Below are 72089 nucleotides of genomic sequence, written 5' to 3' on the forward strand. Positions count from 1 at the left end.
TGGTGATCCACCTTTAGTGAGCAAGTTTAGTGTATTTGTGGTAAGATTTTCTTCTCCTTTTACGAGCACAGTAACATGCATGGCTTCTGTAGTAGTGGATGGGCGTATGTATGTTGCAGCAATACTCATGCCAATGCTCTGTCAAACTGATCATAACACTCACTTTGAGCCCTTATATCTCAAGTTGTGGCTCAATGTTTGACTTAATTTTGGGCTCAGAATGAAGAGGGCATGGAGTAGACTAACATATGTGTTGAGAATTTCTCGAATCAATGCCTAGGAGTGTGAGAAAATCAATCACAAACATGATGACACAATGGTTTCCTTCCATGCGCGCGTGTAGCTCGGATTTGGCCTACGATTTTAGCAAAAGCATGACTCACTGAAGGTGCCACTTTGAAGGCTTCTACTTTAGCCCCTACATACTCAATTTTCCCAATCTATGGCTTGTTGGAAAGAAGACATGGCAAGGAATAATTTGGTACAATGCTTGATCCCAATGGAGCCTCTTAGAGTCTCCAAATTGAGCTCAAATTTGGCACGCCAGGTGTTTGTGAAAACGCACGCGCGTGACTTGGTTTTGTGCCCAGTCGGATGCCTGCCATTGGTCTTGTGGAACAGTGAGTTTGGAGGCTTGTAATTACCTCAACACTTGTCCAAATAACTTGGTTCCTGGTTCATTGCATAGAGGACATGGAGGAGAGTTGATGGGTGTCAAGTTTGTAATCAATGGACCCTCTTATCGCTCTGGAATTAGCTCCAAAATTGACACTCCACATGTTTGTAAAAATGCTTGCGTGTGTCAAGAAACTTGCCCAGCAATGTGACTTGCTTCAAATGAAAAGTCTCAACTTCACATCTTAATAACTCTTCAACCAAGCTTCAAATGAAAAAGTGTCCAACTACAAAGTTGTTCTCCTCCATGAGAGGAACAACTTTGATGTTGGACTCTTCTTCAAAAACTGCAATTTGTCACGTGTAATCTAGTGCTGAAGTGGACTGCCCAACAAGATTTAAAGCATCCAAAAATTTTCTAAGTGTTGGAAACTTGTCTTTTTGCTATTTTGGCAACCTTTTGTCGAACTCCCGATTTTATCCATTCTTCGACTTTTCTTGATTAATTTTCCACCAAAAGTCAATATTTGAATAATTTTTCTGATTTTGACCCAAAAGTCAACTGTTTTGATTTTTCCGACTATTGATGAAATTCCCGATTAAATCCCTTCCAGTCAAATCCAGTCAAACAAACACATCCACATAGTCAGTATGAGAGCTTCTCATTCATAGAATCCACTCCTGATTAAATGTTGACTAGAAAGTCAACTGGTTGACTTTGGTCAAAGAAACCTTGATTAAGAGGATCAGATGGATCACAAGCTTGTACACTCCCGTCAATGCATCGAGTTGAAAATGGGAAAAATCTAATCCAAGAAGTCTTCAATGAACATAGAGCCACATGATTACACCTCAGATCCACACATTTGGTAGGAAACCCTCTGCCAATAAAGCTTTTTCTTGCTAGTCTTTTGAATAGTACCAATGACATGAATGCATGGGTGTGAGTTATGACCTAAGTGATGTATGTACATAAATGCAAAGCCTAAGCCAGTTAGAAGTTAAAGGGTAGGACAAATTTGGGGTATGACAATGATGCAAGCCAAAATGGACGCTCTAGCCTTAAAAGTCGAAAATATGACTCAAAACCCTTCCACAGTGGCTGCAGCCCAATCGGAATGCGAACTCTGTGGAACCCAAGGACATCAAACTTGTGATTGCAACCTATTGAATGAGTCTAGCTCAGACCAAGTTAATTACACCCAAGGAAACCCTTTTTCTAATACCTACAATCCTGGATGGAGGAACCACCCGAATTTTTCCTATAAAAACAACAACCCTATCCAGAATCCTAGATCCTCGAGACCGCAAGGTTTTCAAACTCAAAGACAAAATCAACCTATGCAAGTTGTACCACCAAAACCCAGTCTCAAGGAAACCATGGATAATTTTATCTAGTCCCAGACTCAACAAAATAAAGAGTTCCTAAACCAGAACATTCATGTAAATGTGTTGATAACACAACTAGGGACTAAGTTCGACCAGATGATGACCCATAATAAGATGCTTGAAACTCATATCTCGCAAATAGCTCAAACACAAGCCGCACAAACTACGCCTAGAGGACAATTCCCTAGACAACCTCAACCCAATCCTAGAGGGCAAGCAAATTCCATTACCTTACAAAACGGAACTGCTTATGATGGACCTAAAAACCCAACTCTGAGCACACCCGAAAAACCCATAGAATCTATGATGGAGCGCTTTATGGAAGCACAAACTGTCCAAGAGGAAGAGTTTAGAAAACAAAATCTCCATATTATTGAAACCCTTAGGCAACTGAACACTGTGGTGGAGTCCCTAGCGACTCACAACATGGCCTTGGAGACTAAAATCTCCCTGCTTGAACAAAAACCTCTAGGACCTTTCCATGAGAAGCATGTGGATGTTGTAATAGCCAATAGTACAAGACAAATTGAAAAACCTAAGGAGAGTGATAATGAGGTTCATGAAATTTCTGGTGAGAAAAGAGTAGAGATTGAGAAAAATCCACCGACACCACACGAAAGGGAAGTTGTCAAAGAGGTTAAGAAGGAAACACCTTATATTGGTCTTCCTCCCTACAACCCACCTATTTCTTACCCTAAAATATCGGTGGAAGCTAAGGTGGACTCCCAATCCAAAATGCGTGTGGAGGTATTCGAAAATATCCACACTAATGCACCCTTGTTTGAAGTCTTGCATAAGGAGAGGAAGCTAGTTGACCATGAAACTAGGGAAATCATCAATGTTAAGAGGGGAATATTAACATTTGAGATGGTGGATGAAAGAACTGAACCCAAAACTGAGAAGCTAATAGATCCAAAACCACCTCCACAAGCTCAGAAGTCTAAACCATCCTACAGAAGGAAGAAAAGAAAAGGTGAGGGATGTGAAAGATGGCGTGATAAGTGGCCATGGAAACCGAAGATTGAGCTGTCAAGCTAACGACATTAAACAAGCGCTGCATGGGAGGCAACCCATGGTTTCTTTTTCAATTTAATTTTTTATAATTATCATAAGTTAATTTTATTTGGACTGATCTTTTCAGGTCCAGATATTCTAACTTTATTTTACAGGATGGCTCAGTTTGATAACATGCATGTGGTTCTTAGAGATGATGCACAAAGGTCGTGCTACGCTGCTTTATCTGTTCGACCTATGCTGCCTGTCAGATATCTATGCAACCAACTTAATTAGGAAGAGTATTCTGACGACATCTATGTGACCTATAGGAACATTACTCTGGAGTTCATTAGCTCCCTAGATTATAACCCATGGGTGGGTGAAGGAGATGAGCGATGGCGCATTAACTTCAGATTGTTTGGTACTGAGTACACCCTGAACATCAAAGAGTTTGGTGATTTACTTGGTTTCCAAACTGGACCGACCGCCATCACTGAGCTACCATTGACTTACTTTATGAGTAGAGATATTGAAAGATTCTGGCAGGACATTACTGATGGTGCCAGCCTTGACCCTTCTACCCAGCTGTCAAGAAAGATCCACAATCCAGCTTTCCGGTACTTTGAGATGATCCTATGTCACACATTCTTTGGGAGGAGCTATGGTGACCACCTAGTCACTGCTGAGGAGGTCTTATTCCTATACTATGCCAGTCAGTCCAGACCCATCGCCAGTGGAGGTTTTCTGATAGAGAGCTTAGACCAGATTGCCAGATCTACTGCAGGTTTCATACATTCCGGAGGGAATGTGACACAGATAGCTTCTGCTCTGGGCTTGGACAGGATGATATTTCAGCTGACTCCATACCGTGGGTATACCTTCCTGGATATAGATTTCTCTATGGATCGTGGACTCATAAGGAGGGCCTCCTTCCATCCATATCGGTATAGGTTACTTATCGACGATCAGACGGTTTACACCTTTACCTTGTCAGACCCTCAGATGACTTGTGTCTCCAACCCTGCTAACTGGAACTATTTTGTGGAGGGTTGGGGTGAGACATCATATTCTACTCCTGAGTACACTCCTGGCCCTGAGGACCCCATTCCTGAGTACACTTATGGCCCCGAGGATCCCGTTCCGGAGTACACACCCGGACCCGAGGTTGTGCACACTATTGTTCTTACTAATAACCTCAATTTACAGGAACCTGACATTCGCACTCTATTGATCGCTATGCGCACCGAGATAGCCACTCTCCGCAATGAGGTGGCCGACCTTCATTTACAGTTGGAGCTGAACGATGCCTCCTTTGCTGGTGAGTTAGATGATCTAGCTCACAAGGTGGCAGAGATTCGACGCCAGTTGACTGAGCTGCGTGGTCCAGACCCTCCTGCAGAGCATCCTCCCGGTTGGTGATAGATCTGTGTTGTTCACGAGAACTCTTATCTTAGTGTATATATATATATATATATATATGTGTGTGTGTGTGTGTGTGTGTGTGTGTGTGATTTCCCTTATGTTGATTTCCCTTTCAGTCTCATTTGATACACTTGCTGCATTCTCTGTTTTATGCACTATAGTACTATTTACATTGTGATGACCTGACGTTCGTACTTATATATATATATATATATATATATATATATATATATATATATATGTTTGTTTTTTTCCCTTATTTGTAATTATATTGTTCTACTAATGTTTTTGTTTTTCTGGTCATCATAACGAAAAAAGAAAAAAAATTATATATATATATATATATTATCTTTTTCTAAATATATATATATATATATATATATATATATATATATATATATATATGTGTGTGTGTTCGCCTACATATGTATATATATTTTTAGAAAAAGATAATATATATATATATATATATATATATATATATATATATATATGCATATATATTCTATTTTTGAAAAAAAAAAGGTACTAGGTACACCCCCAAGATATAAGTGAAGACAAGGAGGAGAGGCCCAAAAGCTAAAAGAGGCCAAAATTCGGCCCAGCCATTCTTGAACTGGCCGCGGCCGCGGTGACGCAACGGTCATCCAACGACTTGTTGCTCGAAAACCACCCCATTCTTCCCCTTTTTCCATTTTCAATCCCATTTTCTTCCATTACTAACCCCCCATAACTCCCATTATCATCCATAACTACTCCACTATATTAATTCCCACCATAAATATTCATCAACCACCACTTTCTTCCACTACCCATAAATAGCCCCTCAATTCTATTTTCTTTCTCACATCTTCACTACATCTACATTCCATAACCTCCCTCCTCTCTTTACATTCATCCAAAGAAGATCTTATGGAGTTTGAAGGCTACAGTTTGCGAGAAGGCAAGCTAGGGGCAAAACAACGTCAACTGCTTGAGAAGCTGCTAACCACATCAATCCACTCCACCAGGTACGGCTCCTAGTTTCCATGTCACTGAGGACATGTGGCGTGAGCATATGGCCCGAGAGGCCCAGAGGGATACCCTCCTTGCTACTATGCAACAACAGGTGGCAGATAACATGGCATTCATGCAAGCTTCTCAGGAGAAAAATGTCCACTCCTTGCATACCATTATGGAAAGTCAGCTGGCTTTCCAAAATCAGCAGCACCTTCAACAGACTGTATTTGCTAGTCACTTCCAATTGATGGAAGCAACACAAGGAACCATCATTGGTAGGACTCGAGAGCTACAAGCAGCAAATGTCGCTTTGACCGAGAAAGTGGAGCAGCTTACCCTAGATAGAGAGAGCCGCCGTCGTAGCCGTAGCCGTCGTTCCGGTCGTACCACCCAGGATGGTGAAGATACTAGTGGACCCCACTAGATTTCTCAGGTACCTCCTACCTACCTTATTTTGGAACATTGGGGACAATGTCCGATATAAGTGTGGGAGGAGCATTTCCCGCTTTCATTTCCTTTTTAGTCATTTCCCTTCAGCTGTTTTAGTTCTAGTTTTTAGTGTTAGTTGCTTAATAAAATACATGTGATAAACGAGTCATTCCGCGTAGTGTATCCTTATATTTTCCCCTGTTTTTAGCCTTACAAAAAAATTTTCGCAAAGAAAATACGGTTGTCTTAAAGATTTGGGCTACAAGACAGGTTCTAGATAGTGTGTGTTTTGTCTTGAGTACTCTCTTTTTGAAAAACCGATATCGTTTTAGCACCATAAGCCTTGTGAATATTAAGATTAGATCCCTTTTCCCATGATGCTGTGATTTTGAATAAAACTGTACAAATAGGTCCTTAAGTAGTTTATCCTAGCAGTCGACTCCGGCCTAAGCATGCTCTAAGTGTAGGATCGATGAATATAAGTGAATGATCTCTTTTGCCTTAAAAATATATAAAGAAAATGTATGATTGCAACTCCGAGCTAGGTAATCCTCACAAGATCATTTAGCTCAAGTCAGTTGTAAGCATTCACAAAAACAAAAAAAAAAGAAATCAATAAAAGGCACAACCATTGTGGTTGGTCCAGAGGTATCTGGTGTTGGACTTGGTAGGGCGGACTACGGTCCGATCCCCCGCAATTACAACTAGGTGAAATAAAAAGGGGTTACACCAACTCTTGTACCAGCGCCCCATTACTTGAGATCAGAGTCACTAACCGGTCACTATAACATGGGTACGTAAGGATAACGGACTTAATATGATTGCACCAGAATGAAAAAGGACCTTATTACCAAAAAGGAGTCTTAGCATAGTGGGATATTAAGGATCGATTCACATACTTATGAGGTTTATGTCCACGTTTTCGCGAAAAGTGTCATTACGATACCCTTGGTTTAGATAGTTAGTACCTGACATCACACCCTTACTTGAACTTAGATGCCCTCTTTGCCCAAAGCTTGTGGACACCGTCTTTTCTTTCATTTACTTCTGAGAGTTGTTGCGTGAGGACAAGCATAGGTTTAAGTGTGGGAGAATTTGATCACTCTAAATCGCACTATGTTTTTGGCTCGAATATCACATGTTTTCCATAGTTTTTATTATTGTTTTCTTGTATTATGCCCTTGTTTTCTTTGTTTTCAGGTTCCATGCCCTTTTAGAGGCGTGTGCGAAGAAACGAAGCAAAACAGACGAAAAAACGGAAGAAATGAAGTAATTTGCACGCGATACGTTGTCCGACTGTTTTGGCCATAACTCCTAAACCGTAAGTCGGAATAACCCCCGTTCGAAGCGTTGGAAAGCTAACAAAAAGATCTACAACAAAGGAAAATATGAAGGCCGCGGGCACGGTGCTTCTCAAATGATCCTCAAACTGTCACGATCCCACGATCTTCTCAAATTCCAAAGGCCACGGGCGCGGCACCCCCCACCTCGGGCGCGGTGTTCACGTTTTGTTTCTTGCTCAAAAGAAGTTGAAGGGCAATACTGTAAAGATACACTTCTCCAACTTCCCACTACTTCTCCAACTTCCCACTACTTCCACTATTTCTCACATGAAGTAACTTCCACCATTTAACTCTATAAATACCATCCTTTCATGACATTTTAGGGCATCCAAGCTTAGTTCAATCTAAGCCATATACTTCACCATCTGAAAGTCATAATCCTCCACCTCGGAGGGTTATGACAATTGTTCTTGTATCAAGTTTGGATCATTTACATTCCCGCATCTTGTACCAGATTTGAAGTCTCCTCCTGGAGCAGGTTCTATTTAATTTAAATGCTCTTACCATAGTCTACATGTTTTATAGACTTTAAATGCTTTTACCATAGTCTACATGTTTTATAGACTCTAAATGCTCTTACCATAGGCTACACGTTTTATAGACTCGCACAATTTGCTTACTTGCTCTTATCATAGCCTACACGTTTTATAGGCTCGCATTTATTACTATGTCTAGCTAATTTATAAAGGTTGGGATGTAAGGATCGTAGTGACGGTTGTGTTCCAAATGTCATGCTAGTGAAAACACTTTGGGGATGTTTTGCTTCTAACTTAAGTCAACTATGTTTAATTGTTTATTGGGTAAGATCGAAAGCCGTCCATACTTATGATATGACTTAATTAGTATTTAACCAAACAAAAAGGGTGAAAGCAGTTTGATTGGTTAAATAGGAATCTTTAACACTTTTTAGAAAACGATTTTGAAACTATTTTTTGAACGCGTTTGTAGGTTCAAAATCTGACCCTTGGCCAAAAGCCAAGAGTCTATTTAAGTTAATCTTTCCTAGTCAAAATTACTTTTCTACTAAGTCAAAATAACTAATTTCATAAAAATAGGTTTGCATCTTTAACGCGGAAGGCACCCTTTATATGTGACAATAAAGGAATTTAATTTAAAGAGTAAACTCGGTTCTTAGTATGCGAAAGCTACAAGTTCCTGTTAAATTGTTCTTTGCTATAAGTAGAAAATATTGCCCCATAAGTAATTCCATTTATGCATGACTGGACCATTGTCTGATTTACGTGAATTACATTCGAACCTGTTGCTTTATCTGCTATTTACTTTCTTGCACTGCACTCACAACAATATTCTTGTTCACCTTAGATAAGCACCTTAGCAATAGAGTTGATAGATTGACGATTGGTCTTTGTGGTTCGATAATCTTATATATTACTTCGATAGGTTGTGCACTTGTAGTTCTATATTTAGGCTATACGTTACAGACCCATCAGACATCGTCTTCCGACGTCTGGTTATGGCGGCGTTGTTCGTCCTTGGCGGCACGCATCTCCGCCAGGGTGTAAGCATTACCGCTACTGTTATTTCCTTTCAACATAGGCGATAGAGCTCTCCTATTAACTGTATATGAAGGTGGCTAAATATAAGAGTGAAGGGTTACAATCGAAAGGAAGATGGTGATAGAGAGGTTGTGACCCAGGTTAGTTTTACCGGAGCCCCTAGAAGGCGCCACTGTACTGACAAAAAAAGTTTAGCTACACATGTTCCTCCTGCAAGGGCAGGGAGACTCCAAGGTCTTAGTAAGTTTATAACATGATATGGTTGTTAGGGCTTGCTCAAGACGGTGAGAAGCAATGTACGGTGGTGTTTTGAGGTAGTATAGGAGTTCTGCTCATGTGAGGTGAGAGACTCTGTTGATGATCTGTGGTGCTTGAGAGCAAGCGTATGGTTAGGATCTGTCGTATGTTATGACCTTAGTCAGAATTGTGCTCAGTAATCTTATCCGCTTCTACAATCCTTCTGTCTTCACCAACACATAAACCACAGTACAATAAGCAAATCTGTAGCACTAATAACCTTTCCTCCTCATGTCGGACAATATCTCCAACCCTTGCTCCAACCTCACGCACCGAAAACAACACTTCATGATCGTGGTGTAAGTAATTGCATTTGGTTTATAACCGTAGTCACAAAAATCATTTAACACCTTTATCGCATCCGCCAACCTCCTTGCCAATCAACAGAGGAAGTTAGACTGAATGGCATCACCTTTAAGACCAACCTAATTAAAACATGAATTCAAATTAATCTTAAGCATACTCAAGCAACCATGAAAACTAACATAGACATTTAATCAAACACATAGAATGCATTTTCCCCTTACTCGTTTTAGCCTCATTAAAATATATACCTTTATAATTTCAGACCCAACATTCATACATTCAGAAAAGAAAAAATACTTACACACAAGAGACAAGTGGGATGCTCGTGAGACAGCTCAAACAATTTTTTGCTCTCAGTTCTGTGACAAAACATTGGAGAGAAAGAAAATTTGTAGGTGATATGAAAAACAAATGAGAGGTAACCGGAAAAAACAATAGTTGTTGCTTTTGCATCTAGACCTTGAAGCTTTAAAAGGAAGAACAAATCAAAATGAAAAAATGGGTATATTTTGAATAAAACCATCAATGTCATAAGCACAACATCTTGATATGTAGAAAAGTTAGTTGAAAATGCACATTTACGAACACCATATAATAGAAATATTTTTATGCTTCCTTTTTCTTTGATTTCCTATCAGAGAAAAAAAAAGAGAAATTGTTGTGACCTAAAATCAGATTTAAAGCTTTAGAAGGAAGAAGAAATCAAAATGAAAATGGGTAATTCTATAAGAATCAAACTAAATGATGTACTTATAGGATGTGGAGAAGAATTAAAGTTGTAGTTGAAGCTTTAAAATTGAGTATGATAAGGGGAGAGGAGAGAGAGAGAGAGAGAGAGAGAGAGAGAGAGAGAGAGAGAGAGAGAGAGAGAGAGAGAGAGAGAGAGAGAGAGAGAGAGAGAGAGAGAGAGAGAGAGAGAGAGAGATTGTATTCTGATGAAGAGAGAGCAATAAAGGGCAAAATGAAATACATTTAATTTCAAAACTATTGCGGGAATTTATTGCCCGGTTAAAAGATTTATTAACCGGTTAAAAGATGATAGTGTAATGTTATACAAGAACTAGTAAGATACCCGTGCTTTCGCACGAGTAAATTTATTTGATATATAAAATTTAATTAGATATGTATAAATTTAAAATGAATAGTTTAATTATAAACGAAAAATGATCATATAAATTCAATTATATTAAATAATAATATAAAAAAAGAATCAGTAAGATGAAGATAAAAAAAAAATTTACATTTAAATATAAAAATTGTCTATCAATTAATAGTAATTGTTGATTAAAATAAAATGGATACTGTGTTGATAGTGACCCGTGAAATAAAAAATTTATTTGATTTAATATAAAATATATTTAAATACAAATATAAAATGAACAATAATCATATAAATTTAATTATATTAAATAATCATTAAAAAAAGAATTGTGAGATGGAGAAAGAAAAAAAATAAAAATAAGGATATTATCTCTCAAATAAAGACAATGATTGATTAAAATAAAATAAATATTGTGTTGATAGTGACCTATGCGATAACAAATTATTTAATTTCATTAAAATTAAAACCTAAATTACTTTTTAGGGATGATAAATAAATAGAGAAAAAAGTTAAAATGAAAGTAAGAAAAAGTGGAAAAAATGAGAGAAATTTAAAAAATTAATTAAGATAGAGAAAGTAAATATTGTGTTGATAGTGACCCGTGAAATAAATAAATATTTAATTTTATTAAAATTAAAAGATAGATTATTAATATTTTTGTGATAATAAGTAAATGGAGAAAAATTAAAATGAAGGTAAGAAAGTGTAGGAAAATGAAATGTGAAAAAATTTGAAATTTTAAGTAAGAGAGAGAAGATGTGTGTTGGGAGAGAAAGTTGAATCATAAATATTGCAATTGACATTTGGCAAAAGCCTTGATTTTCATTGGACAATAGAAAAGTGGTAAGGTGATTTTGTTAGTTACTATTTTGTCCAATTTGTAGTGTAATCTACTATATAGCTATTACTAAGAAATTGAACAATAATCTACTATATAGCTATTATTAAGAAATTAATCAAACTATATAGTGGAAAGGGTAATTTTGACAGCTTGGTCAATTTCTTAGTAATATCTATATAGTAGATGAAAGAAATTGCCACTTGGCTAAAGGACTTCATGTTATTTGTCGGTACAAATTGAATTAGTCAATTATAAATAAGGATATGTTTTAGTGTAAATAAATTTTATTATAAAGGATATATTAGGAAGTTCGTTAGTAGTTTCCTAAGCATGTTATTAGTCGGTACAAGTTGAATTAGTCAATTACAAATAAGGACATGTTTTAGTGTAAATAAATTTTATTATAAAGGATATATTAGGAACTTCGTTAATAGTTTTCATGCTTAGATAGATACTTGATTTATAGTAGCTAGTCGACATCATATAAGAAGAATTAGGGCCCGTTTGTTTTGGCTTTTTTTAAAAATGATTTTTATAGTGTTACTAAATTTTGTGGAAAAAATTTTTGTAAAGAAACTTTTTATAAAAGCTTCAAATGAAAATTTTGTTTGAATAGTTATTCTTAAAATGTTATTTTAGGTATTTCATCTAGTTATAGGAAAAAAAATTGGATATCAAAATTTCAAAAAATCACTTAATTTTGAAGCTATTTCAAATAGATTTTCATAAAAATCATTTTTGAAATACAACTTTTTGAAAAAATTATGATTTTGACTAAATTTTGGTCTTCAATTATGTACGTTTATGTTATAAGATGTCAAAATTAGTGTTTCATTTTAGAAAAAACAAATATAAAAAAATTTGTAATATTTTAAAAAACGGTTTTAGAAAATCTATTTTCAAAAATACAAAGAAAAAATTCATTTTTTTAAAGCTGAAACAAACTGGCCCTAAGTGGCATCATCAACATACTACTTTAAGTATCGTTTGAAAATAAAAACAGTAAATTAAATGAAAAACAAACATTATAAACTAGTGCTATCAAATAATTATATCTTAATCTACTATAAGTTAACGATATATTTTGAGAATTTCTTTGCCAACCTCCCTACCTTCTAGTCCACCTCAGGTGAAAACCCCATACTACCCCTGACTTCCGAAATGAACTTCCGAAATGCAAGAAAAAGGTGTTTTCGGAGATGCATCTCCGAAAACGCCTTTTTTTTTAAAAAAATTATCTTATTTCGGAAGTTCATTTCCGAAAACAGCATTTCGGAAGTTCACTTCCGAAATACTGCGCATTCTGCAGATTTATCAAAACACTCCCCCTCCCCTAATTCATTTACCCTAACTCAAATCAAAAACAACCAAAGGCGGAAATTTGTGCAAACACACTTCCAAGGCTGCATCAAGGCTCCAATCACATTGCTATACAACATTCAAAAGCCCACAAATCACTCAATTTGTAAGTTTTAAATTTGTTAGATTCATTATTCAAATGCATGTTATTTAGGGTTTCAATTGCATAAATGATATATGGACTGGTTGTTAGTAGTATTTAGGTTGTTTAGAAACTTTTTGAATTGGTTTTATGTTTGATTTTGGGGTCTGCCATGGAAGTTTCAGACAACTCTATCGCAGGGGTGTTTCGGAAGTTCATTTCCGAAAACACCTCCATCCCAGTTTTCGGAAATGAACTTCCGAATTGTATCAGAAGTTCAAATTTTTTAGTTTTTTATTTTGTCTCGCATATTAATCGATTTCAATTGTTTACAGGAACATGTCAGGAATGGGTGGCGCTAAGGGAAAAAAGGAGGTGAAGGAGAAGAAGAAGGTTTCGACCGACTCTACTTCGTGCTCTCGCGGAGTGAAGGAGGTGAAGGAGAAGAAGAAGGTTTCGACCGACTCTACTTCTCGTTCCCAGGGGGCCCGGGGCCTGGATGCTCAAGCTCAACTATCTGGCGTGAGAGTCGTGGTTGATGCTGATGGTTCTGAGACTGAGTGGGATGAGGATTGGTATCAGTATCTTCATTCGGAGGAGTTCGCTCGTCGGGCAGAATAATGTGTTTTTGTTTTGTTTGATGTGTATTTTGTAACGCTCGTCGGGCAGGATAACGTGTTTTTGTTTTGTTTGACGTGTTTTGTTTTGTTTTGTTTTGATTTCAGATTGTATCTTTCGCACAGTGTTTTTGGATTTTATTTATCATATTAGTATTTTCTATTTATATGTCGCTTATTTTATTTGCCGTTTGCGTTTAATTAAAATGCGAGACTGTTTAAGAAAAAACATAAAAAAAAAGCTTTTTGAGAGCGAGAAAGTTTTTGTATGGTATCCTAAGCATAACATGACACCATTGTTCAAGAGTAAACTATCTGATATTTACAGAAAAGTTGGTGCTAGAAATATCTCTGAGTCACTATCCAAAGAAGAATCATCTGTTGTGAATGATGATGTTGAACTCGAGCATGTTGATCCAAATAATATTCTCAACTTAAGGGGGTTGGTTAAGCTTATTCTTGGTTTTCTTGCATGTTGTAGCCTGAAAATGGAACAAAGTAAGAGACATGAAGCTGTTCAAAGTCTTGTCAACTTGAGTTTCCGCGAGACAAAGGAGCCAATCAATGTAAGCTATAGTTTATCATTATCATCAGGGGACGTCATTACAAAAAAATCAAACAAAGGGGTGCGCTGGGAAATTCAAAGTTCTATGTTTATAATCCAGAAGATGGATAGTGTTCGCGGCGATGAAATGAAACATGCTTCAAATTTCTCTGAAGCAATATCTGAAGGCGTTTTACGCGAGAATCATGATCATGTCGCTTATTTAATATATGTCGTTTATTTGTTTTTTTTTTCAACAGGAGCGAGAGCCATTGAAAATGCGAGACTGTTTTAGATAAAACATAAAAAAAAAAACACAGCTGCATAATTCGGAAGTTCATCTCCGAAGACACCCCCCATGAGGTGTTTTCGGAGATGCACTTCCGAATTGTGGAAATTTTTAAAAAAAACATGCGCTTCGAAAGTTCATTTTCGAAGCAGGGGTATTTTGGGATTTTTGCTGGGGGTGACTCCCATAGGGAGGTGGCTAAAGAAATTTTCTATATTTTTTATCACAAAAAGCTATCAGCTTAGCTATGCCAAAGCAGAACAAATTAGAAACTTGTATAATAATGTCTTTCCAATTTCTTCTTATTATTAGTATATTAAAAATTTAAAACCTACGTACTAGCTTATTCGTACATATGAAAAATAAATGCATGCACGTAATATCTTTCACTTTTAGAAATATTTATCAATTTTTAAGTTTTTTCACATACCAAGATAACCTGATTATTGTTACTTTTTAAGTAATGATTATTCTTTTTTCAATAATACCCTAAACTTTTTAATATTTTATTTAATTTTTTTCTCTCTATCATAATGATTAGGGGTAATTTTGACAAAACAACAAAAATACTTTCTTGAATTTTGAAATGTGACACTTAAAAAGAATTACAAAAGTGACAATTATAAAGGAACAGATGGAGTAATTATTAGTACACATTTATTTGTGTTTGTAAAAATACAAAGAAAAAACAAAAGATATGAATGACTAAACAACGGCGCCGTCTAAGGTGAGAGACGTCCATAGGTCTCTCACCGTGAGAGACCATTTTTTTTTTTTTTTTTTGTTTTCAAATCAATCATAGCCATTGAATATGCCATTGGATATGAAGTGTACCATTATTATTATAGATCTCTCCACACTCAATAAAACACTCATGTTAAATTGCTCTCATTTCTCTCTCCATCTCTCACATCTTCTCTTTTCTTCTTTATCTCTCACATATATTTATTACTATTAAATAAATAAATATTAAATAATTTGACCTATATTTATTTATTGTACTATTAACAATAATTAGTTTCACACTATTTCTCTTACAAATATGATTTTTTTTTTACATTTTTATTAATAATATTTTAAATCAATTTATTATATTTATAAGTTTTTAAACATATTAATTCATTCATAATCATTGTAAAACTTTGTTTTCAATTAAAAGCAAAATTTTATTAAGATTACAATAAATAATAGTTAATTTTTATTTAAGATAGTAGTATTTAATTCGGTAAAAAAACAGATAGTATTTAATTTTTAGATTAATAATATTTTAATTTTAATTTAATTATAAGAAAAAGTGTGTTATTTTTCAAATACGGAAAAACTGTGATATTTTTCAATCAACAAAATATATTTACAATACAATAGATGTTATGTTATTGATTAAAAAATAATAATTAAAAAGAATTACAAAGACATTGCGGTCTTATATAGATGCATCCTATCAAATATAAAGATAAATATACTATTTAAATTTAGAACCTATTTTTATCAACTTCCAAGGTATTTTAATATTTATGTAAATTAACAATAATGTTAAATTATTCAATTAATTTTTGTTATACTATTTTTGAATTGATGATAATATTAAGTATTAAATTATATGAACAATAATTATAAAATTTGTTTTAATTGTTAATAATGTATTAAATTATATGTTTAATCTTTTAAATATACGCGTAAAGAAATATTTTGATCCAAATTCTATTAAAATAATTAATAAAAAAATCGGTGTCATTGATTTAAAAAGACGAAAAAATAAATATGTCAGTTTATAAGTTGTTGATTAATACAAAAAAATTCTAACAATAATTGTATTAAATTTTTTATTAAAATATATTAATTGGTATTAAATTTTAAATTTGTACTATATGATCATTATAACAATAATAATTACTTTTTTTGGTACAATTAGTAAAAAATAAAAGTAGCTATACTTAAAATAATTTAGGAATTTAAACACGAGAAAAAATATATTATTATTTTTAATTATTTTTATTAATAATATTTTTATTTTGAAATTATTTTTAATTTAAAATACAATAAGTTTTAAGAGAATATATGTAAAAGTGAGCTATATATTATTAATAATAATTTTTAAGAGAATATATGTAAAAGTGAGCTATATATTATTGATGTAATAATTTAGTAATATATGTTATTAATGTGAATAAGAGAAATATATGTCTCTTATAAATTTATTTAAAATACTTCCGAATTAATGAGTAGCTGGAAATAAGTTTTTGATTGATCAAAATATTTTTATAAATAATATCGAAACAAAAATAATATTTACATATAGCAAATATATTGGTCCAAATAATATTTACAAATATTTATTAATGAAAAAATGTCAAAAAAAAAAGTAAGAAGGGGAGAGGGGCGCTTGCTGTCCACATTTTTAGGATGGATTTTTTTGTTTTTTTAACCAACATAAAAATGATGATTTTTTCAATGATAAAGATTATCACTATATTAATTATTATTATTACCAGCTTTATGATTAATAAAAAAAATTGATTAATATTTAATATAGGTTTTAGATATTTATTTAATTTTTATTTATTTATTAAACAATTGACTAAGTCAACTAGCCCTAGTACTATTCATCTTCTCCATCACCAACGGCGGCCGACCATCCCCACCCCTAACCTTCTGCATCACAAAAAACCCCTAATCCAACTACTGATTCAAGCCCAGAACAAAGAAATTATGAAATTCAAAAAGGAAAGATTTTATTTTCATCATCAAAACTTTATTACAGAGAAATCTTAACAAAATCGGAAAAGGAAATCAAACATAAATTGAATCAAGATCAAATTACATACAAATTACAACTCAGAATTTGTAACAAATTGAATCTCTAATTTCCTAACTCAGAATTCTAACGCATAAACCAAATCGAAAATCAATCATAAATTTTGAAACGTAAAATCAATAATTTTCCTAATCGGAATCTCTAATCTACACCTATAAGTGAAAATCTAAGATCCATTGCAAAGGGGGAGAAAAACCGGAGCCGAAAAACTCAGAGTGAGGATTCGGAGATTCAGAGTTGATCTATCTTCTTCTGGTGACTTGAAAACAACATCTGCTTTAGCCTGCAATAACAGAGTAAACAACTCCATTTAAACATATATGAAGATTCTTCCAAAATTGTATTCAATTTCTAAACACACAAAAAATTAAATTAAATAGAAAAATCAAAGAATATGTATGAGATATATAAACCTCAGGACCATAGATATCGTAGAAATCGGTGCATTTGTTAGAATCGTCTTCGTCAATGGAAGAGAGGGATTCGTTTTGATTCTTCGAGGATTCCATTTTTGCGGAAGCTGTTATCTGGAAGTGGCGGTGATTGGACGCCGGAAGTGAGTCGCGGAGAAGAGGAGCTGCGGCGGGGTTTAGTTTGTTAGAGAGGTTTCGGCGGAGGTAGCCGTCAGTTTGAGAGAAATTTTATTAAACTTATTATTCCAGCAGTATTCATTCAGCTAATGTTCGGTACAATTTATTTGAAAAGAATAAAAAGGATGAAGAACGACGTAAACTAAATTCTAGCCGTTTTTCAGCGAAAAAGTTACATTCTGGTTCAGTTACACCAGCCCCTTCCTATAAACAATATCCTTGATCATAAAATAAACAGGACCAGCACAAATAAGTGGGAATCAAAATGCACATTGCTATCATCAAACTGATACTTGTACCCCATCGGGAAATACTGAATTGGTTGATACGTCGTATTGTTATCATTTCCATGTTTGGGAGGTGACTCCAAATTTAGACTTTCTTCTATAGCTCTGGCAAGTTGTTCATCTTCTTCTAATTGTGACTTGTGATCTATAACAACATAAGCTGAAATATTCATAAACACATGAACAACACTAATTGTGACTTGTCGCTATCTATCTAATCCCACTCACCATTTACATTTTTCGCTTTCTGACTTTCTTCTGCGAGCGACAATGCAATAGCGCGATCTATATCTTCATTCCCATTCTCAGTCCAAACATCCTACATTCAAACATTTCCTAAAATTCAATAACTCAAATCACGGTATGTTCTCAAAAGTGAAGCACTTGACTCATTACCTCAAACCAACCACACTATAACCTGATCCATTATTAGTCACAATGAATCTGAAACAATAACAAAAGATTGCATAAGCAATTACAACGAAAAGCCTTAATTTGTAATAATTTTCCATGGTCTATACTTAATCCAATTTACTTGAAAACTCTGATCCCTTTCACACAGACCTAAACTCATGGTTCAATTACAATTGGAGTAATGCGCTTTCTGGCTGGCTTATTGAGACAGGCGTAAGTTGACAATTGATTCCCTCACTTTTCTATTGGCCCTAGTTTTATGCCATCTAAACTTTTATTGTAGTAGTTTATCTACTTCACTCTGTTTACTATCAGTCTATGTTTACTACTGAATTTGTCACCAATCTGTCGTATTCAAATAGATCTCACCCTTACTTCCATGAATCTCAACACATCTGCATTTGTTGTCAATAGAACCTACAAAATAGGAAATCCATAAATCAACAGCAAAAGTAATATACAAGAACCTATTATATTTATCAAATAATCATATTTTTAGTGGTTGTACATCAGTCGAAGTAGAAAGGACACCATGTTTGAAGTTGAAGCAGAAGCCAAAGGACACCCATTTCAAAATACACATAAAAACCAAAGGACACCATGTTTGAAGTTGAAGCAGAAGCCAAATACACAATAAACCAATTATCACCTAAAACAAAGAAACACCATGCAGCATTTTGGCAAACAGTAGTAATGGGAAAGCAGAGAAAGCATTTATAATCTCTAGAAGTAGAAAGCACGATAGTCGATAACAAATTCAATATATCATAACTTCAGATAATCATAACAAAAAAAAACCTTTGTAAATTGAATATTTCATAATTCCCTAAATTCAGTTACACCAATGCAATGAAAGTTTCTAACCAGAGAAGGTCTTTGTGGGTTCTCCTTTATTTCTTCAACGACAAGGTGCTGCTCAAGAGTCTTCTCTTTACCTTCCGCCAATGCTCTAGACAAATTCTCAATCTCTTTAAGGACAACAAGCCATCTCCTAAGCAACTGCACTCTCTCAGGTCCCCTATGCGAAATAGCAGCTTCTTCCAATCTTTTAACTGTCTGTGCAACACTTCTATAATTCCTAGCTGCCTGCAAGATGCCCCTATGGTAAATTTTCTATTCTCATTGTTCTCATTTCAAAACACTCCATAAATATTGTAACTACATAAACCAGAATTCAATTGAATCCTCAACCAGTTGCAACGTGAGAAAACGTGCCACAAATTATTGTTAATTTTTTTATCAGTAAGTTTCAACTTCACTAATACAATCAGTATAATCAGAAATAGCATGTAAACGGACAACAAGTTGCGTCGGCGTCGGATACACTCTAAGCGGAAATTTTAGTTAAGATCATTGAGATAACGATTAGGTCTAAAATTTCAAGCAAATACGAATATGAAATTAGAAAAGTGGAATCAGGAATGAAGATTTTACAATGCGATCCTGAAGGATTTTGGCGCCTTCAGCAACGGCTTGACCGGCGTGTTGGACGACGGTGTCGGCGTGTTGTTCATCATCTCTTTTTTGGAAAAAGCCAAATTAAAGAAAAGCACAAGAAGTGCTAGCATTACAATAGTTTACAAACAAGAGAAGTTAAGCACATATTGCAATGTGGATACCAACCAAGCCAATTTCAATCCGGCCTATTTTTAAACCTGCGACAGAATCCTGCATTTACCATCATAAATTAGAAACTGGTGAGGCAAATTAACGAAGCAAAGGCTAAACATCAATAAATAAAACCTGATATATTGGTTTGTCGAGGGGATATAAGGTCTCAGCAGCAGAATCCCATGTTTTCCACAACTTTCCTATCTCTTTCATTATTGATAACCGGTTATCAAATGAAGCTGGAAAGGCCGCAAATACATCAACAGCCCGAGATGAAATACAAGCTACACACATGAAGTAACTCTGAAACATGTGATAAAAAAGTTAACAAAAAATAAAACAGACCTCTGTGTATATATAATTACATTGCTCTTTTGACAAGCTAAGATCAGAGCAAAAATCTAACCCAGTAACTCTTTTACACCATTTTAAGAGATCCCTGCCATGTAGAACCAAATGGACATTAATCAAAAGAAAAGTAACAATAGCACAGGCAGCTTATAATTATTCTTAATACCTTAACGAGAACCTGCCGAGACAATAAACAGATTGCCGACCATATATTATCAAAATTGTAAATCAATACCTATAAGTTCGCTTGCATGAAGCTCCAAATCAGGATACCTCACTTTGACTATATGTTGCAGATCTTCATTTTCTGGTGGTTGAATTATTATTCTTTTCCAAAGGACACTAAGTGAACCTTGACCTTAAAGGACAGCCAGAGTCAGGATCTAGTTCATAATTCCAACACATAAAACAATAGAATTTTAAATCAACAACAATAGCAACCTATAATTCCCACTCCATGAACTCTACAACATTGATCAATAGATATCATTAGAACAAATTAGAACAGAGAAATTAAGAAACCCTTTTCCACACAACCCAAAAATAAATAAATATATATATATTTTTACGATGCGGAAAGAGATTAAAATCGAAACAGGAAAGCTAAAAAAAACTAAGAATTGAATTGAAGCCCCAAAAAAGTAGATTAAATAGAATATCAAAACCTTGATCTCTCTGAAGGGGGTGAAAAGACTCTTCTCAAGTTTGGAATCCAAATCGAAAATTTTAGAACGTTTCTTCTCTGAAGGAGCAACACGATCGAAATCATATAAGTGTGTTTCTTACATAAGGAGATTGAAAATGATTATAAAAAAAAGAGAGTTTTGATGGTGGAAACAAGGAGATAGGCGGGATAAGTTGTCGCTTATGAAAAGTACAAAATTTGTAGGCGGGATAAATTGTCGTCGGCTTGTGAAAAGTGCAAAATTTGTAGGCGGGATAATTTGCCGCTTGTGAAAATGGAAAAATTGGTAGCTTTACATTTGTGAGAAGAATGACAGTGTATTAATAGTGCAATAATAAAATATTTTAAATATTAGTATAATTTAAATATTTGTATTGATAAAAGTTATTAGTGTAATAAATTATTACATAATTATTTATTTATATTTAACTCTCGTTTCTTAATAAGACTTAAATATTACTTTTAATTAATAATTTTATTTTATATTTATCTAATTTATATATTTTGAATATTATGAATAAGTTATTTATTAGTTTACAAAAAATAAATTATTATTCTTCTATATCATATTGTTATTGTTTTTAATTGGCGATAATGATAAATTAAATAATTAGAATAAATATGTTTTAAAAATCAATCATTAAAATTAGTAATATATATATATATATATATATATATATATATATATATATATATATATATATATATATATATAAATATGATAAATATGATAAATTAAAGACAATGCACTAATTATATTATTTAAATTTGTCTGAAAAGCCAATTTTATATATATATATATATATATATATATATATATATATATATATATATATATATATATATATATATATATATATATATATATATATATATATATATATATATATATAAACGATGAATGGTCAAATTCTACTCATAAATTATTCTATTTACTGTCAATTTAAACTTTTGATATCATTCTATTTAATCATTATAAATGACCCCTTAATGACTCCATGATTATTCCTAAAAATAGTCTCTTTCAATTTTGGTAAAAAATAATTTTTAATTTATCCAATCATAATATATAATCATAAAATAAAATATATTTTTCTGACTATTTTAAAAACTAAAGTTATTCTTATTTTAAAAAATGTGATTCTAAATATAAGAAATTATGATGCCGAATATTTCAAAAAAAAAATCAAGATTCTAAATTAAATAATCAATTTATTCTCAATTTTAATAATTTTCATTTTTTTTATTTAACTGAAATTCTGCTCTTATTAGCATTTTATTTTTTTCAAAAAAAAATTATATATTATTTTTTTTTTTTGTAATATTTGTTTTGTAATATTTGTTACAAAAACGTTATTTTTAATATTTCAAAAATATAGCTATAATATTTTAATAATTTAGGCAAAATACCATTTTTGATCCCTTATGTTAACCTCGAGATTCATTTTGGTCCCTTAACTTCAAAAAATGTCATATTGGTCACTTAACTCTTCAAAAGGTGTCATTTTAGTCATTTTTATCACATTAGCGACATAAAAACTCAAAAATCCGTCGCTAAATTCATCGCTAATATGATAAAAAGGACTAAAATGACACCTTTTGGAGCGTTAAGGGACCCATATGACACTTTTTGAAGTTAAGGGACCAAAATGAGTATTTTGCCAATAATTTACACTCAATTTTAAATAAATTCTATATTTTTCAGCAAAATAAAATTATGTTATATTCACTCAATTTTATGACTTAATAAAGAGAGTTGACCATATAGTCGATCATCGTCAATTAACTCCCTAATATGGTTCACATATAGTTGATCATCTTCGATGCATCCCTAACATTGTTCACACATAGTTGATCGTAATCATTTAACTACAAGACATGGTTCACACATAATCGACCATCATTAGTTGACTATCTCACAGGGTTCACACATAGTTGGACATCATCAGTTTACTGTCAGACATGGTTCACACATAGGTGTCTATCATCAGGGCATCCCTGACATGGTTCACACATAGTCGAACATCATCAATTGATTGTCTGAAATGGTTCACACATAGTTTACCATCATCAGTTGAATCCCTAACATGGTTCACACATAGTTTACCATCATCAGTTGAATTCCTGACATGATTAACACATAGTTTACCATCATCAGTTGAATCCCTGACATGGTTAACACATAGTTTACCATCATTCGTTGAATCCCTGACATGGTTCACACATCGTTTACCATCATCAGTTGAATCACTGATATGTTTCACACATAGTTTACCATAATCGGTTGAATCCCTGACATGCTTCACACATAAGTTACCATCATCAGTTGAATCCCTGACATGGTTCACACATAGTTCGACATCATCAGTTGAATCCCTAATATGGTTCATACATAGTTTACCATCATCAGTTGAATCCCTAAAATGGTTCACACATAGTTTACCATCATCAGTAGAACCCCTAACATGGTTCACACATAGTTTACCATCGTCAATTGAATCCCTGACATGTTCCCCACATAGTTTACCATCGTCAGTAGAATCCCTGACATGGTTCACACGTAGTTTACCATCATTAGTTGAATCCCTGACATGGTTCACACATAGTTCGACATCATCAGTTGAATTCATGACATGGTTAACACATAGTTTACCATCACCAGTTGAATCCCTGACATGGTTAACACATAGTTTACCATCATCAGTTGAATCCCTGGCATGGTTACACGTAGTTTACCATCATCAGTTGAATCACTGACTTGGTTCACATATTGTTTACCATCATCAGTTGAATTCCTAACATGGTTCACACATAGTCGACCATCATTAGTTGACTATCTCACAGGGTTCACACATAGTTGGACATCATCAGTTGACTGTCAGACATGGTTCACACATAGTTGACTATCATTAGGGCATTCTAACATGGTTCACACATAGTCGAACATCATCAGCTATTTGTCTAAAATGGTTCACACACAGTTTACCATCATCAGTTAATTCCCTGACATGATTCACACATAGTTTACCATCGTCAGTTGAATCCCTGACATGGTTAACACATAGTTTACCATCATTCGTTGAATCCCTGACATGGTTCACACATCGTTTACCATCATCAGTTGAATCACTGATATGTTTCACACATAGTTTACCATAATCGGTTGAATCCCTGACATGCTTCACACATAAGTTACCATCATCAGTTGAATCCCTGACATGGTTCACACATAGTTCGACATCATCAGTTGAATCCCTAATATGGTTCATACATAGTTTACCATCATCAGTTGAATCCCTAAAATGGTTCACACATAGTTTACCATCATCAGTAGAACCCCTAACATGGTTCACACATAGTTTACCATCGTCAATTGAATCCCTGACATGGCTCACACGTAGTTTACCATCATCAGTTGAATCCCTAACATGGTTCACACGTAGTTTACCATCATTAGTTGAATCCCTGACATGGTTCACACATAGTTCGACATCATCAGTTGAATCCCTGACATGTTCCACACATGGTTCGACATCATCAGTTGAATCCCTGACATGTTCCACACATGGTTCGACATCATCAGTTGAATCCCTGACATGTTCCACACATGGTTCGACATCATCAGTTGAATCCCTGACATGGATCACACATAGTAAGACATCATCAGTTGAATCCCTGACATGTTCCATACATGGTTCGACATAATCAGTTGAATCCCTGACATGTTCCACACATAGTTCGACATCATCAGTTGAATCCCTGACATGTTCCACACATGGTTCGACATCATCAGTTGAATTCCTGGCATGTTCCACACATGGTTCGACATCATCAGTTGAATCCCTTACATGGTTCACACATAGTTTACCATCATCAGTCGAATCCCTGACATGTTTCACACATAGTTCGACGTCATCAGTTGAATCCCTGACATGGTTCACACATAGTTAGACATCATCAGTTGAATCCCTGACATGGATCACACATAGTTCGACATCACAAGTAGAATCCCTGACATGGCAGACACATGGTTCGACATCATCAGTTGAATCACTGACATGTTTCACACATAGTTAGACATCATCAGTTGAATCCCTTACATGGTTCACACATAGTTAAACATCATCAGTTGAATCCCTGACATGGTAGACGCATAGTTCAACATCATCAGTTGAATCTCTGACATGGTTCACACATAGTTCGACATCATCAGTTGAATCCCTGACATGGATCACACATAGTTCGACATCATAAGTAGAATCCCTGACATGGCAGACACATAGTTCGACATCATTAGTTGAATCCCTGACATGTTTCACACATAGTTAGACATCATCAGTTGAATCCCTGACATGGATCACACATAGTTCGACATCATAAGTAGAATCCCTGACATGGCAGACACATGGTTCGACATCATCAGTTGAATCACTGACATGTTTCACACATAGTTTACCATCGTCAGTTGAATCCCTGACATGTTCCACACATAGTTTGACATCATCAGTTGAATCCCTGACATGTTCCACACATAGTTCGACATCATCTGTTGAATCCCTGACATGGATCACACATAGTAAGACATCATCAGTTGAATCCATGACATGTTCCACACATAGTAAGACATCATCAGTTTAATCCCTGACATGTTCCACACATAGTTTACCATCGTCAGTTTAATCCTTGACATGGATCACACATAGTTAGACATCATCAATTGAATCCCTGACATGGATCACACATAGTTCGACATCATCAGTTGAATCTCTGACATGGTTCACACATAGTTCGACATCATCAGTTGAATCCCTGACATGGTTCACACATAATTCGACATCATCAGTTGAATCCCTGACATGGTTCACACATAGTTTACCATCGTCAGTTGAATCCCTGTCCTGGTTCACAAATAGTTCGACATCATAAGTTGAATTTCTGACATGGTTCACACATTGTTTACCATCATCAGTTAAATCCCTGACATGGTTCACACATAGTTTACCATCGTCAGTTGAATCCCTGACATGGTTCACACATAATTATACATCATTAGTTGAATCCCTGACATGGTTCACACATAGTTTACCATCATCAGTTGAATCCCTGACATGGTAGACACATAGTTCGACATCATCAGTTGAATCCCTCACATGTTCCACACATAGTTCGACATCATCAGTTGAATCCCTAACATGGTTCACACATAGTTCGACATCATCAGTTAAATCCCTGACATGTTCCACACATAGTTTACCATCATCAGTTGAATCCCAGACATGTTCCACACATAGTTCGACATCATCAGTTGAATCCCTGACATGTTCCATACATAGTTCGACATCATCAGTTGAATCCCTGACATGTTCCACACATAGTTTACCATCGTCAGTTGAATCCCTGACATGTTCCACACATAGTTTGACATCATCAGTTGAATCCCTGACATGGTCCACACATAGTTTGACATCATCAGTTGAATCCCTGACATGTTTCACACATAGTTTACCATCGTCAGTTGAATCCTTGACATGGTTCACACATAGTCTGACATCATCACTTGAATCCCTGAAATGGTTCACACATAGTTTACCATCGTCAAGTGAATCCCTGAAATGTTTCACACATAGTTCGACATCATCTGTTATATCCCTGACATGTTTCACACATGGTTTACCATCGTCAGTTGAATCCCTGACATGTTCCCCACATAGTTTACCATCGTCAGTAGAATCCCTGACATGGTTCACACATAGTTCGACATCCTGAGATGAATCCCTGACATTGTTCACACATAGTTCAACATCATCAGTTGAATCCCTGACATGGTTCACACATAAATTACCATCGTCAGTTGAATCCCTGACATGGTTCACACATAGTTCGACATCATAGTTGAATCCCTGACATGGTTCACATATAGTTTACCATCATCAGTTGAATCCTTGACATGGTTCACACATAGGTTGACATCATCAGTTGAATCTCTGACATGTTTCACACATAGTTTACCATCGTCAGTTGAATCCTTGACATGGTTCACACATAGTTTATCATCATAAGTTGAATCCCTGACATGTTTCACACACCGTTTACCATCGTCAGTTGAATCCCTGACATTTTTCACATATAGTTCGACATCATCAGTTGAATCCCTGACATGTTTCACACATAGTTGATCATCATCAGTTGAATCCCTGACATGGATCACACATAGTTCGACATCATCAGTTGAATCCCTAACATGGTTCACACATAGTTCGACATCATGGGTTGAATCTCTGACATGGTTCACACATAGTTCGACCTCGTGCGTTGAATCCCTGAGATGTTTCACACATAGTTCGACATCATCAGTTGAATCCCTGACATGGTTCACACATAGTTTGACAACATCAATTGAATCTCTGGCATGGTTCACACATAGTTTTCCTTCATCACTTGAATCTTTGACATGGTTCACATATAGTTTTACATCATCAGTTGAATCCCTGACATGGTTCGCACATAGTTTGACATCATCGGTTGACTCTCTGACATGGTTCACACATAGTTTGACATCATCAGTTGAATCCCTGACATGTTTCACACATAGTTTGGCATCATCAGTTAAATTCCTGACATGGTTCTCACATAGCTTGACATCATCAGTTGACTCCATAACATGGTTCGCACATAGTTTACCATCATCAGTTGAATCCCTGACATGGTTCACATATAGTTTACCATCATCAGTTGAATCTTTGACATGGTTCGTAAATAGTTTATCATCATCAGTTGAATACCTGACATGGTTCACACATAGTTTGACATCATCAATTGATTCCCTAACATGGTTCACACATAGTTTAACTTTATCAGTTGACTCCCTGACATGCTTCACACATAGTTTACCATCATCAGTTGAATCCCTGACATGGTTCACACATAGTTTGACATCATCAGTTGAATCCCTGAGAATCTTCCACATAGTTTGACATCATCAGTTGAATCCCTGACATGGTTCACACATAGATTGACATCATCAGTTGAATCCCTGACACGGTTCGCACATAATTTACCATTATCAGTTGAATCCTTGACATGGTTCACAAGTAGTTTGACATCACCAGTTGAATCCCTGAGAATCTTCCACATAGTTCGACATCATCAGTTGAATCCCTAACTTGGTTCACACATAGTTTACCATCATCAGTTGAATCCCTGACATGGTTCACACATAGTTTACCATCATGAGTTGAATCCCTGACATGGTTAACACATAGTTTACTATCATCATTTGAATCCCTGACATGGTAGACACACAATTTACCATCATCAGTTAAAACCCTGACATGGTTCACACATAGTTTACCATCATCAGTTGAATCCCTGACATGGTTCACACATAGTTCGACATCATCAGTTGAATCCCTGACATGTTTCACACATAGTTGGACATCATCAGTTGAATCCCTTACATGGTTCACACATAGTTTACCATCATCAGTTGAATCCCTGACATGGTTCACACATAGTTCGACATCATAGTTGAATCCCTCACATGGTTCACATATAGTTTACCAACATTATTTTAATCTCTAACATGGTTCACACATTGTTCACCTTCATCAGTTGAATCCCTGACAACGTTCAAATAAAGTTCACCATCACCAGTTAAATCCCTGACATGGTTCACACATAGTTTACCATCATCAGTTGAATCCCTAACATGGTTCACACATAGTTTATCATCATCAGTTGAATCCTTGACATGGTTCACACATAGTTCGACATCATCAGTTGAATCCCTGACATGTTTCACACATAGTTCGACATCATTAGTTGAATCCCTGACATGTTTCACACATAGTTCTACATCATTAGTTGAATCCATGACATGTTTCACACATTGTTCGACCTCATTAGTTGAATCCCTGACATGGTAGACACATAGTTTACCATCATCAGTTGAATCTCTGACATGGTTAACACATAGTTTACCGTCATCAGTTGAATCCCTGACATGGTAGACACATAGTTTACCATCATCAGTTGAATCCCTGACATGGTTAACACATAGTTTACTATCATCATTTGAATCCCTGACATGGTAGACACATAGTTTACCATCATCAGTTGAATCCCTGACATGGTTCACACATAGTTTACCATCATCAGTTGAATCCCTGACATGGTTCACACATAGTTCGACATCATCAATTGAATCCTTTACATGTTTCACACATAGTTCGACTTCATTAGTTTAATCCCTTACATGGTTCACACATAGTTCTACATCATCAGTTGAATCTCTGACATGGTTCACACATAGTGTACCATCATAAGTTGAATCCCTGACATGGATAACATATAGTTTACCAACATTATTTGAATCCCTAACATGGGTCACACATTGTTCACCTTCATCAGTTGAATCCCTGACAACGTTCAAATAAAGTTCACCATCACCAGTTAAATCCCTGACATGGTTCACAAATAGTTTACCATCATCAGTTGAATCCCTAACATGGTTCACACATAATTTACCATCATCAGTTGAATTCCTGACATGGTTCACACATAGTTTACCATCATCAGTTGATTCCCTGACATGGTTCACACATAGTTTACCATCATCAGTTGAATCCCTGACATGGTTCACACATAGTCGGACATCATTAGTTGAATCCCTGACATGGTTAACACATAGTTTACCATCATCTGTTGAATCCCTGAAATGGTTCGCACATAGTCAGACATCTTCTGTTCATCTTTAACATGATTAACACATAATTCACCATCATCAGTATATTCCCTTTCTTGGTTAACACATAGTCGGACATCATTAGTTCATCTTTAACATGGTTAACACATAGTTCACTATCATTAGTTGAATCCCTGTCTTGGTTAACACATTGTTGGACATCATTAGTTGATTCCCTGACATGGTTAACACATAGTACACCATCATCATTTGAATCCTTGACATGGTTAACACATAGTCGGACATCATCAGTTCATCTGTAACATGGTTAACATATAGTTCACCATCACCAGTTGACTTTCTGACATGGTTAACACATAGTCGAACATCATCAATTCATTTGTAACACAGTTATTATTATTATTATTATTATTATTATTATTTTGGTTATTAATATTATTATTATTATTATTATTATGGTAATTATAATTTATAACTATGTGTTTTTATTATTATTACTATTATTACAATTAATTTGGTTATTATTATTTTTTATTATTATTATGGTTACATAACTATGTGTTATTATTATTATTATTATTATTATTATTATTATTATTATTATTATTATTATTATTATTATTATTATTACTACTACTACTAATATTATTATAGTTTAATTATTATTATTATAGTTGTCAAAATAATTTATTTAAAATAAAATAATTTATTTAAACGTCAGATTTATTTATAGGTGTTAAAATAATTTATTTAAACGTCAAAATATTTTTTTTTAAATAAAATAATTTAAAATTTAAATTAACGTGAGATTTCTAAATTTATGCATAGTTTATTTTTAAAATTTTAAAAAAATAAATTAACGCGAGATTTTATAAGGTAAATATAATTTATTTTTTAAATTAAAAAAATTAAATTTTACAAAATAAATTTTGCATCAGATTTATTAAGTTAAACTTTATTTACTTTTTTAATTTAAATAAACATTAAGTTTTTAAATAAAAAACAATATTAATTATTATTTTAATGTAAATTTTAAGTATACAGTTTTTCTATTATTAATTTTAATTTTAGTAACGTTACATGTTAATGAGGGGTACAGGTTGCAAAAATGATGTTATTTCAACTCTTTTGGTATTGATATTTGCTGCATTTCTCAATTTGCTCTTCGCCCCTTTTTTTCATGTTTTCAATTTCTTCACCATTTAATTAATGTTGCAATCATTTGCTTCAGAAAACTTTAGCTTTTACTATTTGGTCAGACATTGAAAATAGCAATTCAATTGTGTTGGGTGCATCATATTTTTATATGTGTTATTATTATTATTGTTATTATTATTATTATTATTATTATTATGGTTATTATTTTTATTATTATTATTATTATTATAACTATGTGTTGTTATTATTATTATTATCAATATTATTATAGTTTTATTATTATTATTATTATTATTATTATTATAGGTCGAAATAATTTATTTAAACGTCAAAATAATTTTTAAAAAATAAAAATACTTATAATTTAAATTAACGTGAGATTTATAAATTTATACATAATTTATTTTTTTAATTAGAAAAACAAATTTAAAATTAACGTGAGATTTTATAAGTTAAACATAATTTATTTTTTAAATTAAAAAAACCAAAATTTAAATTTTACAAAATAAATTTAATGATAGATTTATTTATTTAAACTTTATTTATTTTTTAAATTTTAAGAAAACATCAAGTTTTTAAATAAAAAATAGTATTAATTATAATTTTAATGCAAATTTTAATTTTCTACAAAATTTAACGTTTATCATTTTTAATGCTTGCAACTTAAAATGATGCAGAATTAAAAATGTCCATTTATCATGCTTCCAAGGTTTCCATAATTTTTTCAATGACATGAAGACAAATAAATGATGGTAGTATAATAGTAATATTTTTCATTTAAATTAATCATCATTTAATGTTATTGCTGCAATTGGAATTGACTTTTACTGTAGCATGCAGACATTGGAAACCGTGTAGCACTTTATGAAATATTATTGTATGTTGGGTGCACCATACTATCATATGTTCACATCTGATCCAATGGCATTATATTCATTTAAACCCAAAAAAAAAAAAAAATTGAAGTCTCTCACGGTGAGAGACCTAAACAGGCCTCTCACCCTAGCCTGAGCCAACAACCGCTTGGTAAACTTTTCCTATAAAAAACAAACTTATGACACGAGAAGTCCAACTCCACCTTACTTTCTTACCGGTTGGATGACAATGGTTGATCCCACCACTTGATATTGGGCCCCTTAATTTTAGTTTTAAAAAAATATTTTTAATTTTTAAAAAATATTTTTATATAAATATTTTTAAATTATTAAAAAGTTTTTTAATTTATTTTTTAGAAACTAAAAGATTAAATTTGATATTATAACATAAATATATATATTTTTAAATATTAAAACATAGTTAAAATTCCAATTTTTCAGAAAAATATATTTCAAAAGTAATTTTTATAAAAAATTATTTAAAATATCTTCAATTTAAGTGATTTTTTAAAATTTAAATATCCAAAGAAGTTATAACAAAAAAATGAAATATTTAAAATAAAATTTTAAATAAACTAAATTTTGAATATGAAAAAATTGAGGGTATCGAGTTTAATTGGAAGGGTGATATCACAAAATCTCCACAATAAATTAGGACATTTCAAGAGCAGAAAAAATTAAACTGGGTGATATCACAAAATCTCCACAGTCAGTTAGTACGTATGTGTGATATCACAAAATCTCCATAGTATATTAGGACATTTCAAGAGCAGAAGAAATTAAACTCAATTAATCTTTGATCAGACTATACAAAATAAAGAGGCTATACATGTAGCTGAAAATTATTAAATATTTTTAAATTTGTATTATAATTACATTTTTTAATTTAAACTTATTTTTTAAATTAAAACAGGATATTCAGATTAATTGGGCGGTCTTAAGAACAAACTAGTTTTAATATGCATCATATATTTAATTTATTATGTAGATTAAATATATTAATTATTTTATAAATTTAAAAATATTTTTTTATAATAAAAATTTGAAGTATGTATTATAAATTTACAACATGATATTGTTTTCGGTGTTTGATTAGTATTTCTTCTTTTAACATTATATAAAAGTAAAAAAAAAAACCATGTAAAATACATGCACCATTAGATTTGTAATCCTTATCTTTAAGATGGAATATTATTTTGTCTATGTATTAGTTTGATTTTACAAAGTAATTAAAAAAGGTATATTAGTTATTTAACAAATAATTGATTTTACAAAATAAAAAATAGTTTTTAACTTTTTAAAATAATTGATCTATATAAATTATTACATAAATCATATACATTAATTATTTAACAAATAATATTTTTTATATAAACATCAAAAGGTATATTAAATATTCACAACAATATCATAAAAGAAATTAATCAAATTATTAAAGAATTCAAACATGGGTGTCTTTTTATGAATCTAAAAAGAAGATAATTTATATTAGTGTATGGATGGTGTCATTAAGAAAGTTTCTCATATACTCAAACTTTTGAAGCAACTCTTCGTTAGGGACCGTCTCTTTTAAAGACTAAGTTTTCTGGTTTGTTTTCTAATTCTCTTTAGTCTAATAGGTCACTAGGAGAGGTTAACTTGGTGGTTAATGAAATTTTGACTTGGAATCTTCGGTGGTAGCAACCCTTGTTTGTTAGAGAGTTTTCGTTTTCGAAGACCTTCTAACTCTGCTTTGAGACGTCACTTTCTCTCTGGATAGAAATAAAATGGATTTGGAAGCATGCTAGAGAGAGTATTTTTTTAGTGGCTTCCTCGTACCCCGTTCAGATGCTTAGATTGATATCTTCTTCGACAAAGAGTAAGATCCTCCTCCTTATTTGGAGTTGTTGGGTTTCTTCTAAGATCTTGGTATTATCTTGGCAACTTTTACAAGATAGACTTTCGTCTAGAGAAAAGTTGTCTAAGAGAGATTTTAGATCCTACTGAATATCTTGTTCTTTGTGAGTTTTTGGTAGAGACTCTTTCTCACCCCTTTGTTACTTGCGAGCTACCTTTGTATGTGCTGTATAGAGACTTTAAGTGGTTGAGATGATAGAAAGTTATTCCTAATGATCCTAAGGTGCATCTTAGGTCTTTTCTTTCTCTAGAAAGCAAGATTAAGTATAGGGGTGGTTATTTTTTCATTTGGCACGGTGTGGTATGGTCAATTTGAAAAGTTTTTTTAATGGAGTCACAAAATCTATGAAAGAGGTGGAGGAGAAGAGCGTTTTTCTTGACCTAAAAATGGTTTCTAGTTCGATCGGAAGTGAACTCTTTCACCTTCAATGAATGACTTCAGAAACTTATCTTCTACTTGCACCTATAACGAATCGACTGTTCTCCTTGTTTTCGATGTTAGTTTTGACATTTTTTGGTATTCTTTTAATGGGACATGATATGCAGATAGTTGATTTAGTGGTTTAAGATCTACCATGTTATCACCAATCTGAATTTTAATAGCTTGAGTCTTTTTTATCAACGACCCTTTGGTCAATAGAGTTGGTTGATTGATTTTGTTGTTTATTGATCTTTTGTTGTATCATTTTTATCTTTAGCTCTTATGCTCTCTGACTATTTTTATTGGACTTTGGTAATATCGCATCCCCCATTTTTAATATATTTATTATTTTTCATTAAAAAATTATTTAAATAACATAATGCTGATGATTATTCACTTTAAAGTACGAAACAATTGTATAAAAAATTGAAAAGTCCATGCAAAATAGATGCACCCTTCAATATCTAATCAACTAGCATAACCTTGCCTTGTGAATAGGGATGTCAATTGCATCTGTCAATGGGAATCTCTGTAGGGAATATTGGTGCGGAGATTCGAAGTTGGAGATTTTTTTCCCGTGGGGATGGGGATGGAGGAAAAAGTTCATCCGATAACACTTTGGGACGGGGATTGGAAAAGTATCCTCCGCCCCATAGATTTCCCGACTCCGACGATATATTTTAATTTTTATACTTTATATATTATATAATTTTATATGAAAAATATCAATGTATTAGAAAATGAAGAGTCATTAGAAGTTATAGATTCGTCACACATAAAAAATTGTGGTAGTAAATTATGGAAGCACGGTAGCAAGAAGTTATTTTACTATTTATTTATTTATTTTTACATAAAAAATATTAGCAACATCAAGTTCTTTTTGCTTTTTTTATTTATTATTGATGCAAGATGTATTTTGATTTTTTTATAAAATAAAGATGCAAATATATGCGTTTTAAAAAAAATGGAAAAAAATAACAAAATACTAATGTCATAGTTTTAATCAAAAAGTGTAGAAATTTTCTTAAGATTCGATCTCCGTGGATATCCATGGGGATCTGTGAGGATGGGGATGGGGAAAATATTCCCCCGTGGTGGGGATTGAGGATGGAGAATAAATTTGGGGGCGGGGTGGGGAGCGGAGAAACATCCTCCAAACAATTTCTGCCCCGTTGACATCCCTACTTGTGAATTTATCCATTAGGTCGACCTCAATCTCCTAAGACTGTAACTACGGCGAGATATTGTCTATTTTGTGTTAAAATATTTACAATTTTGTCCTATAGAATGGACACCTCATTGAATTGAGGTGCATATATGTTATATATAAACTAGTCTCTATTCCCAAGTGAGATTCCGAAACAAATTAAATCTTAAATATTGTTTTTTAAAACACAAGCCAACGTTTAGCTATGCTATGCCAAATAGTGCAAATTAAAAACTTGTGTTATGATATCTTCCAATTTCATCGTACATGTGAAAGAATAAAATGTATGCACGCTAGTCTGCAATAATGTCTTCCACTTTCACTTTACAAGAAAACATTATCTTGTCTTTGTTATGATCGATACATATACAAATCATATAAGAAAAAATAAAAGGCATGGATATGACTCCACACCCCCACTTGGTAAACTTTTACTACAAAAAATCAAACTTGTGACGAATAGTACCACTCCACCAAGAGACATAGTTTAAAGCTTATTAGGGATTGTACCACAAAAGAGATACAGAATTGATATAATTTAAGAGTAGTCCTAAAATCATTTAGGTGAAATCATGTGAATCTTATTCCAAAAATAGTGACTCACTTGAATTTTTTATTTTTTTATTTTTTATGAGAATTGTCGCCACACGCCACACGATGTGTCGGAATTTTTTTTCTTATTTTTTAAATAAAAAAATCCAAGTCTTCAATACGTATTGGTAGCGTATCGGTAACTATTGGATACAATACAGTATAGATTTTAGACTATCCATGGTTCATTGGTTTTGACTATCGCATCTCTACATAACCAACTTGTAAGATGAAAAGTGTCGATCTATATAAAGCATTTTAAGACTCTATTCGTAACTAACGCGAGACTTTGAGATTTTTTCAATATCCACATGAGTTATACCTTGTTGGTAATTATTCAGCTTTAAAGGTAAAGAACAATGATGAAAATAATTGAGAAACACGTGCAAAATATTAGCACCGTCGGATTTTAATCCTTTTCTTCACTATTGAATATTATTTTGTCTATAAATTAGTAGGATGAAATAAACAAAGATCATAGTGAGCAACCAGTACTAGCTAACTTATCAGTATGGCTACTCAAGAAACTTTGCTAGACAAGCCTCGAAAATCCATTCCCAAAATATTTTGGTTTATCCTTTCTTTAGCTGCTATTGTAAGCTCATCAGCCATTATTGTTTCTCAACTCAACAAACCCATTCCTTTCCTCCACCTCTCATCAGCTCCCAATCTGTGTGAGCATGCTCTTGATACAGAATCATGTTTAACTCATGTATCAGAAGCAGTTCAAGGCCCAACCTTGCCTAACGCAAAAGACCACAAGTTGAGCACACTCATATCCTTATTAACCAAGTCCACCACACACATTCAAGAAGCCATGAATAAGGCCAATGTTATAAAAAGCCGAGTTAACAGCGGCAGAGAAGAAAATGCTTTGAATGACTGTGAGCAACTAATGAACTTGTCCATGGAAAGAGTTTGGGACTCAGTGTTGACTCTAACAAAAGATAACATGGACTCACAGCAAGATGCACACACATGGCTGAGTAGTGTGCTCACTAACCATGCAACTTGCTTGGATGGTTTAGAGGGTACATCTCGGGTCGTGATGGAAAGTGACCTTCAGGACTTAATATCCAGAGCTAGATCTTCTCTGGCCGTGCTTGTTTCCGTTTTACCTGAAAAGAGTAACGACGGATTCATTGATGAATCGTTGAACGGTGACTTTCCCTCATGGGTAACGAGTAAGGATCGAAGGCTTTTGGAGTCTTCAGCTGTGAACATAAATGCCAATGTTGTGGTGGCTAAAGATGGGAGCGGCAAGTTCAAGACTGTGGCTGAGGCTGTGGCATCCGCACCTAACAAAGGTAAGACAAGGTATGTTATCTATGTGAAAAAGGGAATCTACAAAGAGAAGGTTGACATCAGTAGTCAGAAGACAAATGTGATGCTCGTGGGTGACGGTATGGATGCAACGATTATCACAGGCAGCTTGAATTATGTTGATGGAACAGGAACTTTCCAATCTGCAACTGTTGGTATGGATTTTCATTTACCCCTTGTCTGTATTTATTTACCATTTCCATTTGTGTGACATGGGTTTTTATTCATGTATAAATTGGTTTTTGTAGCTGCTGTTGGGGATGGGTTTATAGCTCAGGACATTGGATTCCAAAACACAGCAGGCCCAGAGAAGCACCAGGCGGTTGCTCTCCGTGTCGGTTCTGATCAATCTGTCATCAACCGTTGTAAAATTGACGCATTTCAAGACACTCTCTATGCACACTCCAACCGTCAGTTTTACCGTGATTCCTTCATTACTGGTACTATTGATTTCATCTTTGGAAATGCAGCTGTTGTGTTTCAGAAGAGCAAACTCGTGGCCCGAAAGCCCATGAGCAACCAAAAAAACATGGTCACAGCCCAAGGTCGACTAGACCCAAACCAGAACACGGCAACTTCAATTCAGCAGTGTGACATAATACCAAGCACGGACCTCAAACCTGTCCTAGCCTCCATTAAAACATACCTAGGCCGCCCATGGAAAAACTACTCCAGGACTGTTGTGCTGCAGTCCCTAATAAGCTACCACATTGACCCAACAGGATGGGCTGAATGGAATGACGAGAGTAAGAGCTTTCTCAAAACATTGTATTACGGAGAGTATCAGAACAGTGGACCAGGTGCTGGTACCGGCAAAAGAGTGAACTGGCCTGGTTATCATGTCCTAAATACTGCAGAGGCTAACAAGTTTACAGTTAAACAGCTCATCCAGGGTAATGTTTGGCTGAAGAACAAAGGGGTGAACTATATCGAAGGCCTGTAGAAATGGGCTTTGGCAAGCGTCTACTGCTATGTTTCAGACGTTTCGCATAAATAAAATTGTAACATTATGCTCTATTGCAGGATGCTACAATAGTCTTCTAGTGCTGTTGTAATGAATGCCTCGTGTTGAATAAATTATTATGCATAAATTATTATCTAGATTATAATATGCTAATCAGCTTTAACTTTGTTTCATGAATGAAATATAAAAGCACAAGTAATTAATAATATTTTGAAGACCAAAATTTACAACTATAATAGATGATAATAAAATACTAACCTGTAAAAAAAAAAGACATCATTTGAAACTGTGGCTAAGTGTGAATGCATTCTTTCCAAAGGATAAAGTAAATTGATAATAGACTGCTTCTGTTGTAGTAATAATCTTGAAATATGCGGGTCTAGCGCAAGTGGTTGGTGCGCAGTGTGATTTACTGTTGTAAACTTTGGTTCTGAGTTTGATTCCTACTCATCAAAAAGTAATTAACCTAGAGATAAATAAATCAAATTATTAATCAATCAAATAATAAGCTAATATTATATTTTGAATATAAGGGTCCAAACATTTATTCTGTTACACTTACATGCTCGTGATTCTTATTTATTCTTCACAATTTCCTCAAGGGAAACAAAAAAGCAGTCAGTTTATCAGAGCACCATATATTGTCAAAACTGAGAGGTTCTCTAAAGGCCCACCACCTATAAAGATAATGTACTTATGAATCCTCGTAGCCACAATATATATGGGAGGAAGGAAAAATAAGAGTTTCTAATGAAGTAGCCTTGTCCTTACATTAAGAGACAATTACTCTGTGATAGATGCAGCAGCAAATTAAGCATTAAATATTTTGGTTAACCAGAGAGACACAGGTGTTATTTAAAATGAGTTTTTTAATCTAAAATATCTATTTTGATCCAAGGATTGATAACTGTTCCTTTCATTCTCACATTAAAATTTCATTCTAGTAAGACATGTCACACAAAACTAATGTGCAACCCATCACTGAGACGCAAACTTCAAATTTGACTCCTAATCATAGGAATTTAATAACCCATTCATATAAAAATAAACACAAATAAGGTCACGGAAAAAGTATTAAGAAGGATATCTAGGGTTCGACCCCGACCGATAGCAAATTCTTCCTCCCGCTAACAAAATAACAACTAACATTTGCCTATAAAAGAAAAGGTAAACAGTGGCTTATTCCCCTAGTTTTCTTCTTTAACCATTGCACAAAAACAGGAATACCATGTCCACATTGTAATCAATTATGGATAGCAGAATGGCTTCTATTTTGCAATTTTTATGCAAATTTATATGATATAACTTTTACTACATACATAAAAACTCAACAACTAACTATGACTAATCTGCGAGAGGGTGACTATGATAGCATGAATGGGCCGAGTGAGAGGAAAAGCCCAAATGCTGTTATGATGTTTTTTAATTGCAAAATTCCAAAAGTAACTCGATCTAAAAATTCTACTGTTTAAATTTTAAGGAATTTTTTTTAAACTTCCAATCTCATTAAGGGATGCGGCGCTATTGAGCATGCAACATCAGCTATCTTGACCTCTATAACAACCACTATGGCCGCTACACTAAGAGCATCCTCGATGGTACCAAATTGGTATTTTCATTGAGGAGCAAATTAAGAGAGTACCTATTAAGAAGAGTGGCTTTACTAAGCCCTCTCTCTACGCGGAACCCACGCATTTTTAAGATTAAAATATTGAAATGTGATGATATATGGCTATAAGTGGAACTCATTTAGTAAAGTTCAAAACAAGTGATGCGTACAAATGGGACACACCAAAGTAGCCAAAATGGGATTTTCCATTGAAGATGCTCTTCTACATGTCTTGTAGCTGCCAGGTGCTTCTCCGCTACATCGCTGTAGTGCCACTCTAGTGCTATTGACAACACTGTATTGTGCAGTATAACGGAAGATCATATAAACTATTTGATCAGACTTATCACAATTACAACGGTATAATCCATCCATTCATATAATAAAATTACAGAGTTGCTTTGCCTTAAAGGGAAAAATTATAAACAGTTTAAAACATTAAATCTTAGATCATAAACTTTCTGGGGAGTAAACAGACATTAATACATAATGTAAGGACAGGTCCAATTATCGTAAATCTGCTAGTTTTCTTCTCTTAAGCATTTGACCAAGGAAAATAAAACCCCAGAGTTAGTGAGGAGGACACAGTACTATATCGCAAGTTACAACTTCACCTCAGTTCTTGAGGGCATTCAACCATTAATGAAGTTCAAAAAAAAAAAAAAAATCAATGTCGCAACCATCAATGAAGTTCACAGAAAAACCAATGTGGCTGGCCTCATGCATAAATAACAATGGTTTCTTCATGCAATATGAAAGCTTCCTTGTTTCTGTAAACTATATACAACTGAAAACTATATATTTCAATTATGAAATCTAGAAAATATTGTAGAAACCCGATTGACATAAGGGACCAATATTTTCCACTCAAATACAACATCGTCCAATTTATTGAGCCCTTCAAATCAACAGCAAACTTCTCCATCACTCTTGACCTATCAGTGAAAAGGGCCATTTTTGGATTTCATTGAAAGATAGTACTAATCCAAAATCATTATCACAATATTAAAGGAACACGTAGGAGTAAATCAACATTTTAGTCCTCAATCAACCTTTAATTGTCGAGCAATTTAGTCCTTCAAATATCACTTCATTTAAAATCCATCAAAATCAATTAATAACCTACATATTGACGTGGATAGTTCTCTTGTTGCATCAAGATAACCATAAACAATCTTTAAAATTAAAGGATATATGTGGAAAAAGGATTAAATTGACAAACGTTATTCAATTTAAGGTACTAATTGTGGTTCTATAAATTTTAAGGGACTAAATTGACCGACGCTCACAATTTTGAGGACTAAAATGCTTAATTATTTGTACACAAATATCGATCGTTAGATATATGTTTATTACAAAACACGAACTCAAAAGACAATGAGTAGAGAACTGATAGCAATATGATACAAAATAATTATAGTATATTGATAGCCATATCTGAATGTAAGAAAAAGGAACCGAATAACCAACCTCTTGCAACAGCTTGTTCATTGTATTCCTATCAAAATTGATGAAGTTGGCATCTTCTACACGTAAATCACATGTATGAAGAAGGTGCATCACTTGCTCCATGACAACGCTCACCTGCAACAATGTGAGTCAATAATTCACTATTAAAGTGCAGAATGGTTTTAATTTTAAACCCTAATTTCAAAATTCAATGGATAAAAATCAAATGAGAATCCCTAAGAGCAATAAACTCAATGGATTCTAATCTAACATTAAATGAATGTATCAACAGAAACGGAAAACATTGCATGCATAATAAATAAATAAATAAATAAACCTATTTTCTTCTTCATCTCTCGCTACTTTAACCAAGCATTTCTTCAACATCGCAATTGCATGCATAATGTGTCACAATTTGGGATTCTTCCATCTCTGAAATCTACGAGAGATGAGATAGAACAAGATTTCGACCGGATGGCGGAGATGAGGGTGGTGCGCATGAGAAGACGAAGGTGACGATCGGAACCCCGTTGTGGGATTGGTCGGAAACCGCGTTGCCGGCGAGGGAGGTGTTCATGATGAAATCTCATCTCTAATTATCAATAATGTAACAATTTAAATTTTAATTGAATATTTTTTCAAAGTTTAAGCGAATTAGCATCAAAGTGTTTGGACCGGTGGAATCGGACTAAACGGAATTAAGTATGAGGTTATGTTTGTATTGATAGAATGCTACCTAATGAAATAAAATAAAATTATATTCTATGAGTTAAAAGGTAGTGCACTGATATGCACTGGTTTTACACTGTCATTTAATAGGGAGTCATAAATTGCCATGTTATTAAAGTTTTTTTAAAATAAAAGAATGTTTTAATTGGATGCATGTAGGGATGGCAACGGGTGCCCGCGGGTGCGGGTTTTATACTACCCAAACCCGCACTCGAAATTACCACCCGAACCCGAACCCAAACCCAAAAGTTATTCGGGTGACAAAATAACACTCACGCCCACACTCGTTGGATTCGGGTTTTTTCACCCAAACCCAAACCCGCAACAAAATACATAAAATATATTTTTCCTACAATTTTCTTACAAATTTCCACACAAAAAAATAATATTATATACATAATATATTATATATTATATATATATATATATATATATATATATATATATATATATATATATATTAAAAAATATATTATATATAATATGTATTATATATATATATATATTATATATTATATATAATATATTTTTTAATATATATATATATATATATATATATATATATATATATATATTCGGGTGTGATTTCGGGTTTCGGGCGCGGGTTTCACACTACCCAAACCCGCACCCGAAATATCGGGTGGCACCCGAACCGAAACCCAAACCCAGTCAATTCGGGTTTTCACCCATTGACTCGGGTTCGGGTGCGGGTGGACCCTGTGGGTTTGGGTCTGTTTGCCATCTCTAAATGCATGGTGGTGATTGATTGACAGTGTAAAAATATTTTACACTGTCATTGCATGACCCATTTTCTCATATTCTATTGTTTGAATTGGTAAAAAGTTGATGTAGTACTAGAAAGGAATTTGATGAAATACAATTCTTTAATTTTCATTTCATTAATATGTAATGGAATAAACTAATTAGTTCGCTTATGTTCGGTCAAATTATAAAAAATCATAAACAATAGAGTATAATTTATGTTCTATACTCCGTTTCACTCTATTTTATCATGTTTCATTCTGCTTTACTCTGTTCTATTTCTTCAATTTATGAATGATTTTGTAAATTGTAAAAATATATGACTTTGAATAACAAATAGTATTTCTTTTTAAGTTTTTATCATTTATTGTAAACCTTTACAAATAGGAGATTCATTTTAGTGTACGATGAGATGATTGAATGATTAATTTTTATTATATAAAAGTATAAAACCATTTTACAATGTCACTACATTATCTTTAATCTTTAAATAATATTCATTTATATCAATTTTTTAAACAAAGAAAAATATTTTTTTTATTTTTGAACGTGTCCCAATTGAACCATTTTAAATTTTGGATTAGCATTTCTATTAAAAAAAGAGTATGTGCTATTTTTGGAGAATACTTTTCCACCTTAACTTAAGTGGTGGAGAAACATCTTATGGAAATTTAAAAATGCTTCTAAGAATTTGAAAGTGTATTTTTGAATACATCTATTTTACACCAAATACATGTGTAAATGAGTCATGCCTTTCTTTTGCTAGAAATTAATTTGGAGATGCATTTTTGTATTCACCTTGTGTGGGAGGAGCAAACACGAAGAGTTCTTAAGTCTAACATCTTATACTTTGAATGGTTGGCTTGTGGGCCATGTATGATGTATCCACATCTTTCTGAGTGAGACATGCACTAGTTTGAGTATATGTAGATTGTTCCAAGGGAACTCTTCGTGTTTGCTCCTCCGACTTAAGACTTCACACACAAGAGGGGATGAATTGTGTGGTTTAAAAAAACAAGGTTTTTAAAACTTTTGGCAAGTTAAATCAGAGTTTAAAAATATTTTTAAAAGTTTAAGTTGCAGAAAGTAAATAGTTGAGGGTAGAAGAAGAACACGGAGAATTATAGAGGTTCGGTAAAATCAAAATGACCTACTCTTCTCCCTAAGCCTTGGTCTTGAGAGTTTCTAATAATACTTTTAAGCTTTTTGTAGGAAAGGCTCATGAACCCCCTTATATAAGGAAATGATGGTTGACCTTCAACCAAAATTTACAAGACGATAGATATAGGTGTTTGCATCTTTTCTTCAATATAATGCTGAGAGTGAAGTGGACAATCTTCCTTCCACAAACATGGACCTTGGAGTGGTCAGTCTTCAAGCTCTAAAATATTTGAGCTCAATTCATCTAGTTTAACAGGATAACCAAACAACCTCTGAGATTTTAACTAGGCCGATCTCTTAACCTAGGAAGATTTCAATAATAGGCTAATCTTCAATCTATCTTAGTTTTAACTAGGCTAACCAAGAACCAAGAAATATTTTTATGCAATTATATTGATTATATATTTGTAGTTCATTGCAATATTTATTTACAATAGGGAAAATAATTATATTGATAATTTATTTGTAGTTCATTGCAATATTTATTTAAAATAGGGAAAATAGTTTTTTCGCCCCCTGCCATATAGGCGATATTTGAAAAAAGAAACTCGTAAAAAAAAAGTTGCATGGATTGCCCTAACATTTGAAGATTCTCTCATTTTTTACCTTCAACGCATCCAGTCATAAAAAAACTGACCCAGCTAACACATGGCAGGTATTTTTTTATTTTATATTTTTTTCTAATGATGTGGATGGCCCATATGGCTTATTATTTTATTTATTTGTTAATTTTAATGCCATGTAGGCATAGAATTTTATATTAATTGGTAGTTAATATGAGAAAATATATTATGACTTTAAAAATTTGTAGGAGGTGGGAATCAAACCCACTCCCTTCACAATGAAGCTCCAATGCGCTTTCCATTACACTAGATGTTTTCATTTATTATATAAACGCATTTAATTATTTTTATAGTATATAGTTAATAATTTCAAATTAGTTAATAATATTAATATTTCAGTAATTGTAGTATATATTTAATAGTTATTTCTTTTTAATATTCAATTTCTTTTAGTTAATATTAGTAATTTTAGAATATAGTTGATTAATGTAATTACAATATTGTAGTATTTTATTATTGATAAAATTAAATTAGTTAATAATTTTAAATAAAGATAGTTAATATTATGTAATATTACTAATTTTTCAGTATTTAATCAAATTAATTAATAATTGCAGTAAATAGTTAATAATTTAAATATTTTAGTTTTTTAATTACTGTAATTAAATAATTCAATGTAGTATATAGTTGTAGTTTATAATACTGAAATATTAATCACCCATATTTAGTATTATCCGTCATATTTAGTATTATATCTCACTCAATCTTGTTGAATAGATCCATATTAAAATGGGTTTTAGTTTATAACTAAAAGACAACTTAACTTAATATTTGTGATATATTTTATTTAATATTAAGAATATGCAAATTGAAATTACACGTTATTATATTCCTATGCAGATTGTATTTTTTTAATGATAAAAGGATAATATTTATATTATAATTTGCTATAAATATTGGTTTAATAAAAAAAATGAAACAATTATGATGGGTGAATACACAACTTTCTTAGGAAACACACAAATTTGTTATGTTATTTAAATTTAAAACATCACAAAAAAAAATGGAATTTCTGAATAGACTTACACGCGTGATGTATTGTAATTGGTTGGTCAAACTTTCAAACATTTTTTATACGAATACATGGGAGGGTTTTTTTAATAATATTAGATAATATCAAAACAAAATGTTACAAAAAGAAGTGGGGGACTACACCAAAACCCACACAGAGAGAACTAAACTTAAAGAATGGCAAACTGAGCCTATTCTTTACAAAATTGGCTCTCAAAAAATTAGGAAAATCGAATTAAAATTAGTGTAATAAAAACCGTTAGTCCTATATTAGCCAGAGCGTCTGCACAACTGGTACGAATTTGCGAGGACACTTTGAAAGGAGGAGAGAAAGCATGAACCACGGCTAAAGAATCAAATTCTAACCAAATATTACTCCAGCCTTTCTCATGAGCAAACTCAATTGCAAATATAGCACCATTAAGTTTGATAATGAGAGAGTTGGTAACTCCAAGAAAGCTAGCAAAAGCACCTAGAAACCTTCCATCAAAGTCTGTAGCAATACCACCACAAGCAAAAATACCCGGATTGCCTTGTGAAGCACCATCACAATTGATTTTAATCCAATCTCACGGAGGCGGTTTCCAAATAACTTCCAAAATCTTAGGAGCGTTGGGAGGTTGAATAGTAACTTTAAAATACTTGAGAATTTCAAAATCTTGAATATTGATGAAAGAAGGAGTTTTGGAGATATTACCCGTCAAACCATAGACTGAGACAATTCTAGAAATAGCTGAGGAAGGAGTGGTTCTTTAATCATTGAATCTTTTACAATTACGGGCTAACCATACCGCATTAAAAACTTGAATAACCGCAACATTGAAAATTAATTTACACTGGTTCGACCAGGACCTCTTACAAATGCACCAGATATCATCCCAACAAAGCATCCTTAAATTGATTCTCATGGAAGAAAGCAACCACTTCAAAATATGAGAAATAAAAGGACAAAAAAAACCAAATGAGAAGAACCCTCTTCTTCAGCACAACACAAACTACAGATTGAGGGAAAAGAAAAAATTCTACGCTTGAGCTGATCATCAGTGGCAAGTTTGTTCAAAAGCATCCTCCAAACCATAAAGGATTTAGATGGTGGAATAGATTTTTCCCAAACCCAACTCTACCAATCGAAAGGAACGTCCGAAGTTCGCTTAAATTCATATGCCTCTTTAATGGAAAGGTCCCCCGAATCAGAATGTTTCCAAATTCGTTTGTCCGGCCGAAGGTCAAAAGGAATGTAACAATTCTTAATACGATTCTGAATCGAATCTGGGATAATACCGGTAGCATTAGAGAAATCCCATTTTCGATCAAGAATAAAATTACTAACCTTCAAAGAATTGAAAACCGGGACCAACAAAGGATCTAAATTTGTAGGAATCCCTAAGGCAGATAAAGCGGATCTCCACACCACCGATCTGTCCAGAAATTAATCATATCACCATTGCCCAACAGCCAAGAAAAATTGTCACAAATGGTCGGAATTTCGACTTTGATACTAGACCAAATCGAGGAAAAAATATGATGGTTGATGACTTTGTCCTTCCTCAAAACTCGACTCCAAAGGAGGGAGGTCCAAAGTTCATTAGAGTTAAAAAATAAAACAACCAAACTTTAATTTAGAAGCATCATTTATAGCGAACAAAGATCGAATGCCAAACTCTCCTTCCAAAAATGGCTTACATGGGAGGGTGATTATAAAGTTAAGCAATATATATAAACCTAAGCCCTAATATTAATAGAAAAAAACTATACATCTCAATTTTAAAAAAAAAAAAATTAACTCTTAAGTTAATATTTCTAAAAAGCATATTTATGAATGGTTGTAAAGTATTCATTATATTTAAAAATTTACATTACCTGTAAAATTGAACAATAATAATAATAATAATAATAATAATAATAATAATAATAATTTAAATTTTTTTATACATCATGCAATTTTATTGAATAAATCTATATTAAAACGACTTTTGGTTTATAACAAAAATACATCTTAATATTTATGATATATTTTAATTTAGTATTAAGAATATGTACATTGAAATCACACATAATTATATACCTATGTAAATTAGATTTTTTAATAATAAAATGGTAATATTTATACTAACAATTGCTATAAATATTTGCTTTAATAAAAATTATGAGACCATTATGGTGTATGAAAAACACAAATTTGTCATTCTTTTTATTCAATTAATTTATTATTTATTAAATATTTATAAAAATAATTGGATAAAAGTCAAGTTAAACCCGCTGGTACCCACCCGGACCCGCCCCGAAGTTGACGCAGAAAACCCGCTTTGGCAGGATTTGGGTTCGGGTTTGGGTTTTCCCTAATTACAAAAGATGGAGACGAGTCGGATAATGGGGACACTAGTATCCACCCAGAACCCACCCCGTTTATTTTATTATGTACATTATTATTATTATTATTATTATTATTTATTTATTTTTGATAATTTATAATATTAAATATGTGGTCACTGTTTTGATAATTTATTTTTTATTTATTATTTAAAATATTTGAAATGTATGTATAAATATTTTTGAGATTATTTTATTTTATTATTTATAATATAATTTGATTTTGAAAAAAAATAAATATATCTATTAAAAAATTGACTTTATTAAATGGATAGTGGCGAGGCGGGGATACCCGAACTCAACTCGAACCCGTTTCAGACGATTTTGGGTTTTAATTCTCCATTCCCGTTTGAGTTTGGGGTGGGAAACAGAGATTGTTTGGGAATTCGGGTTTGAGTTTGGGAAGGTAAAAACCGTCCCCGACCCGCCCCGTTGCCATGCCTACTATTACTATCATCATTACTGCACGTGGATAAAGAGATGTCTTGCAAATGTTATTCAGGCCACAGAAGAGCATTACTACACGATCCAATCCTACTCCAAAGCCACCATTGAAAACAAGAGGAAGAGGTAAAAAAAGATATTGTTTTGACATCAATGCCATAAGTCTCAGCACGTTGTTCCAATTCTATACCATATTGTAAGAAGATATTGCTCTAGCAAAGTCATTCACTTTAAGATAACAAGTTGCAGTATTCAACCAACATGAAACTCTCAACGACTTAGCTAGATTTTGCTCATCATCACCAACAGATCCATCTTCATTAACAAAATGTCTTGTTCTTATTACATGGTCACACAACAGACATTTATTTATGGATAATTGCAATGCCCACTCAAATCAAACAGAACAAAGGATACAATGTAGTAAGAACAAGATGAGATGAATTCATTTTTATAACATGATTAGCAACAAGAGAAAGCATTAATTAAATTATTTTAGTGAACATGACAATCTCCCAATGAAACGCCAAAGAGAGACATGCATACAGTGTTATATCTGTTGAATAAATTTTAATGTTATGTTGAGTGGGTTTTTATTAATAAGTTAGTGGAAAAACAAAGAGTCTCTTGTAGTTGAAAGACTAAGAGATAGTAGCCTATAAATAATATCAATTTTTTTTAAATTCATAGTATAGCAAAAATCTCTTGGGTCTATATAAAGACTTGATTGTATTATCATTTTCAACAAGAAAGTAAAAAGTGCAGTTTTAAAGTAAGATCTCCACCAATGGAAGTATAGTGAAGAAGTGTCCAAAATATTATAATTGAAGTAGTCAGTCCTTACAATATCTACTGGAAAAGAGATGGTTCGTATTTCCATGTGGTGAGAAAGTCCCACATCGATTTTCCTTTAAATAATTTTGTTGTTTATATATCTCACACATGTTTCAATCAATTTCTTGTCCTTGATTGAAGAGAGGTTGAACTATTTTGGGTTTAAGGCCCAAATTATTTCTTTTAAAGTGTGTATTAATTAAATTAATTTCTTAATAATGTTCTAAAACTAAAAAATTTCTTAATTAAAATTATAAATGATTAATTATTTCTTTAATTAATTAAATTAATTTCTAAAAAATTCCTTAATTAAAATTATAAATGATTAATTAATTCTTTAACAAAAAAATATATGCCATGTCATTAAAAATAATTTTTTATTTAAAATTATAAATGATTAATTAATTCTTTAACAAATAAATATCATAGTCAGCAATGCCACGTCATTAGAAATAATTTTTTTATTTCAGTCATCATTGCCACGTTTGTAAAACTGGAGCGGGACCATGAAAATCTCAACTGAAATAAAGTTTAGGAACTAAAAAATTAACTTTTAAAATAGGGGACTAAAACTTTAAAAACATGAAAATAAGAAATAAAAATGCATTTAAGTTTTTTTTTTATATTTCTTTTGACTTATAAATATTATCTTATTTTTGTCTCTCATTAAACTAAATAATTAGAATATCTTACATGACATTGACATGATGTTTTATTTTGTAATTTTACAATTAAAATCAATATAAAGTGGGTTTACATTAATGATTAGTTGAAAAATATTGCAGATTAATGTAACTTTAATTTCTAAGAGATATTAAACCTTAATTTCTCAATCATCCACTTTCACTTCTTCGTTTTTCTCCTTCCATTAGCGTTTGTTGTATTCTATCATCAAATCTTCATATTCGTCATTGGCGAAGCTTCATTCTCCAGCTCTCTTCTTGTCGTATTTGATTTAGGCCCTTCCAGCTTCCCTTCATTCGAAAAAGAAAATGACATCAAGTTCTAACTCAAATATGCGTTCAAATGGGAGATTCAATACTAAATGTGAATTTTTTCACTAGGATTATGAAATGTTTGGCATAGATAAAAGAAAAGCTATTACTCAAATAGGTGACATCAAGATAAAATTTGGCAAGGTTTTTTTTACATCAAAGTTTGATCCTTTTTTTTACATCAAGTGCATTATAAGCACATAAAATTTGAAGTACATTAAATTCCAAAATATGCAGACATTGTGACAGGTCTTAATCCAAGTTTGGCAGAAATTTCGACATCACTTTCTTCAATGAAATTATCAATATTAAATTTCAAAACCTTGCTTAAAATGTCTCAAAGAAACAAACTTATCCAATAATTCTATCTTAATCAAACGAATTTATCCCCTATAAGTTAACAATATTTTTGAGTAATTATAATTGGTTTTTAATCATTTTTTTGTCGGCTGTTGACCGTCCTATTGTGTATCTAGGTTGGAGAACCCCTAATTCTCCCTTATATATAAATTCTTGCTTACAAAAAAAATATATTTTTTGAGTACATAAGGTATCGGTTTAGCTATGCCAAAATTGCGTGAGTTAAAAACTTGAAAATTTTATCCCATATCTCAACAATTATCCCTTCACCCCTACAATTCAAACAAATTGATCAAAATATCCCTGTATGAATAGTTTTTGTTTGAAAATTTTCATTTTTTCCTCTCATTTTATTTTGAAGCTTTTCGATCCAATATTTTTTTGAGTATTCAAGATAAATAAACCGGAGAACTAAGGGTTCTCCAACCTGTTTACAAAAGGGGTACTACTCAGACAAGAAATTACAAACCAATTAAAATTATGATAAGAACCGAATCGGATCTTTGACAAAATCATATAAGGAATAATTGGAATGTGTAATCTCTCCACAAAAAGACCCACACCAACATTTTGATGTTCCAAACCAAATCATCTAAATTCCAAACCTCTTCCCTGTCGCACGCTCGCGAAAAATGAACAGAGTCGCCACCAATATATTTATCCCATAAGGGAAAGGAATACCAGGAAACCTAACAAAGGAAGGAACAAGGTCTTGCGACCAGAGAATCAAGGTACGCGAGTCGGTTACGCAAGGGGAAGGTATTAGCACCCCTCGCGCCCATCGTACTCGATGGTATCCACCTATGTTTGTTTCTATCTAAAGGGTGTGTACTATGTCTATGTCTATATGCGAATGAATGCAAAAGAAATACGGGGAAAAGAAGGGATATTTACAAATGTGCTCGTTCAAGCCCCGCGACTTGATGCCTACGTATCCTTTTCAGGAATCAGAGCGCCGTAGTTCGGCTCCATAGTTTTGTTTGTTTTTGTGTTTTTTAGTTGGGCGGAGTTAACGCTCGCGCTCTTGCATAAGGGGACAGCCTAGGATGCAATGGAGCGGAGATAACAATGCCCTTAAGAAAGGAGAGAAGAGAGAGAGTTTGAGTGTTTCGAGGAAATCCCTAAAGCAAGGGAAACTCGAGTTACTCTATGGTTTGTGTTTTTTAGAATTTGGGAACTTACGCCCGAATGGAACCCTAAAGCAAGGGAGATCCAAGCACTCGAATGATTCCCTAAAGCAAGGGAGATCCAAGCTTCCATTCCCTTTTTAATGATTTTCACTTTTTATTAATGTTTTTTAAGCGTTTTCTTTGTATTTTTTAAGGGTTTTTATTTGAATATTTGTTAGATGTTTTAGTGTGCAAAAGAAAAAGAAACTAGCCTAAGTAAACTAGCCTAATATGAATAGGAATTTCTACCTAATATTATCATGGTTTCTACCTAAGGTTAGGATTTAAAAGAAGCATGAAAAATAAAGCGCTAAGTAGAATATTGAAAATAGCATGAAAAAGAACAAGTCAAAATATAGCACAAGAGTGAATTAAAAGTACTATCATTTTTATGGTTTTTTATGAAAGAAATGAGTTCAAAAGATTAATGTCAAAATTAACCTAAAATCTACTTATTTCTATGAGTTTTTTAATATGAAAAATATCAATTAAAGGGACCAAGATTAATTCCTAAAAATGATCTAAAAGTCTAACAAATTTTATTGATTTTATTGTTATCTTATCACTAAGAAAAATAATAAGGAAAAAACCATGTAAAAATTCTAACTCTTAATACTAAATGGTGTAAGTCAGGGGGTGAGAAATTGAAAGTAATGGTGCAGTCAGTAATCTGGGCGCTGGGCCCAATCAATGGCCCAAGAGGTTTTTTGTTACAGATTTTTGTTTAACAAAAAAGGAGAGACAATGGGCCAGGGGGTGTAGCCAGTATTTCCGCTGGGCCCAAATGGATGATTTTTTAGAGCTATGTTCAACCAAAAAACGCATGGGCCAGAGTGGGGTGTGGATAGCGCTTCATGTACAGGCCCAGGCTTGATAGTTTTTAGATTTTATAACAAAATTAATTAAACAAAATAAAAATGAAAAGAAATAGAAAAGAGAAATAGAATTGGGGAACTAGGGTTCGAGAATGTGACCTCTCGGCTTCTTCTTCTTCAGACTCTCTCCCTCTCCTCACTCGTATGGCCGCGGCGGCGAAACACTCAACGTCTCCGTGACCAAGTCACCACGCCGACCGTCCTTCTACGCCTCTAACTCTCTCCGTGATTCCTTTCGTTCCACCCTCAAACGGTTGCTCTTGATCACCCATGACGGTGACGACGGCCGGATTACCTTTCGCCCTCTCTCCGATGTCTCTCGCTCTCAGGCGTTGTCATCTCTCGATCAAACTTTCGCTCTCAAACGAGTCTCTCTTGATTCCGATTCGAACTGTTTTGTTTCGGCGGCGACCTTTGCGTGATATCGTTGTTGAGGACGAATATTGAACAAAGAACTAAAGAAGCTTCAATTGTTGAAGATCGAAGGGGAAGTAGAGGTTGCAATGGTATCGTCGATGGGGATGAAGAGCGTTGTTTGTTGACGCGTTGATCTTGAAGATGATTGAAGGTGATGAAGATGTCACGTGAATGATCGCAGATGAAGATGATGAAGTCTTCGGCGAGTTCCCGATGTTGCGATAGAATTGAAGACCCGCTCAAGCTTTCTGTTACAGGTTTTTTCTCATTTCTGTTATCGACTCTCCCTTTTCTGTTACATGATCTTCTGATCAATTTTCCTTGTTGAAATATGAATTGTGTTGAAGGTGTGAAGGAGATTGAAGATGGTGAAAGAAAGATGAAGATGAAGATGAAGGTGAATGAGAGTGGTGGAGAGAAGATTTTCTGTTATGGTGGTGAATTGAAGATGAAGGTGAAGTTCTGAGATTGGGAGAAAGTGTGGAGAGCTTTTGCAGAGTGGTGAAGAAGGGAATGGAGGAATGAGAAGAATGAAGATGAAGGTTATGAAGAAATTATGGCGTGAACTGAAAGTTGTGGAGGGAAATTCTGTTATATAGAGGTTGGTTGGGGGAAGAGAATCAGTTAGGGCAGAAGGATTTTGAGCCCTTAGATTGAAGAATCTGTTACGGAACTGAAGGTGGAGATTGAGTCTGAAGAGGTTAGTTATTCTTCTGATTTTCCTATTTTCTGATTTTTTCTGATAGTTGTTTGTAACTGATTTTGGAGGTTGTTGGGATGTGAACTTCAACTGAATTAGTTAGGAGTTAGTGAAAATCAGTTAGGAGGTTAGGTTTTCTGTTAAGGTAGTTAGGATTAGTTCTAGGTTGTTAGAACAGTTGGTTTTCTGTTGGGGTTTGGTTAATTGACAGTTAGGGGTTGGTTAAACTGTTAGGGAGTTATTTGAAATTGGATTGACAGTTAGTTAAGAGGTTGTGAAGACAATGCTGTTGGTTAGTAATTGATAGAAAATTTGGGAATTGGAAAATGAGAGTTTTTGTGATAGTATGGGTGACTGTTTTTATTGGGGCTAATGGAAGTGCTGAGTTATGAGTTTGTATGCTTAGAATGTGGATGAACTGAATGTGTGAAATGCAGTAGGTTTTAGAAACTGATTTGAACTGTCAGTTTTGATTGTGTATGAATGCAGGGACTGATTATGTGTTTAATATGTATGCAAGCTTGAATTTTATATGGATGTTGGTAGTATAACATAAAGTTTATTTCTTGTTTGAATTTATAGGTTTTGGCCTAATGAAGTTGCATACAAGATGGGAGATTGAAGATCAAATAAAGGCTTAAGGCACAAGGTTCAAAGAATGGGTGGTGAGGCAAAAGTGGAAGATGATGAAGCTTGAAGGAATATACTCATGGTGAAGTTTAGGGTTAGGAACACCATACTTTGTAATGTGATGTAGGTGTAACAATACCTTGTAATGGGTTGAATTTGGTTTTGTAATGAAATTGTAAGGAAGTTTGGGAGATTATAATGAATGCATTTTTGTAATGGAGACATGGTATATTACTGATGTAACAAAGTTGACACTGTAGTGATTTTGGATGGTTACTGAATTGAACTTTCTCCTTTTTCTTTTCAATGTGCAATCTTGAATGAATAAGACCCAATTGAAATGATGATCAAAGATACAGGTCAACATGACTTTAGTCAAAAGTCAAAGTTGTGAATAACTTCCATAGGTCTTCTCTTGCCAAAAGGTGCTTAATTTCTTTCTATTCAAACAAATGCCAGGAGGATCTCAATCTCACAAGACTCGTCGTAGGCTAGCACCCTCGTTCCAATGAATTCACTAAATATTGCACCAAACAGTTGTGTCCGAACTCCACAGGAAAGATTATCTTGATTACTGAAGGAATATGGAAATAAACCATGATCTAACTGAAATAATCCATCACCACTGATTTAATGAACCAATAATATTCTTAATGAATGAATGCATGACATGTAAGATGACCTAAAATGCAAGTGATGTTAAAACAAAAAGCCAGTTAGAAATAAATTAAGGGTAGGACAAATTTGGGGTATGACAGCTGCCCCTATTTAATCGTCTTATACTCGAAGGTGAGATTGGCGCCAGCCTTTCGAACATTCGGAGTAGAAGAAGATTAAATATCAAAGACCCGAAATTTGTCCCGAGGAGATGAAGTGGTCTTTATTCTTTATTTTTGTTTTGATATCTGCTGGGGAAAGAGAGGAATTTGTTTTTCTGGTGGATATATTTACAGTGAGCAATGGATTTGGATGGTGATAGCTTGTAACGTGGTAACGGTGCCAATACAGGGTTTTCAAAGAGAATGGTTGTATGAAACAATGACCGAAAGGAAAAAGATCTCGTACGATCTATGACTCAACATCGACTCGACACCAGGAGAAGACCTAAGCATGATCTTCAGGACTGAAAGAATAAGATCTCTTACGATCTATGACTCAACATCGACTCGACACCAGGAGAAGACCTAAGCATGATCTTCAGGACTGAAAGAATAAGATCTCTTACGATCTATGACTCAACATCGACTCAACACCAGGAGAAGACCTAAGCATGATCTTCAGGACTGAAAGAATAAGATCTCTTACGATCTATGACTCAACATCGACTCAACACCAGGAGAAGACCTAAGCATGATCTTCAGGACTGAAAGAATAAGATCTCTTACGATCTATGACTCAACATCGACTCGACACCAGGAGAAGACCTAAGCATGATCTTCAGGACTGAAAGAATAAGATCTCTTACGATCTATGACTCAACATCGACTCAACACCAGGAGAAGACCTAAGCATGATCTTCAGGACTGAAAGAATAAGATCTCTTACGATCTATGACTCAACATCGACTCGACACCAGGAGAAGACCTAAGCATGATCTTCAGGACTGAAAGAATATGATCTCGTACGATCTATGACTCAACATCGACTCGACACCAGGAGAAGACCTAAGCATGATCTTCAGGACTGAAAGAATAAGATCTCTTACGATCTATGACTCAACATCGACTCAACACCAGGAGAAGACCTAAGCATGATCTTCAGGACTGAAAGAATAAGATCTCTTACGATCTATGACTCAACATCGACTCGACACCAGGAGAAGACCTAAGCATGATCTTCAGGACTGAAAGAATATGATCTCGTACGATCTATGACTCAACATCGACTCGACACCAGGAGAAGACCTAAGCATGATCTTCAGGACTGAAAGAATAAGATCTCTTACGATCTATGACTCAACATCGACTCGACACCAAGAGAGGATCTCGTACGATCTTCAGGACAGAAAGGAAATAGACCTCTTGCGATCTACGACTCAACATCGACTCGACATCAGGAGAGGATCTCGTACGATCTTCAGGACAGAAAGGAAATAGACCTCGTGCGATCTACGACTCAACATCGGGGTTTGGAGAAGGAAATTGGTTTTGAAATGGTTTGCCAGGTAGGAAACTGGGCTTTGAAAGGGTTTGCCAGGTTGGGAACTGGGCTTTAAAAGGGTTTGCCAGGTTGGGAACTGGGCTTTGAAAGGGTTTGCCAGGACGGAAACTGGGCTTTGAAAGGGTTTGCCAGGTTGGAAACTGGGCTTTGAAAGGGTTTGCCAGGACAGAAACTGGGCTTGAAAGGGTTTGCCAGGTTGGAAACTGGGCTTTGAAATGTATGAAGGTCGGAAGGTAAAGGATTCACAACACGGGGGTTGAACCTGAAAAGTTTTCCCATACGGGGGAAGGGACCACGGAGACTAGTGACGACTAGACTCGATCAAAAGACATAATCACGAAGATGTTGATGCTTGCGGAGCATAAGAATTACATTAATCCCTCAGGCCAAAGGCGGGGTGTAACTCTTCAAGAGTGGCAATTGTTCGAATTACCACACACCAAGTATGGTTATCCAAACGATTGAAAAATGAGATGGGTTGAATGCCCACCCTCATTCGCACTCTAATTTGCACGCAGCACGCGGGAAATAACCACGACAAGACTAGTAACGACTAGACTCGACAAGAAAATGATAGTAACCATTGGAGATTACGGAGATATTGATGTTCGCGAAGCATAAGAATTACATTGATCCCTCAGGCCAAAGGCGGGGTGTAACTCTTCAAGAGCGGCAATCGTTCGAATTGCCACACACCAAGTATGGTTATTCAAACGATTGAAAAATGAGATGGGTTGAATGCCCACCCTCATTCGCGCTCTAATCTGCACGCAGCATACGGGAAATAACCTCGGAGACAACGATTCTGACGAAGAAAGACATTGCATCCGATCCATGTTGGGGAGAGAAAATGAGACTTCTTTTGGGGATTAAGGATACCAGGTATCGGCACCGTGGCATAAGGAGATTTGTAATGTAGTAGCAGATATCAATTGGAGTTTGTAAGGACACCTTTTTATGTGGGGAAGTATCGTTGTCTTGATTGAGTGTTGATTTGTATTATCTGGCTTATGCTTTGTATGCATGTTTGAATTTTTCTATGGCGTAATGCTCCATTTTGATGGATATGCTACGCTTTTGAGGATGCAATGTTATATGCAATGAGTACTATATGCAGAGTGCCAAATAAAGGCATTAGTGAGGTAAACACCAGGGAGAATCCCCTTAGTGTTAAGAACCATGTGGAGGTGTCAATAGATATTGGACTTTGATTTGTAATATGCCCCTTCTGGTTGTTGGCTTGTAGGGTGTAGAATAACTTCTGACCTCTCGCCATGTGCCACTGCTTGGAGGATTTTCAACTTGAGGAGATTCCCTCGATTCACCATGTTGGGGATGAGAGATCTAGGTAACGAGCCTTGGTTAGGGAAGTAGGACAACTCCTAGGAGAAATAAACTCCTATGCTTGAGGAATGGAACAAACTCTCGGGAGAAATAAACTCCATGCTTGGGGAGAGACCAAGGTTCCAGGAGAAATAAACTCCTATGGTCGGGGAGCGACAAAAAACTCAGAATTGTGCCCCAAGCTTCATGACTTATGGAGGAATTTTCCCCAAAGGATCCTTGGAGAGATTTGTCGAATCTCGACTTAACTGCCCCAGATTGGTCAAACTCAAGAGATATTCCTCGACATGATTGCCCCAGATTGATCGAACCTTGAAGAGATTTATCGACATGATTTCCCCAGATATGTTGAATTTGAGAGGTCAAACCTCGATTCAATTGCCCCTGATTAGGTACATCTTGCTAGAATCCTCAGGCTTTCTTTGTTTTGAAGTCAAACAAACATGGAAACAAACTTTACCACGCTCAACGGAGTCTTCAAACTCTTCCCCTCAGGGTAATCAAAGGAAGCATTAACTGTTCATGCCCAACGGAGTTTTTTTTGGAGAACCTGCCCCTTGATGGTCAACATTTGAAATGATTGGCTTTTACTCCTCAGAGTTCTCAAGTCTCTTGTACTTTGACATAGTCAAGTTATTCACTGATTCTCACCATGGTAATTTCCTTGATGTTAAGCACATATTTGTATGCAAAAGAATGTTAATTCTAAGAATGATAATTCTAATGCAAAGCCTATGTTAGTCTTGAAGTTGTAAAAACCTTTTTTGTGAAATGAGGTTGCGACACAACCTCGATTTTTGCATATGGAGGATAACGCAAGCATACGATACCAACATGGATATGTGTCACGCTTCATTGGGAGTCAATTAAACGTTATCTCGTCAGAGCGTGCTTTCAGAATAAACCCTACTTCAATTAGGACTTTTAAGGGTTGTAATTTGGCCGGGTTCACGGTTTTTAGAAAACAAAGGATTTTTAGGCTCAAAATTATTTGTACCCACCCCCTTCGTGATGTTCTCCATTCCTATATTCAGTTAACTCGACACGAGTGTTCATCCCTCACAAGGAATTTGAAATGGTTGAGGAATCAATGAGGTTCCTCGGACATGGCAATCACTCAGTTTCTTTTTTTGTTGTCTGATCACACAACTTTGTTCTTTTGAGGAGGATTTTTATTTTGTAATCCTTGTTTTTCTCTTCTGCTTTCGCTAACTTTTGCCTGGACAAATTCTCTTGAATTTTATTTTGGAGTCCAGCGGGATGCCCTAACTTTTGTCTAAGTCACTTGTTTTCATGTTGTTGACTTAGTGGGCTCTTCTTTTTCTCTTTTTTTTTTGAACAAGGTTGTGTGATCTTGAATCTCTGATTTGTTGAAAGTGATTGTGACTGCCTGAGTCCTTGATTTGATGAAGGATTACCATTGTGGCATCGTCATCTCTCGATCTCTTGATGGAATAAGGATAATCATTGCGGTTTTGACATTCCTCAACCTTTTGGAGGATAACCATTGTTGTATCCTTAGATGCATACTCCTTTGGTGAGTTTTGAAAGCTCGATCAAGTTAATTGAACGCTACCCTGCCCCAAGGTTAAAATAAGGGTTTTTATGATTAGAAAAGAAACTCCTACTTCAAGGCTCAAAGGGGTTAACGAGGGTCTATCTCCCTTATATCTCCGGTGTTTGGGGATTTGAAATAATGCCTGTACATCCTCAGTAGGGTTTTTTATTCAAAAACACATGATTAGAGATTTTGCATTTTTATTTTCATCATTCTCCCTCAGCTTTTTGCCTAAGCAAGCGATTAGTAAAGTTGGTATCGTATGCAAGCGAATCATTTTATGAGTGATAACGAATGGATTACTTCAAGACAAACATAAACAATGTATTATGATTTTCATTCAGAAATTAACAAGTTTTTACATGCTAGCAATGCTTAAACAAACAATGAAATGTTACAAATGAGAATGCAATAACGAAACTAAATGAATGCCATTGTTGAGGAGACTTGACTCCGTATGGACTTATTGAGCTTGAATACTTTCTGCGGTTCCTTCCAAATACTTCAGATTACTTCACAAGAGAACTCCAACGAAGTTACCCAAGAGTTGTAAACTTTTGCCTTACTTTAGGGATTCGAGCAATGCGAGTGATGCAATGCTCAAGATAAGAGTACGTCTTGCTTATCCCTCGATTGGGAGCCCCAAGCATAGTTGCTAGAATAGTAATTGCCATCATAAGTGGAAAGAATCTCGTATGATCATCAAACTCAAGAGAGCTACTTGTGGTGAAGAAGACCCAATACTAGAATTTTAACCAATTGTGATTCCAACAAACAGGGAAGAGAATAGGCATAAGGCAATAGGATCACATCAATTTGTTTCTCATATTCCTCTTGTCTCTGTCAACAGATGAAGGCCAATGAGAAGGAAATTCTAAGAAGAGACAACTGAGATATGAAGTAGAACCTTGAGAATGAGAAGCATTGTGTAGAACATTTTTTATTACCACATGGAAAGAGATTCTGACGAAATCACCTAGGAATTTGTAATGCTTTAAGGGATTTGAGCAATGCGAATGATGCAATGCTCAAGATAAGAGTACGTCTTGCTTATCCCTCGGTCGGGAGCCCCAAGCATATTCACTGAAGAAGTATTTGCCGTCAAACATGGAGGAACCTTGTGTGGTCACCAAACTTAGAGAAGCTACTTGTTGCAAGGAGAGTTCAAACACCAACTGAAACACCAACCTCCACTGATACAACTGAGCACAAGAACCTTGAAAATGAGAGATGCTTCTACAGAACATTTTTGATTACCCCTTGGAAAGAAGATTCTGACAAAGTTGCTCGAGAATTTGTGGTGTTTTCATTATTATTATACCAATGAGTTCAAACAAGGAAGTAGCCTTCTACAAAACAGGAAATGCTGAAATGAGAATACGGAAATGAAATGATGATCGCCATAGTTGAGGAGCCTTGACTCCATTTGGGCTTATTATTATTATTATTTTTTTGGTGATACTTTCTGGAATACGGACATTCACTTATGCATGAACTCTTCATTTTATGTGCAGGCCATTTGGAGTGAATGATATTGCTTTGGAGTCAATGAGATCTTGAATTTGCTGCTTCAGCGCCCTACAATTCTCAATATCATGGCCAGGTGCCCCAGAATGGAACTCGCATCGAGCATTGGCATCAAAACTGGGGGGAAGCTTTTCAGGCATGGACAAATCGCGTAGCTCAACCAACCGAAGTTCCAGCAAGCGGGGAAGTAACTAAGCATAAGGCATCGGGATCGGATCAAGAACCCTTTGAGGCATCTTAGGTTTTTGCCCACACATTCGGCCTCCTTGATTCATTCTAGGGACATGAACAGATTGACGTGGAGGTAACGGCACTTGAAGTTGTGGATGGACCCCATGAAACATCCCATGAATTGGAGGAGATCCTATTGGAGAGGAGATATCAACGACCTCTGTTGCAGCAGTAGGGACAACATCACCTTCCTTTCTTAGTACCGTTTTCAGAACTTCCATGACCAAACTCACTTGAGTCTTCAACTGACTGTTTTCCTCTTTTAGTGCACCCTGATTATGGATCAATTCTTGCATTTCCAACATAAGATGACCCATTTGTTCCCTCATCTCATCCATTTCCTCACAGAGTTGTTCCATAGTTGATCTCGGAGCTCGTGGCGGTGAGAAGTCAAATCTGTTGATGATCTTGAAATCTGAATAGAAAGGGTCCCATAAGTCTCTGAAAGAACCATAAAATGCATGATAATATGAATGCATGTTTAATTTATGAAAGATCCTAAAGTCTTTTCACGCACTTCCATTTTTCTTTTTTCTTTTGGAATCTAAGCTTTATTTTGTATAGAGCATCTTTTCTTTTTTCCTTCTTTTTTTTATTTCCTTTTTCTTTCTCTTTTCTCCCTTTTTTTTTTGGAATAGACTTTAGGATCCCCCATAAATGAAGTGGATAAAGCAATGATGTTATGCAATGCAAAAGCATGAGATCAAGGTCCATATAATCTGAGTAGCATATGTACAATCCTCTGAATGATTGATATAAAACCTCCTTGCAGGCCAAATGTCACAGGATCAAAGGTTCGACGCCTTTTTGAATACCAGAATATCAAGCATCATGAGAACAGACCAAATAAAGGTCCGACCTCAAATATGAAGAAGCAATGGTATGTAGGAGTCAAGGTTTCCTGTCCCACCCCAATCTCACGGGTATGTATTCTAGACACGGACAGGTGGTCCCTAATGGTCACCAGGGTCTACAGTTCCCATGGGGTACAAAGTGTTTAAAGCAACAAGCGTGCCAGACACAGTGTTCCATGAAAGAACCTCGCCCAGTTGTGGTACCCCATGTCAAGCTCGATCGTAGCAAGAGCCACGGGAGTCAACATGAGCATCCACGCTAATTCTATGTGTCACTGGCCTGGGTAGTGGGCCTTTTACCTCACACAAACCCCCCCACCTGCAAAACAGAGCAGAAAAAATATGTGGCCCCCACGGGGACCCATAATATAGTCCAGATGCATGATGTGCAAGCGGAAATAAACATGATATGCAAGCGGAAAATAAACATGCAAACATATATACAAGATATAGACATAAAAAACAAATAAACACCCAATAAAATAAAACAAACAAAGGCTAGGATCGACTTGCTTAGGTAGTCCCCAGTAGAGTCGCCAGCTGTCGCACGCTCGCGAAAAATGAACAGAGTCGCCACCAATATATTTATCCCATAAGGGAAAGGAATACCAGGAAACCTAACAAAGGAAGGAACAAGGTCTTGCGACCAGAGAATCAAGGTACGGGAGTCGGTTACGCAAGGGGAAGGTATTAGCACCCCTCGCGCCCATCGTACTCGATGGTATCCACCTATGTTTGTTTCTATCTAAAGGGTGTGTACTATGTCTATGTCTATATGCGAATGAATGCAAAAGAAATACGGGGAAAAGAAGGGATATTTACAAATGTGCTCGTTCAAGCCCCGCGACTTGATGCCTACGTATCCTTTTCAGGAATCAGAGCGCCGTAGTTCGGCTCCATAGTTTTGTTTGTTTTTGTGTTTTTTAGTTGGGCGGAGTTAACGCTCGCGCTCTTGCATAAGGGGACAGCCTAGGATGCAATGGAGCGGAGATAACAATGCCCTTAAGAGAAGAGAGAGAGTTTGAGTGTTTCGAGGAAATCCCTAAAGCAAGGGAAACTCGAGTTACTCTATGGTTTGTGTTTTTTAGAATTTGGGAACTTACGCCCGAATGGAACCCTAAAGCAAGGGAGATCCAAGCACTCGAATGATTCCCTAAAGCAAGGGAGATCCAAGCTTCCATTCCCTTTTTAATGATTTTCACTTTTTATTAATGTTTTTTAAGCGTTTTCTTTGTATTTTTTAAGGGTTTTTATTTGAATATTTGTTAGATGTTTTAGTGTGCAAAAGAAAAAGAAACTAGCCTAAGTAAACTAGCCTAATATGAATAGGAATTTCTACCTAATATTATCATGGTTTCTACCTAAGGTTAGGATTTAAAAGAAGCATGAAAAATAAAGCGCTAAGTAGAATATTGAAAATAGCATGAAAAAGAACAAGTCAAAATATAGCACAAGAGTGAATTAAAAGTACTATCATTTTTATGGCTTTTTATGAAAGAAATGAGTTCAAAAGATTAATGTCAAAATTAACCTAAAATCTACTTATTTCTATGAGTTTTTTAATATGAAAAATATCAATTAAAGGGACCAAGATTAATTCCTAAAAATGATCTAAAAGTCTAACAAATTTTATTGATTTTATTGTTATCTTATCACTAAGAAAAATAATAAGGAAAAAACCATGTAAAAATTCTAACTCTTAATACTAAATGGTGTAAGTCAGGGGGTGAGAAATTGAAAGTAATGGTGCAGTCAGTAATCTGGGCGCTGGGCCCAATCAATGGCCCAAGAGGTTTTTTGTTACAGATTTTTGTTTAACAAAAAAGGAGAGACAATGGGCCAGGGGGTGTAGCCAGTATTTCCGCTGGGCCCAAATGGATGATTTTTTAGAGCTATGTTCAACCAAAAAACGCATGGGCCAGAGTGGGGTGTGGATAGCGCTTCATGTACAGGCCCAGGCTTGATAGTTTTTAGATTTTATAACAAAATTAATTAAACAAAATAAAAATGAAAAGAAATAGAAAAGAGAAATAGAATTGGGGAACTAGGGTTCGAGAATGTGACCTCTCGGCTTCTTCTTCTTCAGACTCTCTCCCTCTCCTCACTCGTATGGCCGCGGCGGCGAAACACTCAACGTCTCCGTGACCAAGTCACCACGCCGACCGTCCTTCTACGCCTCTAACTCTCTCCGTGATTCCTTTCGTTCCACCCTCAAACGGTTGCTCTTGATCACCCATGGCGGCGACGACGGCCGGATTACCTTTCGCCCTCTCTCCGATGTCTCTCGCTCTCAGGCGTTGTCATCTCTCGATCAAACTTTCGCTCTCAAACGAGTCTCTCTTGATTCCGATTCGAACTGTTTTGTTTCGGCGGCGACCTTTGCGTGATATCGTTGTTGAGGACGAATATTGAACAAAGAACTAAAGAAGCTTCAATTGTTGAAGATCGAAGGGGAAGTAGAGGTTGCAATGGTATCGTTGATGGGGATGAAGAGCGTTGTTTGTTGACGCGTTGATCTTGAAGATGATTGAAGGTGATGAAGATGTCGCGTGAATGATCGCAGATGAAGATGATGAAGTCTTCGGCGAGTTCCCGATGTTGCGATAGAATTGAAGACCCGCTCAAGCTTTCTGTTACAGGTTTTTTCTCATTTCTGTTATCGACTCTCCCTTTTCTGTTACATGATCTTCTGATCAATTTTCCTTGTTGAAATATGAATTGTGTTGAAGGTGTGAAGGAGATTGAAGATGGTGAAAGAAAGATGAAGATGAAGATGAAGGTGAATGAGAGTGGTGGAGAGAAGATTTTCTGTTATGGTGGTGAATTGAAGATGAAGGTGAAGTTCTGAGATTGGGAGAAAGTGTGGAGAGCTTTTGCAGAGTGGTGAAGAAGGGAATGGAGGAATGAGAAGAATGAAGATGAAGGTTATGAAGAAATTATGGCGTGAACTGAAAGTTGTGGAGGGAAATTCTGTTATATAGAGGTTGGTTGGGGGAAGAGAATCAGTTAGGGCAGAAGGATTTTGAGCCCTTAGATTGAAGAATCTGTTACGGAACTGAAGGTGGAGATTGAGTCTGAAGAGGTTAGTTATTCTTCTGATTTTCCTATTTTCTGATTTTTTCTGATAGCTGTTTGTAACTGATTTTGGAGGTTGTTGGGATGTGAACTTCAACTGAATTAGTTAGGAGTTAGTGAAAATCAGTTAGGAGGTTAGGTTTTCTGTTAAGGCAGTTAGGATTAGTTCTAGGTTGTTAGAACAGTTGGTTTTCTGTTGGGGTTTGGTTAATTGACAGTTAGGGGTTGGTTAAACTGTTAGGGAGTTATTTGAAATTGGATTGACAGTTAGTTAAGAGGTTGTGAAGACAATGCTGTTGGTTAGTAATTGATAGAAAATTTGGGAATTGGAAAATGAGAGTTTTTGTGATAGTATGGGTGACTGTTTTTATTGGGGCTAATGGAAGTGCTGAGTTATGAGTTTGTATGCTTAGAATGTGGATGGACTGAATGTGTGAAATGCAGTAGGTTTTAGAAACTGATTTGAACTGTCAGTTTTGATTGTGTATGAATGCAGGGACTGGTTATGTGTTTAATATGTATGCAAGCTTGAATTTTATATGGATGTTGGTAGTATAACATAAAGTTTATTTCTTGTTTGAATTTATAGGTTTTGGCCTAATGAAGTTGCATACAAGATGGGAGATTGAAGATCAAATAAAGGCTTAAGGCACAAGGTTCAAAGAATGGGTGGTGAGGCAAAAGTGGAAGATGATGAAGCTTGAAGGAATATACTCATGGTGAAGTTTAGGGTTAGGAACACCATACTTTGTAATGTGATGTAGGTGTAACAATACCTTGTAATGGGTTGAATTTGGTTTTGTAATGAAATTGTAAGGAAGTTTGGGAGATTATAATGAATGCATTTTTGTAATGGAGACATGGTATATTACTGATGTAACAAAGTTGACACTGTAGTGATTTTGGATGGTTACTGAATTGAACTTTCTCCTTTTTCTTTTCAATGTGCAATCTTGAATGAATAAGACCCAATTGAAATGATGATCAAAGATACAGGTCAACATGACTTTAGTCAAAAGTCAAAGTTGTGAATAACTTCCATAGGTCTTCTCTTGCCAAAAGGTGCTTAATTTCTTTCTATTCAAACAAATGCCAGGAGGATCTCAATCTCACAAGACTCGTCGTAGGCTAGCACCCTCGTTCCAATGAATTCACTAAATATTGCACCAAACAGTTGTGTCCGAACTCCACAGGAAAGATTATCTTGATTACTGAAGGAATATGGAAATAAACCATGATCTAACTGAAATAATCCATCACCACTGATTTAATGAACCAATAATATTCTTAATGAATGAATGCATGACATGTAAGATGACCTAAAATGCAAGTGATGTTAAAACAAAAAGCCAGTTAGAAATAAATTAAGGGTAGGACAAATTTGGGGTATGACATTCCCGAAAACAAGTTGAGAAAAGTGAAGATGTTTATTAGTTTATACTGAGTACAATAACTTATCAGTTTGGCTATTCGATAAAATCGTGAATTTTCGGCAAAACATTATAAAACTAGCTGGTATTAAATAACTCTACCTTATAAAATCATCCATTACAATTATGTTCAAGATCCGTCATTGCAACTATGAAGTATTGTCCACTTTAAGTGTGAAATTTTTTATAATTTTATATTTTTAAAGAACGTCATATTGGATTGAAGTATATATGTATAATATATAAATTACTCTTATCTCGATTCTAAAATTACCAGCCCGAAATAAATTATAAATTAGATATTATTATTATTATTATTTAGCACAAAAACTAACAGTTTGGCTATGCCAAATAGTGTAAATTAAAAACTTGTGTAATAATATCTTCCAATTTCCTCGCAAACAAGAAAGAATAAAATGTATGCACGCGAGTCTGCAATGATGTCTTCCACTTTCATTTTACAAGAAAACACTCTTCCTGTCTTTGTTATGATTGATATATATATACACAATTATACAAAAACAAAAAGTATGAACATGACTCCACACCCCCACTTGGTAAACTTTTACTACAAAATATCAAACAAACATGTGACTAATAGTACCACTCCACAAAGTGACATACTTTTAAGCTTATTATGGATTGTACCAGAAAAGAGATATGGAATTAATCATGTGTTACATATAATTTTAGAGTAGCCCTAAAATCACTTAGGTGAAATCATGCCAGTCTTATTTCAAAAATAATGTGACTCACTTGAATTTTAACCGATAAGAAAGTGAGTATTAAAAATATGGTTTTAAAGTAAGTGTTCTTAGGACTACATTCCCTCATTAGTCAAAAATAAACGTTGCTTTATCAAAATATTTTGATTAATTCTAAACACCCTAAACCCTAAACAATTGTAAAAATAATTGAAAAACACTAGCACCGTCGGATTTGTAATCCTTTTCTTCACTATTGAATATTATTTTGTCTATAAATTAGTTGGATGAAATAAACAAAGATCATAGTGAGCAACCAGTACTACTAGCTAACTTATCAGTATGGCTACCCAAGAAGCTTTGCTAGACAAGCCTCGAAAATCCATTCCCAAAACATTTTGGTTAATCCTCTCTTTAGTTGCTATTGTAAGCTCATCAGCCATTATTGTTTCTCAACTCAACAAACCCATCTCTTTCCTCCACCTCTCATCAGCTCCCAATATGTGTGAGCATGCTCTTGATACAGAATCATGTTTAACTCATGTATCAGAAGCAGTTCAAGGCCCAACCTTGGCTAACACAAAAGACCACAAGTTGAGCACACTCATATCCTTATTAACCAAGTCCACCACACACATTCAAGAAGCCATGAACAAAGCTAATGTTATAAAAAGCCGAGTTAACAGCGGCAGAGAGGAAAATGCTTTGAATGACTGTGAGCAACTAATGAACTTGTCCATGGAGAGAGTTTGGGACTCAGTGATGACTCTAACAAAAGATAACATGGACTCACAGCAAGACGCACACACATGGCTAAGTAGTGTGCTCACCAACCACGTAACTTGCTTGGATGGATTACAAGGAACAACTCGGGCGGTTATGGAAAGTGACATTCAGGACTTAATATCAAGAGCCAGGTCTTCTCTGGCCGTGCTTGTTTCCGTTTTACCTAAAACGAGTAACGACGAATTTGTTGACGAATCAATGAACGGTGAGTTTCCCACATGGGTAATGAATAAGGATAGAAGGCTTTTGGAGTCTTCAGGTGGGGACATAAAGGCCAATGTTGTGGTGGCTAAAGATGGGAGCGGTAACTTCAAAACTGTGGCTGAGGCTGTGGCATCTGCACCAGACAAAGGTAAGACACGGTATGTTATCTATGTGAAAAGGGGAATCTACAAAGAGAAGGTAGAAATCGGTAAGAAAAAGACGAATGTGATGCTCGTTGGTGATGGTATGGATGCAACAATAATCACTGGCAGCTTGAATGCTATCGATATAAACAGCACCTTCAGATCTGCAACTGTTGGTATGGATTTTCATTTTCCCCTTGTCTCTATTTATTTACCAATTCCATTTTAGTGAGACGGATTTTTATTCGTGTATAAATTGGTTTTTTTGTAGCTGCTGTTGGGGATGGGTTTATAGCTCAGGACATTGGATTCCAAAACACGGCAGGCCCAGAGAAGCACCAGGCAGTTGCTCTCCGTGTCGGTTCTGATCAATCTGTCATCAACCGCTGTCGCATTGACGCATTTCAAGACACTCTCTACGCACACTCCAACCGACAGTTTTACCGCGAATGCTTCATTACTGGTACTATTGATTTTATCTTTGGAAACGCAGCTGTCGTGATCCAGAAGAGCAAAATCGTGGCCCGAAAGCCCATGAGCAACCAAAAAAACATGGTGACAGCCCAAGGTCGAACAGACCCAAACCAGAACACTGCAACTTCAATTCAGCAGTGTGACATAATACCAAGCACGGACCTCATACCTGTCCTAGACTCCATTAAGACTTACTTAGGCCGCCCGTGGAAAAACTACTCCAGGACTGTTGTGATGCAGTCCTTGATAGGCAACCACATCGACCCAACGGGATGGGCCGAATGGAATGAGACGACTAAGGGCTTTCTCAAAACATTGTATTATGGAGAGTACCAGAACAGTGGGCCCGGTGCTGGTACCGGCAAAAGAGTGAATTGGCCTGGCTATCATGTCCTAAATACTGCAGAGGCAACTATGTTTACAGTTGCAGAGATCATCCAAGGTAATGTTTGGCTGAAGAACAAAGGGGTGGCCTATATCGAAGGCCTGTAGAAATGGGATGCTTTGGCAAGCGTCTACTACTATGTTTTAGATGTTTTGCAGAAATAAATTGTAAGATTATGCTCTATGGCAGGATGTTACAATAGTCTTCTATTGCTGTTGTAATGAATGCCTCATGATGAATAAATTATTATGCATAAATTATATAATATCCTAATCAGCTTTAACTTTGTTTCATGAATCAAATATAAAAACACAAGCTATTAATATTTGAAGACCAAAATGAGCAAGTATAAAAACTATAAAAGATGATAAGAGCAGTGTTAACGTTGCTACATAATATACATACCCAGTCCATTTGAGTAATAAAATACTAACCTGTAAAAAATGGAATCATTTGAAACTTTGGCTAAGTGTGAATGCAATTTTTTTCTCTCTAAGTTTATTTCTTCTTGCAATGAAAGCTACGATGTTTCTGCTTTTCAGAAACAATAGAGAAAGTAGTTTCATAATTAAACACTATATAATACCTGACATCTCTGAAAAAAAATTGCATTTGTCTCCGTCCAAAACAACCTCAGATATTAGTATGATTACATATAACTTATTCATTTGTTTTCAAATTATTACGAGTGTGTCTGTGTCGTGTGTGTCGGTGCTTCATATATTGAACACAATCAAAGGTATCCATGAGACTGAGGGACATTTCTTCACATTCAAACTATATGATTTTTTTTTTAAAATTAATTACTTACGAGGACCTACCACAGGGTAAAAACCTACATGATTCTATAAAAAAAACCACTTTCAAAATCAAACAAAATCACTTATTCCATATTTAGGTAAAAAAAGGTAAACAAGAAAAGAGGGTTAAATCAACAGAAAGTCAGTAAATCAAAGAAGATATCTTCACTTTGCAATGCCCAGAAATGGAGATCGATAAAGTTGCTCTGAAATAAAAGATTTTTGGTTCTCTGAAGAGAGCATGAGGAGAATAGAAAGAAATTTTTTTCTTTCCATTTAGAGTGTGACGGTCGGAGAATGAGAAGCGGTGGTCGACGACAAGATTCGCCGAAACAAAAATCCGTTCGGTTCATTAGGAAGGCCGTGAGATGGGAATAACAAAAATGGGATTGATTTCACAATCAGAGATGGTGATGGTCGTATATTGGGTGGAGACAGTGATTGCGGCGGACTAGAGTTAGGAGGAAGGAAAGAGATACAAGAAGAGAGGGAGACTGTATGGAGATGAAGATAGAGAAAGTATTGTATTGAATTTCAGAATTAGTTTTACTTGGTAAAAGGTGTTCTCTTCATTTTGAATGTTCCATACAACCATTGTGCCACTTTGATGCATTGAGTAATATGATTGGTCAAAGAAATTACATTTAGTCAATTACATTCATGGGTATAATAAAGTGTAAATAAATTTGTTAAGAGAGGGTAATTTAGAGAGTGAAGGCAAACAATCTAAAGCAGCTAGTGCTTGAACAGAAACTTGAAACTCAACATAATGTTTACTGAAGTCCCTTAGAAAGCTGTCCCATACAGCTGGACAGGAAATAGTAAGCTTCATGTTCGCCAAGATGTAGTCGATAAATCAGCAGAAATTCCATAAGGACAAATATAAATAAATACATACACAGGCCCAATTTTATACCTAGATTCCCTGAGGTAGTGGCCTAAATACATACATTGTATAAGGTACCATTTTTCTTGTATCTATTCTTTAATTAAACTCATCATTTTCTTTGTTGCACAAACTTTCTTCCTAAGCCAGCTGCTCACCTTCTATCAAGTTTAATAAAACAGGGTTAAAATGTGAAAACCAAACCAATACTGATAGACACTATATGACAATGGTAGTTAATTCTTGCAAACCATGCAATAAAATTATATCACTTTTAATTCACTTGAACCATCAAAAGCACAATGTAAAGAAAATCAAGAGCAAGTTCTTACACTTATTTTGCATTGAGCAAATTCTTACACTTATTTTGCAAATCATGAATTTGCATGATTATATGAATTTTCGGTTACTTAAAATAACATAAAATAAGCATGTAATGCTACCAAGGTAGGGTATTGGTTTACATGTATATAAATTTGTATTAACAATTATGAACTGGCATAAATTTACCTTCTACAAATATGATTCAGACATATGCGAGAATCAAACAGATGCGCCATGTCAGGAACTACAAAGCCAGTGGTATGTATAGAGTTGAGAGTGGGACAACATTGATTTCAAAGATCAAAGGAACATTATATCAAGTACATGGAGGACACAAAAGTAATAAAAATAAACTGGTCTATAAAGATAAATTGATTTTACCATAGTTGTTTTTCTCTGTCTGTTAAAATTAATCTGTTGTAATCCCCTTTATCTTTAGTAAACATTATGAAAGAAGTGTAACCATCACATTATAATTATTGTCTTTATTTAGATTTATGGTAGAGTTGTATCGTTAACATTGAAAGAACCAAAGAGTCCTCATATTGATTATCAACCTATTGTATTCTTTATAAGTTTCCTTCAAGCCTATATAAAGGCTTTGTAATGCTAAGTTGATAGCAAGAAGTGTGTGGTACATTCAATAAAAATAGATTTTTTCAATGGTTATCCACCAATAGAAATATAGTGCAAAAAGTAACGAAAAAATAGTTTTTCTCTACAGAATCCTGGAACATTATAATTTACAACATACCACCTCTAGAATACCACCTACAAAGTGGTATCAAAGCTGCAAATCTCTACAGCTGCAGTAAAAATAACAAAACTTATGGCTTCCATAAACAACTCTTCCGTAAATTACAGCAATGTCAAAGTTCCTTTATTTGAAGGAGAGAACTATGATTTCTAGGCCGCTAAAATGGAGACTCTATTCACATCTTTGGATGTTATAGAGTATGTCCAAAATGGGTATGAAGAATAAGCGCCAACAAAGGCTAAAAAATCAAAAGAAAAGGCTGAAGAATCA

General features: G+C 34.6%; 2 protein-coding genes and 2 long non-coding RNA genes across 7 annotated transcripts; 2 read left to right on the forward strand and 2 right to left on the reverse strand.

Annotated features, from left to right (window-relative positions):
* Positions 1-16826: 16826 nt before the first annotated feature.
* Positions 16827-21026, reverse strand: LOC131611574 (uncharacterized). 2 transcript variants are annotated; one of them, XR_009287021.1, is made up of 10 exons: positions 20881-21026; positions 20451-20573; positions 20271-20303; positions 19997-20167; positions 19688-19921; positions 19118-19339; positions 18236-18670; positions 18068-18158; positions 17376-17984; positions 16828-17245 (listed from the first exon to the last, which is right to left on the reverse strand). It is a non-coding gene; the product is annotated as an uncharacterized LOC131611574 (long non-coding RNA). The 2 variants fall into 2 exon arrangements; XR_009287020.1 differs by having other exon boundaries at positions 16827-17245; positions 18068-18670.
* Positions 21027-36215: 15189 nt separating this feature from the next.
* LOC131609194 (pectinesterase-like) lies at positions 36216-38176 on the forward strand. Its single transcript, XM_058880850.1, has 2 exons — positions 36216-37230; positions 37324-38176. Exons 1-2 carry the CDS (start codon positions 36264-36266, stop codon positions 38016-38018), a joined length of 1662 nt encoding a protein of 553 aa, XP_058736833.1. The 5' UTR covers positions 36216-36263; the 3' UTR covers positions 38019-38176.
* A 10-nt stretch (positions 38177-38186) lies between these two features.
* On the reverse strand, positions 38187-41800 carry LOC131609195 (uncharacterized). Of its 3 annotated transcripts, XR_009286005.1 has the most exons (5): positions 41435-41800; positions 41119-41232; positions 39832-39943; positions 38602-38716; positions 38187-38505 (listed from the first exon to the last, which is right to left on the reverse strand). It is a non-coding gene; the product is annotated as an uncharacterized LOC131609195 (long non-coding RNA). The 3 variants fall into 3 exon arrangements; XR_009286003.1 differs by lacking the exon at positions 39832-39943; XR_009286004.1 differs by having other exon boundaries at positions 38602-39943.
* Positions 41801-67345: 25545 nt separating this feature from the next.
* LOC131609196 (pectinesterase-like) lies at positions 67346-69335 on the forward strand. The gene is made up of 2 exons (XM_058880851.1): positions 67346-68369; positions 68465-69335. The coding sequence occupies exons 1-2, from the start codon at positions 67403-67405 to the stop codon at positions 69157-69159; spliced, it is 1662 nt and encodes a 553-aa protein (XP_058736834.1). The 5' UTR covers positions 67346-67402; the 3' UTR covers positions 69160-69335.
* The last annotated feature ends 2754 nt before the right edge of the window (positions 69336-72089 follow it).

The sequence above is a fragment of the Vicia villosa genome, linkage group LG6, assembly GCF_029867415.1.
Source record: "Vicia villosa cultivar HV-30 ecotype Madison, WI linkage group LG6, Vvil1.0, whole genome shotgun sequence".
Lineage (NCBI taxonomy): Eukaryota > Viridiplantae > Streptophyta > Magnoliopsida > Fabales > Fabaceae > Vicia > Vicia villosa.

Coding starts and splice junctions, on each gene's coding strand:
- LOC131609194 (XM_058880850.1), top strand. CDS start 36,264: ATGGCTACTCAAGAAACTTTGCTAGACAAGCCTCGAAAATCCATTCCC. Junction 37,231..37,323: donor TTTCCAATCTGCAACTGTTG/GTATGGATTTTC, acceptor TGGTTTTTGTAG/CTGCTGTTGGGGATGGGTTT.
- LOC131609196 (XM_058880851.1), top strand. CDS start 67,403: ATGGCTACCCAAGAAGCTTTGCTAGACAAGCCTCGAAAATCCATTCCC. Junction 68,370..68,464: donor CTTCAGATCTGCAACTGTTG/GTATGGATTTTC, acceptor GTTTTTTTGTAG/CTGCTGTTGGGGATGGGTTT.